Source organism: Besnoitia besnoiti, chromosome VII (assembly GCF_002563875.1).
Source record: "Besnoitia besnoiti strain Bb-Ger1 chromosome VII, whole genome shotgun sequence".
Classification (NCBI taxonomy): domain Eukaryota; phylum Apicomplexa; class Conoidasida; order Eucoccidiorida; family Sarcocystidae; genus Besnoitia; species Besnoitia besnoiti.
The window spans coordinates 2,502-63,449 of NC_042362.1; the positions used below are offsets into that span (position 1 = coordinate 2,502).

Here is a 60,948-nt window from a genome sequence, read left to right on the forward strand (position 1 = left end):
CAACGTTGGAGCCGTTTTCGTCACCGGAATCAGACTCCCTGTAATTCACAGTTGCTAAATGAAGTTTTTAGGTTTATTACACTACTCCTGTCTGGGGGATACTACGCGTTGGACAAATGCTGTAGATCGTGAAGGTCTCTGTTTACCGGATTCACTGAACAAGACCCAAAGTGTTTCGCACCGCAATAGGGATGTGCTTTTCGCAGCCCCACGGCATGGACACTCGAAACGATCACCGGCCTCTCAGCAACTTACACAATGCGATTCCAAACTCCAGCAATCTGCACATGTACAGGCTGTGCCCACCCTCCTACAGATGCATGCTTGGGCGCTAGCAAATACAGTCCACGCAAAAAAAGCCACGGGAGAGCGCGCGCCGCAGAGGTTCAACTCAAAGTGTCGTCCAGATGCATGCACTACTTGGTGTGGAAAAAGTTTGGGGTTTAGGGTGCTGCTTGGACGCGAGATGTACCGGAGACATGCCTGTTTTCCACCGCCAGGCGCCGACGGCGCTCCAAAGGCTCATTTCTTCGTCAAGTTCCGGGACGGACATGCCAAAAAGAGATGTCCTAGTGCTCGCCTCGTTGGCCTCCGTGCGCGATCCTTTCATGGTTAGGGGGAGATCCCGATCTACTCCACGCACAACTGATATTCCATTATAAGTAACTTTCGTCGCTGTACAAATGCTCTGCAATCGTGCGTGTGAAACGTGAGTCTCCGCCGGGGCTGCATCTCTCGTATCGTACGCGTCCATCAACGGGGTAGCCTCGAGTTGAGCCAAACGGCCAGTGATCGTGTAGCGCCTTGCGCTGCTCACTGCAGAAGTGGCGCGCACGTCCTTGACTCGCCTTCGAACGCGGCCTAACGGCAGAGCACCTCCGCCGGATAAAGTGCGGCAAACCATTTAGTAGGCAGGCGTGGCAGTACGACACCACCAGACTGCTGCCGACTCCCACGGCCTGCGAGAGCACTGACAGACAATTGCGCGAAGCCGAAACCTGTTGCGGGGAAGCTGTCAGACAAACCGGCACATAGGAGCTCTCTTCTGTCACTTCAAAACGCGAATAATCCAGCCTTCCAGGCACCTCAGCTGGGGGGATGGGGGCACAGCCCAGTCCTCCCACAGAGTGCGGCAGCTTGCGGCCGGTTCCGGATCCCAAGAAGCACTGACATGGGGACGCCTGCCACTCTGTGCTGACCGAAGTCCGCTGCGCTTGGTTCTGCAGCATCACACACGCCTTGAAATCAAGCGGATACAGAGACGACAAGGCCGGCCAGGGAGCCACTCACTTCGAACAAATCTGCGACGAACTCGTCAGGCTGGGGCTGGATGAAGTTGTTGACGTAGACGTACTGAAGACAGGCAGAGACAGAGCGGCCAGTTAGAAGCACTGCGAACCGTCACTGGGCGCCACAGGAGGATAACCCGTCTCCGTACGCGCGCGTCGTCAGTTTTTCTCAGGATGTAAAAGCCTGTCTCCATCGCGTGAAGCGGAGCACGCATGGTATGGGCCGAAGGCCGGACTGACGCAGCGGGAACAGAGTACCCGAATCCACGCAGCCTACGTATGTGGAACCTGCGAATCAAAGTGCTGCATCTCGCGACCAAGACTGGACGCAACGGAGTAGCAAACGACACGGTCCCGTGGCAGGCAGAGGGCCGGGACCGAGAAGAGAGACACGCGGCAGCTCCGTCAAGGGACCACAGCTGCGGTCGCTTAGGCTCCGGAACAGCTGACATTTGAAGCCGACGGCGCACGCCGACGAGCGCACGCGAGATCTGCGCAGCGCCTACAGCCCTGGCTCACCAGGAGGTCTTTCTTCAATGCTTTTTTGAGGAAGCCGATGACGGCGTCAAAGCGCTGGTAGGCGTCCACTTTGAACCGGCTGACGCGCAGGCGCGCAGCCCCGCCCACATTCATCAAACAAATGCGCACTGTAAGCCACACACGTCACAACGACAGAACTACCCTGCGCTTTCGACTTGAAACGTGCAAGCCGCACGAGAGAAGGGTTCAGGGTTAGGGGGTTTTCTCAGAAACGTAGCTGAGCAGCGAGGCGCAGAGTTCAGCCTGCCGCCTGCAAAAGTCTTCTCCGCCCCCAACACGCGCGTGGTCGCCTCCGAGTCGACCCCGCGGCACTCGCGCAGGCAGATGCCCGCGCAATCTGCTCCCTGGCTCAGCCTCGTGCAGCGGGGTGTCTTGGCGTCATCCCGTGCTCGCCGGCAGCAGCCAGTAGCTACCAAATGCCTGGCAGCCACTCGATGGCGGCAGAACCAGTGTAGTGAACCGACAAATCCGTCCTACATCACGTGAATGACTTGTCGTCCCAGGGCACTGAAATCTGAGATCTCTGCCAACACCGTGCTCTCCGTCTTGTAACGCTGAGCGGGAGTGCTACAGGGCAGAACAAAGGTGAGGTTTCTGGCCACAAAGCGAACAGGGGACGCCGCATTGACAGCCTGAGCTCTGAGCACACTTCCACGACGAAGAGCATCTCCTGCCACCGTTCGACGGCGCAGCGAGGGTTGTGATGTTCGTAAGACCAACCAAACGAAATACTGTCGCGCTACGGCGATTCGCATAAGCCGCCGCCCGGCTGACGCTGCGGTGCTCAGTGATGTAGTAGGTGGGTCAGTCGAGAGCAGATGACGAATCCATTACCACACTCATTCGGGTATAGTCGTCACGCTGATTCTGCTCCGTACCTTCCGCTCCTGAATCAAGCCGCGTCACTGCAGTTGAAGGAGATACTGACGTACTCATGATGACATGAATTTAAGAAAGTAGCCTGCGCCTGCCTCAGCGAGCATAGGAAAGGTGGTGTTTACGGCGGCCGTATACGGTGCCAGCCGGCCAAACACAACACAGCACATTGTCGCTTCCCCCCCGTTTTAGCTGGTCCTTGACAGAGGGTTGGAGTACTCGTCGGTATCGATTCACGTTCAGCAATAGCTCTGCCTGATCATATACTACCAGGTGGTGGTCCGCTTGAGTAACAGGACGACAATGCGAGCAGCGGAACCTTCGGCGTCCGCAGCCCTTGAAACACTATGCAGAGGAATTCGCAGCAATTAGGTCTGATCTCAGCCTGCGTACATGTCTTGTACTGCGTACGCGCGCTCCATATCAGTCTGGACCGCGCCCTCATCGGACACAGCTGTTGGATGCACCTCACCCCTAACGATGTGCAGAAGCCGCGGGTCGCTTGCTCGGACACCGCGCGACCATGGGCCATCTACCGCGCAGTTGCGAGGCCCGAGTCGCCACTGACAACTACGCTTCTCATACGGACTTCAACTGGATTTCCCCGCAATACACATACTTGGAATATCAACAAGCGGCGCCTATAGCATCAGGACCTCAGCAGCCCAGTAGGGTGCTACGGACAATGTTGCTGGGGACGCATGAAAGAACTGAATACCCTACGCTCATCACGCGTGATTATCCGCGCCGGATACCTTGCCGACTTAAACCCCGCCTTGCGGCTTTTTCGTTACATCCGCAAACAACGGACAGATCGCTTTGGTTGAAGATGGGAGGCGCTGCCAGGCAGGGGTTTTTGTTAAGCCCTTCTTTCCTACAGAACCTTGAACCGTTTCAGTCAACACTGGCTGGTTGCCATGCGAGAATCTAATTTTTTCTCTACACTTCGGTGCCACCCAGTCAGTTGCACCCCCGTTGAGCAGAAATTTAAAGGCACCGATGTTGAGCTCGAGGCGTCAGCAGAAGTTTTAAGTTTGTTTATCGCGCGATAGATACTGACATCACCGGCCCACACGGCGCCGCCACTGTAATACTAGTACTGCACGGTAACGCACAGCTACGGGCGCGCCCAAGCGAACCTGAACCAGGCACTATCGCGTCGTCAAGCGTCTCTACCAGTGGCGCACCTTGTCTGCAACGCTCACGCCCACACGGAGCTGACGGAATGCGCCGAGCCATCGCTAGCAGAGCATCTCTACATGGCGCCTACGTGCTGTCCGAGGAGTTAGATACACAGCATAAACCCGACGCGTCGTTACAATGGCAGGGACACGGAAATAAAGCCGGCCTCAAACGAGATATGAGAGCTGCCTGACACCGGCACACCTTTTGACTCAGACGAGGCCTGAAGTTAACAAGCTTGATCTACACGCAGTAGAATGAAACCAGTACGCACATATTCGTTCCCTCTCGGCACCACACTCCACACCCGAACTCGGAGCTTAAGACGACGACACGATCCCCCGTGTTCACATAGAGGGCGTCACTACCAAAAACTTCGCATTTGCTTCGACCACCTTGTCCCACGCTTAGGCAAGTGACTCTTTTGTGCCAGTTCAGCATGTGAGAATCTCAGATGGCAGTCTGCTTTCTCATTATTGCTTGAAAACCGCAAAAGATGCCATATTCAGGTTACAGCGCACCCGCGCGTTACCCGCATCTACGTTATTGGATGCACTGTACTTGAATGTTCCCCCTTATCATTCCCAGCTGTTCCGCACGCTTGCTATAGCATAGCTTCAACCGCTGAGGTACCGAAAGCCAGGCTTTTGCTCGAGCTAATGGAAAACATCAACGGAATCACTCACTTGTTCGGAGCTTGCTCGACCAAACCACGTTGCCAACGAGGACATGGCCAAAACCGGTGATGCCATCAAGCGCCTTCGGCTCCATACACACACTGTTCCAGTTTGGGAAAGCATGATGCTAGGACACACCGCTGACGATGTAATTTTAGTGACACTAGATTTCCACTGAGGACTCGAGCCGGTGGCGTGCGCGCATCCTGAATACTCGCCCGAGGGCGCTCCACAGCTCCGCAGCCAAACAGTCATATATTTCACGCCCGGGTACGTACGTGATGAGGGCGCAAACACCTGTAACTGCGTCACAATCTCGCGCTGCATCGGCGATAGCCATGCACTCTGAGGCAAACGAGTAAGCGGCTCCTGCACCGCAGCCAGCCCACGCTGGGTGCCCTCTTCAAACAGGCGCAGCTCTCGTTTCTGTCATCTCACTGCGTCTCTCGGGCGTTTACATGATCCTCAGTTGCAATGCAAAATCTTTCGCCGTCGCTGTGTGCGTCGACTGCGGCCGCCGATTCAGTGGCCTCGCCCTACTTCTTTGAAAAGGATATGCGTGCCACTTCCGTTTTGGCTAGCGTACCGCTCTCGGCCAAGAGCTTCACTCAGAAACTTTGTGGAGCACGGTGTCGAAACCGGAGCGGCGCGTAGGACTCTCTGTTTCGACAGCCTCTGCACGGCCTGGTGCCTCCGTGTTTCATCGCAGGTAAGGTCCTGGCGTCGCACTCGGCAGCTGAGCAGTTTCTCAGCAACTCTCCTCCTGCAAGACCCCTCGCGCGGTTTCACCCCCGACATTGTCGCTGGCTATCGCTCGAAGGGCCAGCGCTGCAGGGTGCTGGTTTCCCTCGCCGTGAATGTGAGTGCGCATTCGCGGGAACTGTGACCGGAGTCCTCACTGCACCGTGAGGCGTAACCGGCCTGCCGGAGGAAAGCACGTGCTCACCAGATGCACATGGTGTGTTGGTCGTGTAACGGCTGCCGTCCCTTTCTCCTGCCTAAGCAGTGTAACGCGGCTTGACAGGGCCCCCCCAAAACAAAAGCAACGAATGCCAAGTCAAAATCAAGTGCGAATCCGCCTGTCCCCATCGCAGGCTGTCTCAGGACGCCACAGCAAGCCAACACACGTGGCGGTTCAAGCTCACGTCTACGCGAGCCAGCAAGAAGCCGCGTAACACTCCACAACAGGACAGATGTGTGCGATACGCGAGCGAACCCCAATCCCGGCCGCATGGGCGGCGTACCGGCTTGGGCTGCACACGAAGACACACGCCACATATTCTGGACGCTGTCGCAGGGTCAATACGATAGTATCAAGATCAAAACCACTGCCGCGTTCAGTACGAGTCTCGCCTCTTCGCCGCCCAGCCTGAAAACATCTTAACGGCTGAGCAGTCACAGGAGACTCTCCAGAAAACCGTTGGCTACACAGCGCAAGCTGGTAGAAGTCGCATAACCGGAAGCCCTAGCACATTGTCTTGGAGAACGGCTGCCGATGAACGACCAGTGTCTAAGCAAGTATGCATCCGCACCTCAGAGCCTTGCCTGCCCCCACACATCTGCCACATCCGCGAATTCGTGGCAGCTCCCCAGGATGTGTGCGCTTGCATCACCCTTGTGCATGCGAGTAGAAGTCTGTTTCGAGTAGCCAAATCGCGGAGGTTGGACAAATCTTTGCCTCCGCCGCATACGGATCTGTTACGCCGATGTCTGGTAGTGAGCGTGTTTCCCCCTCATCAACGCAGGTTAGTCGCGCAGTACAGTAGTTCATGCAGATTCTTTAGCCGTTCGTTCACCCTGGCGGCGGGCAGTCGTGCTGCCGGTATACTATCGCGCCATCTACGCCTGGCCATTACATTCTGGTAAAGGAGGAGTAGCATGACGCTGAGGTAAACGCCGACCCAAGGTAACGTCAAGTGCCTTACTGGCGCACGCGCCTCGCCCTCTATAACACGTGCCACCGGTGCCGTGGGGTCTGCCTGACAGCATTTTAGTGCTTGACGCCTCCATGGCACAATATAGACTGTCGTTCGTCATCCAGGCTGGCCTTACGTTATCCAAGTGGGCAACAGTCGTTACGCTCACTACATGGCACCAAGTGCAACCAAAGAATGACTTTTCTGAACTTGAGCTTGTCCCTACCAGTCCTCCGTGCCCACTGCGTGTGAAAATGGCATAGTGAATTGCGTGAATAATAAAGTAGCGATTTGGTTCCCATCCCGTACGGCAGAACATCTCATTGGAGTCAACACTGCGCTGGCTCCCAATTAAAAACTTCTAGTGTTGCCCAGCTCTCCCAGGTTTTAATGTATGACTAGTGTCCACAACCCAAGAATATGAATCTGAAGCGACGCGACCTAGAAAGGCCGATCCCGGGTTTTCGATCCAGAGTACGAGAGACTGAAAAGTGATTTCATCGAATGCCTACTGCATAAAAGACAAAAACTGTTATGCATCTGTTGCGTCTCGAAGTAGTCTGACCATCTTACGCATTAATCTCCTGAACTGCCTGCCGTGAGCCTTCGACCAAACTGTCCTTCACTGCTCTCCCCGCGGTGACTCGTCGACAGCCACGCATCTCTGCATTGCCAGAGCATGACGCCCGCCAGATACAAACCAATAAAGCCTGCCACCAAGCTCGCAGATCTGCCGGGGGTCGATTTCATAAATATGCTTGTACACGGTAGGGAACTTGATCGTGCTCTGTTGCTGTAGCATGACGCATCATCCAAAGAGCAGCTCCAAGGGCTTTGAAGTTTACATTGGCACCCCCCACAGCTGGCCACCCCATGAATTTTGACGTTTTCACCTATGTGACTATGGGAACATCTCATTCGGTCGCGCCAGCCTAAATAGTGGGCAACGAGTATCTGGGGAGACGAGAGGACACGTGGTCACAGCGGAGGCGCGGATGCTACCACCCAAAGCGGGCGGCGACTCCCAGGGTTCCAGAGGCGTTCTACGCCAATAAGAGGTTGAGCGAAGATATATATTATCTTTGATGAACTAATAAGTCTTCGCACCCACCTCGTATCTGGTCAGCGAGGCGGCGAGCAGTGTCGTGCTATACCAGCTCGGATATTTTCAAGGTCTTTCCTCTGCTATGCAAACCAACGGGAGTTTTCCGTTTATCACAATTGGGCACGTAAATTCCCTGGTCTCTTGCCCACCGTAGAGTGTTAACGGTAAAGCCTGGTCGCATTCATTCTCGGCGCTAGGCTCTCAACGGCGCACGAAGCGTTCACATCACACTGAAGCGCCAAGCCACACGACACATTTTGTGGCACATGGTTGGGGCTCAAGTGCCATTCGACACAAGGTGGAGCAGGTACACTTCAGCCAGTGTCAAATATTACAGTTGCGAGCGTGTTTCTGGTATAGTATATAAGACCCCTCACCAGACAAGAGCAGAGGCTGTGCGTACTTGCACCCTCAATCCCGATGCCAAAAAAGTGCTCGTGCTTCCCTGTTGTTCCTCTCCCCCATCGCCCCTGTTCTAGAGGAGTTAGGGGACGCTCTGAGAACACAACAACAGACGTCTGCGCTAAGCGCGCCGGTTGTCTATACAAACAACTACATCCGATAGTTTTAGGTCGGCGAGCGGCGCTGCGCCCCCTGCCCCCACACCCCTGCCCGGCGGCGTTGCGGAAAACATCGTGTATCACAGATCACCTGATAAAGGGTACCAGGGACTGTTCCGGAACGCGAGTCTGTCAAGCCATAGTTTGAGACGTGCCGTTCTGCACCCCTTTCTGGTTTACCTTCTTGTGAGGCGGTTCGTTCGACAGTGACAGTATCGTGATTCATCTGTTGCTGATGTTCCTTTTTGTCGCTTGGGTACCCCACTGTCAGTCCAACAGGACTGCTGACACGACTGATGTGGCTCTACAGACATATACACTTGGTACTGGGGTCTCCTGTGGTCCGCCTACGCCGGTCAGACAACACTTCATTGAGGAGGCGGTTGCCGGCAGACGTCAAGGAACGATCGCCCGTCCGGAAAGGGCCGGCAGGTACATCCTCCGTCAATGCAGTGACATTATTATCCCTTTTCCACCTCCTGAGGGACTGCATGTCTGCTAAGGCTGATTGTCGCTTCTACGGCGTTTGAGTACCAAACGTTGCGAATCCGAGGTTTATTTGAGGGTAAACTTGAAATTGAACAGCAAAGGCAACGCCATGCCGTAGGCGCACGTATGATATTTTTCGTGATAGCAAAAGGACACTCTCAGCGCCAGAAGCCAGAAACAGAATAGAACATGGAACGAGGAAGAAAGAAAAGGAATTAGATGACAGAACTGAGGGACACGGATATATGATATTTTGCTGAACAGGTCCACCAGTCACCGTGCACACAGTGTGGGGACGCCCAAGAACAGCCAGATCCAGGAACGTCGACGACAGGAGCATAGGGACTCGGAAAAATTCGATTCTGAATAGGCGCCACTCAGGCATTCTACGGAACTAACATGTCGGTGCATGCGCAGAGCGTTGTATCGGAGTTTGCTCCACTGCATGATGTTAGAGTACACGCTGACGGACGCGCAAACCTACCGAGGGTAAGCACATTACACGTCTACAATGCATAGCACTTCGCAGCGCAGTATAGCCCTGTACGAGCCCCTATTATTCAAGAGCTTGTCTGCGGTCGTTTTTCTTATTGCGGCTGCCATGCAGTTTGGACAGGTTTTCCGGCCCAGCTAGACTGGTCCTTCTGCCGTAGAGTTGTAAACTTTTCCCACGTTCTCCGTGATGCTCTACGAATATGCACCTAGAGACAGCATGCAGATTGATAGAGTTACCGTATCCATTGCGGACCGGTCACCATCTCAGTGCACCTATTCTTGCTCTAGATATCTCGTACTGTCGGTCTCATCCATGTCATCGAGGCACGTGAACAGAAATGGGCCTCTTGCCTGGGAAAAAATTGACCGAGTAACATTCACGATGGTCCCTTGAAAAAAACTCGAAATCTTCCTCAACTGCTCAAAGTCCCTAAGCTGCGCCCCAGCTGTCGTATACATGCGCGCGTGCGTACATAAATGGTTACCTTACACGGGAAAGGGTCCGCCGAGGTGCAAGAAATCAACCAAATATGGAAACACAGCAACAACAAGCCCTGTCGTGCACAAGTACTTGGGAGTTGGTCTAAGTGTTCGGATCAGTGCACTCACACCAATCAACCGCATGCGTTTCTGCTGGACAGGCCACTTCCCTTGTGGCAGGCTCAAAGCACCTGTGGCGGCCACCAGCCATAACGCATATTGGAGAGAGGAACGCTGGAGTGACTGCGAGGGGCAGATGCGGCCTCAGCCAGACTACCCCCCCGCGCCGCTCGCTACGGCTCGTGACTCCTTAATGCATCGGCATTTAGGAACGGACTAGGTGTTTGTGCTCCGCATCATATGCTGCAAGTCGGGTGTCAACTTCACACTCTGTTTCAAGGACACTACGAATGAGATGCTTCTCGGCTTGTTGACCGGTATGCTCGTTGTTATGGAGCCCAACCACGTCACGCACCTACCGAACTTGCAAGCGAAGTAGACGCGTAGAGGGCACCTCATGAGTCACTTTTTTCTATACAGCACGTCATCCTTGTTCGTAAACTTACGGCGACGGTCGGCGATTGCTACTTTGTCGTTCGCGACGATGTGTCTTGCAGTACGGTATCGGATTCATATGATGCATCTGCGCCCCTACATTTGACGGCAAACTGATGAAATGCACTATTTGCTAACGTCCGGTAGAGACTCAAACACCAAAGGTCGCGTCTGACCGCCACGTCAGCTCACGATGCAAGCAGGAGTGACAAGCGCCTCGGAAACTCGTGTGCAAGCTCGGCAAAAGAGTTAAGGTCGGCTGAGGCAGACGCCTTTGCAACAGCAAACGCCGTCCCGCATGAAAGACAGGCCACGCGGGGCTTCGGCACCTTACATCACATCGCGCTAGGACGCCGAAACCAGTAACCCAACAGACTGCGGCAGAAGCACAAATACAAACCGGTTCAGTGAAATGGAAACAAAAGCTTCATCGAGTTTGTTTCCACAGCGACAGAGCCGGGAACTCACACCGAGAGGAATGATAGCTACGGTGTAACCGCTGTCCCATGCATTCCCATGCCTGCGCTCGCCATACGGCATGTGGGCCCCTCCCTACCGACGCTGTTCCGCGCAGCGCCGCCACACACTCGATTTGTCGACGTTGCATCTGTGGGCCACATCCCGAGCGCCTAACGGTCAGTTCACCGCTATTCTTGTTGGTATGCAAGGGTGCAGTTGCTCAGTTTCCGCATTGATTCCGTTGTTTCGTAGGTAACGCTGTCCCAGTGCCTTTCGTAATACCGCACGGCCCCCAGTACGGGCGACGCTCAGGACCTATGCACTCTTTTTCCCAAAAAGGAAAACTTCAGTATCTGTGCCTGTGTCCGGAAACCAGTTGCAGAAGGTGTACCGTAACTAAGGCCTTCATGCAGCTAGTGATGCGCCATGGGAAAGAGAGAGAAGCCATGCTTTTTTGTGGCCTTACTGGTCGTGTTCAATGCTGTCGGCACCACTCGTGCAGTCGGCGGAGTCAGAATCGGTGAAAGCCCCAGCGCCTTACGGAGCAGGCTGAATGCAGAGTCGCATCGCCCTTGGGATCTGGATCCAGCATGTGACAAATGCTGCTGCGAGTCCCCAGCGACGGTTCTCAGGGGGGGCGCTCCTGAGAAACGGACGCAAGAGGCCGGTCCCGAAGACATTACAAACCGAGTATTGATGTTAACCAATCAAGGAGTTATGGACGATAGAGTTCAATATTTCAGGATTACGCCTGGCAGCAAATTTATCATTAATAATGTGGGAGGTCGGAACCTAAAGTTTGGTCCGCAAGACCCACCGCGTGGGTACGTGACTGCGCTCGGCGAGTATGACTGCGTAGGGCCAATGCTGCCGCTGACAACCCTGTTTCCAAAGGTCCCGCCGAACAGGCAGTGGTGGACGCACCAGGAAGTTCCGCATCAGAAGTGGATTTTCAACACTCCAGATCTGTCAGGGACACAGCATAAAGATGCAGGCTTTTGCTTCTCTGTGACAGACGTTGGCACGGGAAAGACTGTTACGCTGAAGCTGAGGGTAGGCATGGCAAGCGAGAGTTCCTGGACATGACATGCTGAGCTCTGAGCATACACAACGGCTTTTTACCGCTTAAAAAACCGAATGAGCACAATAGGCATCTTACGAATGTGGGGCAGGACTCCAAACTATGGTCGTGCTAGTGTGTCCGCCTGCACCGTGGCAGTCACTTCCTGTCACCGAGACCCATAGCTTGCCTACTGGATAACACAGTATGGGCTAGTACGTGGGATTGTCCTCTTTGCCAGTACAGCGCGATACAGTGCCTGCGGACGCCTCTACTTGCCCGATAGTACACTGCGTTGCATTCGGTAGTGACGACAACCGCAAGCAGCTGGGGGCACGCGTTATGCTCTGGCTGCCTGTGCCATGCACACTATCACCTTGCTAAATGTGAGGTCTGCGGCTGTGCTTACTTTGCCTAGTTGACTCAGACGTTAGCATTAAGGCAGCGAAGTAGCATGCACGCTCTGGAATACCTCCGCAAAACTCGTCTTGCAGGAACTGCCCGGTATTTGCTGAGCCTCTCGTTCGTTGCCCTTTCTTCATCATCATTCAGCTTGAAACCAGCTCGGTTGCTCACAGCGCCCGAACAAACGGTTTTCGTAGCTCTGCTGGAGAGGGAAAAGATCTCTGTCCTACCCGGCCCTGTCTTCCTTCTGCGCCCCGGCGTCTTCCGGTACCAATGAATGGAACGTTGTATGTCATTCGATTTTCCCAGTCAACTGCGCATGATACGGTTCTCTAGAAGAGAAATCCATACGACAAAACTCGGCGCGGGTGGCGCCATCCGTGCGGCACAGTAACCGTTGTTTACTTCGACAAATGTTTCTCGTGTTCGGAGAAGAGCGGCCGAGCAAAAACCAGTCATCTCACGCTCGCTTTGAAGTAAGTATCCAGTTTGTAGGTTTCAAACCTTAAGTGAAAGAGTAGAGAGCATTGTGTGCCTCACCGAAGCCTGAGACAAAGCCTTACGGCATGAACACTCGTCGTACGCTTTCCCTGACTCCTCTCTATAGTCCGTAGGCACTCTATCAACAGTGCAGTTGACTCAGCCTCGTATGGCCATGCCACGCGCGGCTCGTGGTGAACACTCACAGCACACGACGCTGCACGAACCCTACAAGGGAGGGCCGCGGACCAACGGCTGGCACGTCGCGTGTAGCCATCCACTTAGCACGAGTACCCTGAAGGGAGTTGTTGTACTCAAGAGACACCCGCGGCAGCAGCGAACGGGTTGTTGGCAGCAAGGAAGGACCATCCACAGAACGAAATGATAGGGTTGCACCACAGGATCACTAAACCTAACTATTCATTGGACCCGTTTCGTCAATGGTTCACCAGATAGACAAAGCAGTAGCTTCTGGCAGAGAAGAGGGTGGGCTGAACTACATAATGTTGACATCTGGGATGCGTCTCGCGTTGGTACGCCTTCTGAACGCCGTCATGCGCCATGAAGTCCATGGTGTCCCCTTCCCGCTTGCACCCTCCCCACGTAGAAGGCCCCGAAATCGTGTTTCTGCTAGGCATCTTCATTGCTCCTCTGAGCCCTGACAAGGACACTAGGCGCGCGTCAGCAGGAGGGCATCCTTGCCGCAGGAGAGAGAGGACGTTATGTGTGGTGTTGTCAAGCCCTGTCGATACAAATGTGCCTGACCCTAAGACGCATCATCAGACTCTCTTCAAATGCCCGTGACCACACCTATGAGCGGTTTGAGTCGTTTTGACCCTTCGACTGGCATACGTGCTGCAGTGCGAGGCCGCAAGCGGGCTGCTCGCAGCTCCGGTCAGTTCTCGCCAATATGAAATACGCTGCAGTGCCCCTTTTCCTTAACCAACGTGCCGTCACACATTGCGTAGCACGGGTTAATATACTCTTTTCCGTTCTTCCCACAGATGATATGGACATCTGGTGGGCACTCGCATTCTGCAAAGGAAACATGGTACATCATTCAAGCAGAAAGAGCGTATGCCATGTGTGCCTGGTTCGTTCTTTTCCCGCGGAATTTGATTCCTGCAAGACTATCATCCGTTGACAAAACGATGGACATTCATCGGTGTGAGAACAGGGATACAGAATTGCTTACACAGGTCTTCTCAAGTACAGAGCAGTCCCGCTTTGCCTATGTCTCACGCTGGCGCATGAAAACCGCATGTGAACATCGAGCATTGTCGGGTACGAGCTTGTCCGGCGGTTTCCGCATTATTACAAACGAAGCGTTAGCTTTTTATGACGCGCACCGGGACTAATCGATGCGGAGCAGCGGCCGCATTCAAGGATATGCCAGCTCACGTGCTCCGTTCTGCCGCACTCGAAGGCGAATTTCCTTGTACAGTGAGATAGACGTTAGGTGGAAGGATGGTTATAGTGACACGTAACGCACACGGGAGCCAGGCTAAGAGCTAATTTTGGGGCCAATGTGCGCCACCTGGAAAAATATAGGAACCAGTGTGTGCTGTACCTTGGCATCTTCCCTTGGCTGCTGAAGCTCTCGCGGGGTTTCTACTGGTATGGCACTCCAGTGCACATCGGCTTGGAAACGTTAAACCCAAATGACTGCAGACGACGCTGTCGAAGTCAAACGCTTTTTCTGAGGGGCATCCGCAACCTGAAGCTGCGCGTAGTTCAACAAGTGACCAACAGCAGACAATGTACGCGCATGCAGCCCGCTATTGACGTGGTTGCTTACACTGGGATTGATTTTGGGGACTCCGTTGCCGCCGCAACTTACCGCCTTCATATACGTCATTATAGGCGTTTTCGCCGAACTCATCCAGAACGTGGCCCCATACGCGCGAAAGACATCCATGTCCAAAGGCAATGATAGCGGCAAGCCTTCTCAGTCGTTTGGACATCCTGATTGCCAATTATTGAAGACGAGCCCACTCTGGCGAAACAACAGAGTACAGCGTATCCAAAAGGAGCAGAGGTTCCACACCTATTTCGGCGCGGAAGTCGAGCGAAGGGCTGAATGCGAACTCAGCAGACTTCGTGAGACACCACCGACTTTGCTGCGGTCGCCAAACTACGGGACAGACCCAGAAGATTCGAGAAGGCCTTATCCCCTCAGCTGTGCTTTGGCAACAGGGTATGCTTCACTTCACTAGGTTCATAATTACTTGTAGTTGAGTTCTTCGGCATACCAGCAGGCGATTGATTATAGGATGAAAGATCCATATTTCACCCCACTGGCCGTGGGGCGCCGCCAGCAATCATGCAGAGGGGGGATGGTTGCGCGAAAAGTTTATGAATGGAGAACTCACTTCTTGAACGCTCATTTCCACCTGCTTTGAAACTGTGGGCGATGGGTTAGTCGGTAGGTGGTCCCAGAAGCCGGACTCGCTTCTTGCGAGTCGAGAAGCTTTGCTTTCGAAGTGCGCGAACCTGCTTCAAGAGATAACGAGGACGACAAATAGTACACGTGTGCAGCAACGTCACTCGTTGTTGCTGGCTTGTGGCTTGCTGGTTCCCTGACAGTTGGGGCCTGGCAGGGCGATGACGCAAATATGCCATCTGCATTGACTGAATACTAGAAAGGTAATCACTTGGCGGCTCAGTCTCATAATCAATAACACAGTACCTTGCCGTCCGATGTAATCAGTAGACCTGTTTGCGCGCTGTGGAAGCCAACGTGAGCGAGTCTCATTTTGTCCCGAAACATCTTTGTTTGGCTAGTTACTCGATCTGTGAGTACAGGAGTGCCAGGCCGTCTCCAGAAATATGGCTATCGAGAACTGATCATCTCTCCGAACCCGGAGTGCAAACTCGCTGTTTTCAGTCCATTGGAGGCGGATCTGGCTACGCAGAATCGATTTCTATTGTGTACGGCTCCCTTCTAATGTGCATGCACCCCTGACAGGAAATAAAGTCAAACGCACGTATGCCTATAATTGCGAGCTGTGGGCAAGCAATACTGATAGTAAATCCGGGTAATAAGCTGAATGCCAATTCATCGGCGTTCGCAAACTCGTTGTCTTGCATGTGAACACAAACTCTTGCCTTCTGTAGTGACGCGTGCCAGTTCACTGAGTGGTCATGAAGCCACGCAAAACGCGAGAATGCTGGTAGCCCCTCGGGGTGTCGACTGGCACAGAGGAAAAGACTGCGACGGCACCGACCACTATAAAGTCTTTGCTGTGTTGGATGAGCATCCTCGATAACATTCGCGGCCGTTCCCGGTATGAAAATATGACGGCTTGTATCGATACGAGATGCAGCCACACATCTGTCTGGGGCTGCGGCTCTGTTTGTCCGTGTCTCCGTCATGAGCGCCCATGTGTACCTGTTTACCAGCAATTTCAAGATTATACTGCATGACAGGAGTTCCCCGTGGCAGCGTCTCCAGCTGCGCTACGCCACGTCTCTTCCGCGATGAAAAATGGCTTGTTTACCAGATGATTTACCACACATTTTGATGCAAGTAATAACCAGAGCGTTTCGTTCTGAATCCGTGTCAGAAGACCAGTTGCTCTCTTCTGACTAACCTGAGGAGGCGTACCCTCGTGTGTGGAATACCTACTGCCTTGTCGTTTGACGCATTCCCAGTACTACTCACTTTCCCCTCATAGGGCAAACAGCGGCATATGTAGTCAATAGAGAGGGACCCTTAGAGAGGGGCTCGCGAGCTTCGCGAGACTGGTTCTGCTGGGGACTTGCCGTCCTACTGAAACGCTTGTTGCCAGTGTCCCGTATCAGGGGTGGAGGGCAATCGTCTCCAACTATCGCAAGGTGTTCATTTCTGACTAGCGGTCGCAGGTGTACAGATTAATTCGCACTGCTCTCTCTTTTCTGCAAACCAAAACCCCCCAAAGTGATGTCGAGGGAAGAGGACTGCGCCATTATTCATTGGGACACACCAGATATAATGTTTCAGAAGCATTTTTTGAATCGCAGTCAGGAAGTGCGAATTAGTTACGTGGTGGGGTTTTTCTCTCTTTTCCTAGGATTTGATCCAGGGTTTGTGGTGGGAGACAGCCCTAGGATGGGAAGGATGAATATCGGATTTGGGGTGTTGAGCTCTAATATACCGGGTTTCTAACGGTGGGATACCACCTGGTATGAATCAGCGGCATTTCTGCCATGCGTTTGCAATTCGTTTGCCAAGATTTTTTTCATTGGCACATGCACTGTGCCCTTTCTTGATCTACAGGACTAATAACTCTGCTTGAAAAAATCGACTTTTCGGTCGTCCACTTCTACGGCACAAAGTCGCCAGACATACTTGTGCTCTCTCACTAGACATGATGACAGAAGATCGTATCGCGGCACGCGGCTGTAACGAGCAGTCCTCCAGTATTCCCGATAAGGCGTTGGAGAGTTACTCTGGGTTCTATACGCCGGAACTCTCCACATCTATGGCTGGGCTGGATGAGTTCGACACTGCCGGCTCAATCGCTCACGCCATGCCCCATCCTATCATCTTCCCCCATTCTCAGCACATGTTAAGCGCGCGGAAGCATTCCTCCTGTGCCGTCGATGAGACGACAGTTAGTCGCTCCGATCCTGAGACACAAAAGGGGAGCTTTTGTTTAAATAAAGTCGGTCCCGCTACTGCCGTGAGAGCCGCCCGTGAGGCCGATGGTTATAGGACGGCGTCCATTGAGCGGAACCGCAACGCTCGTTATTCAATATTCCGTCAAGTACAATCCGTTCCTTTGTTGCATTCACGTACTCAGCCGGTGTTGCCAAACCCTTGGATCGAAGTTGGGTTCTCAGACGAGCGACATAGAAGCAAGCGACCGCAGCTTAGCAGTGACTCGGACCTTTCCCCTATTCGCGCCTTTTGTGGTACATCCGGCTCGGCGGTTCCGGGCAGCCCTAGAGGGGTCCCTGCTGCTGCCAGCGCGAGTAATGCAAGATCGTCTTTCGCGTCTGAAAGACGGATGGTCATGGATTCAAGTGCTACGGCTACCCAAGGAAGTAGCATGGCCATGCCACAGAAGCCAAGCGATCGATCTCGTCTTCCTGGCAGACGCTGCGTCCGCAATGCCGTAAACACAGCTCAGGTTTTTGCGCCACACGCAGACGAGAACACGGCCGCTTCTCCATCCTCTCAGACGGAGATTGCCGGAGTGAACAGTTCGACTTCCGTCGCTGGTTTCCCGTCGTCTGTTGTGCTCTCCAGGGACTCCCTTTCATCAACATTACCTTCAACTCGAGAAAAGTGCATCAGTGTGGTCAACATCCTGCAGTCCACAAAGTGTAGCTCATGTGATATGATGGCTTGTCCGCTCACCAAGGAGCCACCTCTCTCTAGTCGCGGCAACTCGGCCCCACAAACCTGTTTCCAGGCAGAACACGACTGCCGCCGCGGTTTTCAAACGCCATGCGGCGCTTGCCCCTCATCAAGGTGCAGTCGTGAGGTACGGCAAACAGCTGAATTCACCATAATTGCCCTGACACGTCCGTCAACCGTGTCATCCAGGCAGTTGGGTTCCTCCGCCCCTGCTTCTGGCAGTGCTGCCGTGCAGCAGAACGAGTCTTCGGGAGGAGACAGTATTTCGTCCTCCTCCGCAGCGCCAGGACTTCTCGGCAAGCTTCCCTCATCCACCCCGGAGACTGCTCATCCTTTTGACCAGGTCCCTGATGACGCTCACTGTACCACGTCGTTCAATTGCGTGCACCCCCTTACGGAACGGCAGGTGGAAGAACATGCACTGCGTACCAGCTCATGGGGGCTGCATACTGAGAAGACGGGAAGGTCTGCCTCGTCCACGGCCTCGCGTGATGATGGCTCCAGTAACCACGAGGGTACTGTAGCCACCGGCCAACAAATCGATCCTAACATGTCGAATAGCGGCACACCTGGTACCAAGCGAGATCGGTTTATTGAACCCATGGCGAATGATCCAAACGCTCTCAGTATGAAACGAGTGACTAAGCGCATTTCGCTTTCTCACCCGTCGATCCTTGGCAAGGCTCTCTGTTACCCCGTAAGTTCCACAGTCTCCGTGAGTGGTCTGCGCCAAGAACAAGAGCTACGGACACCTCTTCATTTTTCGAGTGGCGAATGCTGCTCGAAACACCGTAAAAGCTCTGACGTTAGCCTTTCTGGACATCCCCTCCTCGGGATCCCGACACGACAGGAACTGGATAGACGTGGCAATGGACCCGCCATTCGTGACAGGAAGTGTTGGGTAGGTCAGTCAGATGCTTGCGAAGATGGATCCACGCGAGCACCGCCAGCCGCTTGTGAGGTGTGCCTCACCGGAAGCTCTACGCGGCCGTGCCAAGACACCTCCAAGCGAACGCTGATGCCGGATCTGCGCCACAGCGAAGAGAGGGAGCACCGGCCTCTGCATGATGCAACCGCAGCTCACGTTACAGCGGTACAGGATGCCGAGAAGGGAGCAGTGCAGTCAACACCGCAGAATTTGGCAGAGGACCATGGAAAAAAGGAAGCTGTGGGGTCAAGCTTGCAAGCAATCAATCGCGAGTCCGTTGCTGAAGAGGGGCCGACGGCACACACCGCTAAAACAGCATGTACAGAGCTGCCGCTAACTGGAAAGGAATTGGTCAAAAGGCACGGTGCCGTACTTACAGCATTTGAACAAGCGGAAGCTCTTGAGGTTCGCGAGGTGTGGTATTGGGGCAAGTCCCGGGAGAAACCATCTGGGGAAACTGCAAGAGGAAAAGGAGGGATTAATCATGGCTTCGATGATGCCCGGGGCGATTATCTTGCTAGTCTAAGAGATCACGTTAACTATCGATTCGAGCTCATCGCTGCTTTAGGAAAAGGCTCCTTCGGGCATGTATTCAAAGCGTTCGACCACAAAACCGGGGAATATGTGGCGCTGAAAGTCGTTCGAAACAAAAAGCACTTTCACGCTCAAGGATGTGTCGAAGTGAGTACACTGCAGAAAGTTCTGGAGGGCGACAAAGATGAGAGAGGAAACGTCATCCATATGAAGGAGCATTTCATATTCCGAAGTCACCTGGTAATCACCTTCGAGCTACTAGATATCAACCTGTACGAGTTCCTCAAACGGAATACGTTCCGAGGATTATCCTCACTCGCAATAAGGAGTATCGGGATCCAGCTGCTCCAAGCGCTACGTCTTCTGAAACGACACCGAATTGTTCATTGCGACTTGAAACCAGAGAACATAGTGCTGAAGAATAAGTTAAAGTCAAGCATTAAGGTGATTGATTTCGGCTCCAGTTGTCCTGAGGGGGAGATGCCGTACTCGTACATACAGTCTCGGTTCTACCGATCACCAGAAGTGTTGCTGGGCCTGAGCTACGGGTGTCCAATTGATATGTGGTCTCTGGGGTGCGTCTTGGCGGAACTCCATAATGGGCATCCACTGTTTGCGGGAGAAAATGAAAAAGATCAGATAAACTGCATGATGGAAATTCTTGGGCCACCCCCAATGTACATCATCGCTAAATCGCCAAGACGTCGTCTGTTCTTCGACAGTGCTGGAGACCCCAAACCCCACGTTAATTCCCATGGGAAAGGAAGGCGCCCATCCTCAGCAGATCTGTCTACGGCTCTTCAGACAGACGATGAGCCGTTTGTCGATTTCATCAGAGGTAATGGCTCATCGATCTGCGCCGCGAAGTAGTGCCTCTTCAGAGGAACCACTTTCGAGCGTACCTTTTTTTTTCAGCACATGCACCTGAGACCTACATCATTCGGCACGGAGAGCGCCGTCGAACGCCCAGAGCCACTGCATGCACCGCATAACATCTCTCCCCCAGAGCGCATACCGGCTATTCGTCTCAAGAAAACACGGATCGCAGAGATGCTCGTGCGGTCATCCATGTGGTCTGCTTCCCGTGTTGTCTTGCAGAGTGCCTTCATTGGGATCCGGTTCTCCGAATCACTCCCGAGCAGGCGCTGCAGCACCGGTGGGTCAAGCAGTTCAAAACGATGAGGAAGCAAAAACAACTTGAAAACAAGTTGTGTCATCTTGGCTGAGCATCCTCAAACTTGCACTAACAGATCTGGAGAATGCCTGCCAACCGGCTGGTGTTCCGTGAGAGAAAACATCTGTCGCTGCGTGCCCAGCTTCGGCTGACTGCTTGAACTTTACTCAAAAGGGCGGGCGGGGGCGCTGCCTGGTGGCAATAGGTCGACCGGCACCTGCGGGCGTTCATTATGGTATGTTTTTCGTTTGTAATCCTCGCGGCGACGCTAGTCGGCCCCGGGTACCCAGGGACGCGAGGTAGTTAAGGCCCAGGCCACAATTACCGGATTGTCGTCAACTGACATATGTATTATTGTTATTAACGCTGGTGAAGGTTCGGAGCAGGGTGTCTGACTACTGTAGAGCCACCTAGGCAGCGGGAGCATTATCCACGATCCTCGAGTGTACGCAGGCTTTCCTGTCGGACGCTCCTCGCGACATGAACGCGTTTTCTCGTGCCTCATGTTTCGAGAGCCTTGCTTTGCTATAATAGAGGCCTTCCACGGGGATAAAAGAAACTTAAATGAGGGAGGCAGCTGCTGAGGAGGAGATTAGATGGGGCATGCTCAGTTTGCGCGAGGTTCTTGTTCCCGGATAGTCCTAAGACTTTGGCGCCTCATCGCTCCCCAAGACACCTCGTGCATCCCCGAGGGACAGCGTATTAATTTCGTAGCGGTGGACAAATGGGGGAACGGGTGGGAGGGGAGGGCGACAGGGTGACAGCCAAGTCCCTCCACCCCTGTTTTCATCATTCCTCTGGCGGCAGTAGGCCACAGCAAAGTGCCTTCCTCCAAGCGACCTGAGTAATCAGAGTCGAGCCCCGCCCCTTCGACCTGTTAGGTCTCACTCCAACTTCAGAGCCTGCTATCAAATGCTATAAGAGATGAAGTGCAACTGTATCTATCGCAGGTAGCCTCGCGTGAAGCGCTGTCGTCGCCGGTCCGCTGCGTACGGAGACATGTGACCGCTAAGTCCTTGGAATGTGGAGTGTGTTCGGAGTACGCTATCGTCGACAAATAAACCTAAAGAGGGGAATCTGCTCCGACAGACCAAGACTCTGAAGCCGGCCGCCATCATGCGGGAAGTGCGGGATTGCACCAAGACAACTGTGTACGGGAGCACGAGCCGGTTTCGATTGCGCCTGACCAATTGCGTGCCTTGCTTTCGGAGTGTTTTTTCAGCTTCTTGAGGAGTGAGCGTGGCTACCGATACGGGCTATGAACCGTGCGAGCCATCATAGATGCTTCGGAATTGGCTGCCTCTCCGGATGCCAACATTCTTGTCGACTGTGGCGGAAACCACCGTCCAGGAGGACGGGCGCATGCATGAGTGATTCCCTTGATGCCGTGGCCCAAACAGAGGGAAGCATGACATTCTGTTCGCAGTAATTCCGGGGAACGTGCAGGCAATCGATCGCACACCTGAGGCATACATCCCTGTAATTTGGATTGCCCGTCCTTGATGCGCTATACTCGTGAGGAGCCTTTGTTGTAACATGAATTGACGTGCCCTGCGTGAAGCAATTCCGGCTGAGCATGAGCAAGAGATTGACGCCACGAAATGTTGGAGATTTTTTCGTCATATTCTGCAGATGTTTCCGACCAGTGGTGGCCAGAGCTGGCCTTGGAGTCAGCCCGGGGCTCAAACAGCGATCGAACATGGAGCGGTCCACACGATGACCAACTCTACTGCTCCTTGAGACTGAGACACACACTTACAGCGGTCGTTGTAAATTTCGCATACATCTCTGAATGGTGAGCCAAAGTAGCACAGCATTAGCATGAGCTGATGTCGCTGTACCTTCGTCTCGGAGGCGCACTGGTTAAGCACGCCTCGGATGCAGCTCTGATGTCTTAACGGTGATGCTGAATGGAGCTCGCTTGCCATTTCGTATTTCCGTGTACTATCTGGGGAAACTCGACTGAAACTCTCAAGCGGGAGTAAACAACGCGCAGGTCCATCACGGAAGCGCTGTAGATGCACGACGCAGATTCAGCGCTTGGTTCAGAAAGCCGGCCGCCACCAACATTCAGCCCCGTCACGGCACCCCTAAACGGGGCGCCGTTGGCCTGCACAGTACGGAAAGCCAACGAGGCTGACTGCTTTATATCTCAAGCTGGTCGTTACTGCTCCGTTCGTTGTCTGCTGTGAAGCGGGGTGCCGATCGTGATGCCGTCTCCGCCCGAATCTGCCACCACATAGGAGCTGCTGACAAGGCTATATAAACACTGTTTTCCAAGGCGATACCGGAACGTCTACGTCGTGTACTCGCTTCTGTGTTACAGAAGGCAGTAGCCTTCTGTGTGTCACCGCGCGCGGACACATACGTAACTATCCCCCACTGCTCGGATATGTGGGGCGGATTAAACCCTTAACCATTCATGCCGCTTCGTGTCGCTTACTCCCGCACTAAACTTTTTTACCACAAGTAATTAGGGTCTTTACTGGCAGAGAGGGCATGGTTCTGTTCAAATACTTCCTTGCGCGTTTCGTGTCGTTTGAAAATGACTATAGAGCTCGCCTTACCACCTTCGACGAGTGAACGCGACTTTCCCGTATCATTTCAGTGGCTATCGAAAGGCAATTAATGGGATAGCCAGCGCTTGTGAAAAGACCAGAGATTGAACGTCTCGCCGAGAGAACGGAACCCGGGCTGTATTTGAAGCAAAGGTGCAGCGTACCCACGCAGGGCAACAAGGGCAACGGGCAAATCCGCAAGAATGTATAATCGATATTGTTGAGAGTATTCTGGCACCCATTTCTCCTACAACTGTACAACGTTCCTTATCCGCACAGGGTGGTCCCCTTACAATCTGGTAGGTTCCGGGCCTCCGTCGCCGTTGAAAAAAAACGCACCCAGTAACAAACCGGGATGACATCTCCAGTGCCAGTTCCACCTGTGGTGAAAGCATCCAACCGGAACAATAAGAAGAGCCAGGAAAAAATGGGAAAGACACGAGCGACCACTGGGAATTTCTCTACTGCAGCTGACAGGCGGGAGTGTGCTGCCGATCGTGAGTCTGGCCGAGGGCCAGCACTATTCCAGTCCGAGCCCCTCTGCAGGTCGGAATGGAGGAAGACGCAGTCCGAAGCAACAGTTGAGTTGAAGCCGGATACTCCCACGTCAACAGGGCTTGACGCACAGATGCGTGAATGCTTGTCGCAGCCCGTCTCCAAGCCACTCTTTCCTGACCAGCCACCAGAGAAAGGGGATTCTCATCAAGAAGAGCCACCGTCTTTCAAAGGCGCCCAGTCCCAGGAGAGCGACGACTGGCATTCAGGTCACGTTGCAAAGAAGGACCATTCAGACGGCCAGATTGCCAACGACTGCAATGTGCGTGTCCCCTCTACCCTGCCGCAGATGACGCCCATTTTCACGCTCTGCAGCAGATGCAGAAGACGTCTCACTCACTCCTCTTCTTCATTCGCCTCACTCGCACCTATAACGTCCACTAGCTCGCTTCCGTCGAAAGCCGAGCTTATTCGAAGATCTGAGAGCTCCATGCACTCACCAACCAGAATGAGCAGTTTTTCTCTTACTAGAGAGAGCTCTTTAGTTCTTCGACGGCTCCAAAGTTCAACATGTCTGCAAACTGCGAAGAGAGCGGAGACATCCGTGCTTCTCCTCTATTTAACGGGTAAGTGATACTTTTCCTCTCGGGTTGCTCATCTTGACGCAGTCCTGAGCTCTGCAGCTCCATAGAGATGGGGGGGCTGAATTAGAGCTTCCGCACACTGACTCTCGTGTAGTTTGTAGCCATGTGATGCTCGTGCGAAGCTTGGCTGTGCACCCAGCAGTACTGCGAATTCGCCTCAACTTGATGTCCTCTTCGGCAGATCCTATATTCACGGTACCTGTGCAAACAGCGCACAAATAACGGTTTTTATTTTTGCGGGGAAAGTCCGCATCCCATAAGCACCGTCCCGAATCATAGAAGCGTGCCACCGCAGTCAAACCAACTTACTCAATTTCTTAACAAGCGTGAACGTCGACACGAAGCATCCGCTGGCTTCGGCTGTTGACGCTCTCAGCATGGTCTAATGCTCACCTGCATTTCCGCAAGCCCGAAGGTTCATGGACAGACCTTCCCGGTGAGAAGATGGAACTAGTCCCGGAACCTACTCGTGACCGTCCTCAAGGTATCTGGTCCCTGCTCCCATCATCGCTGAAGGCTGCTGCAAGCGCAACTCCAGCAAAACTCTGGATGGCACGGATTTCTCAGCCTTCTTTGGAGTTCCTCCTTCATGACGGTGAGCAAGGGGTTCCGCAGCAGTACAAGGGGATCGCAGCGGTGATACTGATGCAGCAGCTATGCGACTCGGGAAGTGAGGCCACGATACACTAAAGGGCACCGACAAGAGATGCAGAACCAGCACGGCCAAGTCCTGGGCTTCTGCTTTACGTGGATGACGCCGTGCGGACAGGTGAATGCCTGCCGTAGGAAATGAGCTCTGCGCCGGGAGCGGTCACCAACGGTGCAATACCTTTCTACAGTTGCGAACAAGTAGCATGCGAAGAAGAGCCACAGCACCATGACAAACCACTGCAAAGCGATTGCTGTTACACAGACGAGGAGTAGCTGTTCAATTTAGGTCTGTTGCGCAACCAGAACGATAGGCAGACAAATTCATGGGATCCACGATGCAACACATCATGAGCTTTATCGACCACCGAGAATGCTGCATGACTCTCGCAGGCCAAGGGAGGTGTTGGGACAAGGCGCCCGGCGGCGAGCATTACTGGATAGGAGCTGCAGGACGCTACCTGCTGCATAACGGGAAGATTCACACTTTATTCGAGCCCCCGGGAAAACCGGCCTTGCTAAGAAGTGTGGAAGTTGGCAATTCCCACGCCACGATCGCATGGAACCCTCCGACGGTGGCTGCGGAAACTGTCACTGCGTACAACGTGTACAGGTGAAAACTCGGCACATGTGATAGCACTTCTAACCGATATTGGAGGCTGGGTGAGTTTATAGGGTTGCAAGCAGTGAAAAATCCGGCAAGCCGAATGGTGCCGCCCCGGCACGAGCGTTGATGCGCCGTCAGTTCTCCGCCAACCGCTTTGCAGAGCGCCGTATCCGTAATCCTAGACTAGAGCCTGCCTTGAACCAGAACTGGTATAATGGTGCTCCCCGCATTGGTTCCCCGCTTACGCGGCGCGTAGTGGGACACCTACAGACCTTCGTCGCGTTACACCATCGAATGCACTGTATAGCAAGACGATCAGGCCTCCTCCTACCGCGCGCAGCAATGTCGCGCCTGTGGCAAGAGTTCGGGCGCTACTCGCCGGCTTCCGGGTCGATCTTTTCGATGCCATCAGGGACAGCATTTTGATAGCATCCGTCGACTCTGATGTCAGGGTGTACTCCGATCATTCGTTGACGGGGCTTTCAAAATACCGGTTTTATGTCAAGGCTTTGAACCAGGCTGAACAAGAAGGAGCTTCAAGTGATGAAATCACAGTTCGGACTGGAGAGCCGGGGAAGCCTTCGGCTCCTTCAGAACTTACGTGCAACAGGCATTCGAAAAAACAGTGAGTTACACCCATGGGCAGTTCCTGGGATCATCGCATCCAAGCAAGACAGGAGTGCCGCAAAAAAATGTCACCACACATCCCGGGCCAACTGCTCACAGGAAAGACACGCAACATCGCGACAATGCGGGTCCACACGCCGAAAGACGCAGAATACGGGGGTGGGCAGTTTATAGCAAATGTAGTCTACGTGAGGATCTGCGACATCCGTGAGGGACAGCCATACTACGAGGTGCTATTCTCACCCAAACAGGTGCAATAAGCACGTGTCTAACGGACAGGAGGATAACATTTCAAAAGGCGTTCTTGAAAGTTGTGTTGCACGTGAATGGGGGGTCCGTTTCTACCATAACGTATCGAACACGGTTACGCAGCAAGCCGCTCCCCGGACTACCGGAAAGAAAACATTCCGTTGACAACGCGGAATTCATGCTGACTATGCGACATACTGTCGTTCTGGCGCTGAGACTGTCACCGATGAAACAAATCTGAATCACGATCTCACACCGAAATTTGCCCGCGCTCTCGACAACCGGTACACGAACCTGCGCGGACCCCCACAAGATCCCCCCCCCGACCCAGCAAAACAACCGCACAAAAGGAATGACTCTGCAGGTAGGACCCATGTGCATTTGCTCTCTCTGTATGTGAGGTCATCTTTCCCTCAGGATCGAAATATCATGGACCGCGCCGTCTGAGAATGGGGGATCACCCATCCGGTATTACTGTGTCTACAGAGACGGGATTCCAATGGTATTCACTCCTGTCACCGCGGGAAATAGGCACACGTACATAGACGAAAGCGTTACCCCGGACGGCCTGTACACGTACAGAGTGTCGGCCTGGCAAGACCTTCCACCCGCATGGCGCCTGGCTCCGCCCGTCTTTAGAGACCCCAGGTGGTCGTCCGCAGGCACCAACTCATGGGCCGCCGCTCCCGTCGCTGTCTCACCGACTGAGGGCATTCTCTCCGAGGCCCTACAAGTGCAGGCAATCGAGATGCTTCAGCTGCCGCGTTTGAACGATGGGAAGTCTCATATATTACTCCAGGGCTTCAACTGGGTGTCATCTCGGAATCCAAACGGATGGTATACGGTCGTCAGAGACAGACTATCAGATATCAAGCGGCTTGGAGCAACAATCATCTGGCTGCCGCCACCTACCGAAAGCGTAGCCGTGGAAGGATACATGCCAACCAGATGGTGTGTCTTAATCACCCAGAAGGGAATTGTTATTGCTACGCGCATGACAGCCCACGTATACACATGACATCTCAATAGTAACTTTCTGAGCCTCTCTCTCACGGTGACGTTTCGCTGCTGTGAGAGGTCAGGTACAACCTGAATAGCAAATACGGAAGCCTGTCCGACCTCAAGGAGTTAATACGGACAGCAGCTCATCAATATCAGCTGTCCTGCTGCGTGGACGTTGTCGCAAACCATAGAAGCGCGACGAAGCAAGACAGAAATGGACACTGGACGGTTTTTGAGGATCCGCAGTGGGGCTCCTGGGCGATTGTTTGCAACAACCTCCAGGGATATGCAGGAGAAGGAGGTCTAGACACGGTGAGTTGCAGGGCTCTCGCAGTTCTGATTAATGTTCGGTGGCTTGGCATTGCGTCCCAGCAGCAACGGTTCGGCCGGCCTTGACTGTGCTCCCCGGCGTTACACACAGGGTACCCTGGTGGAATGTGCCCCCGACTTGGATCACACAAACCCACAGGTTCAAACGGACGTTAAAAAGTGGTTGCTGTGGCTGATCAAGGAGATAGGATACACTGCCATTAGGCTCGACATGGCAGGTGGTTATGGAGTTCGCTTCCAGGTAAGGCATCCTCTCACGCCTGCAGATGCACTGAGCGAGAGTGGCAAAGCTCAGGAAGCTCCCCCCCCTCAAACCCCCCCCCCGTGCGAGACAGCCTCTGTATCGGTCTGAGGGTGCACTTTCGATACAGCAGTTGCCTCTTGTGCTCGCGCTGATCGCTTCTCCCAGCACCCAACCTGGCAGAACCAGTGTTCTGGTCTCCTTATCGCTCTCAAAATGGCACAGAAAGACTATGTTGACAGCGTGGACAAGCCGTTTACCGTCGGGGAATACTGGGACGGCCGCGTCGAGGCGCTGGTTAACTACGTTCGAGCAGGTCAAGGATCACTTGCTGCGTTCGATTTCGCCCTCTACTACGTCCTCAAAAGATGCGTTGAATCACAGAATTTCCAGGAATTGAACGCGTACGGGCGCATTAACGGCCTCATCGGAATCGTAAGACGACACCTCTTGGTCTCTTCGCCGAAGGGGCTGGAATGGCTTGCTCCTCCGAGATGGGGACACAGCCGAACAACACAGCTCATGAGGCATTCCCGCCAACGTCCGGGTCACTACTATATGACAGCAGAATGCAGCATCATATCATACTTGACAGATGAGAATACCGGGACAGCCAGACCCCAGAGCGGCAAGAACACGCGCAGCGTGCATGCGCCACGGCAACAAAGCATTTTATCCTCTGCCCCAACCCTGAAAGTTCCCCGCAAGTGTACGTGGTTGGACATGCACGCCAGATTGCTTATGAAGATCAGGCTTGCCCCCCTGGTGTTAGTGGGGGTGACGACGGGTTGCTCGAGCATTTTTTTTTTGTGGGTCCTCTGGTGTCTACAGGAGCCCCAGCTAGCTGTTACGTTTATCGAAAACCACGACACAGATCATCTGGACTACTGTAGTACTTTCGGAGGCGGGAATCTCGACGCCGTTGTAAGTTGTGCCAGAGGCAACCGCTTGGCGTTAGATCTGGTAAACCCCTGCGCTACTGTGGTGGCGACAACAGGCTGCCACCGGGTAATCGTCCTGCAGTTTCCTGTGGTTTGGCCGAATGGAGCGACCCTGAGAGAAATCGCCGCTACGCACAGACTACCAAACTTCTGGATGGCTCTGCGACAAAAAATATCTTTATATCAGAATCATGTGTGTTTCATTGTTTGGGTGCCTCCTACGGATTTACCTTTCGCCACCAGGTGGGCGTGTATCGTATCGTGGGACTGAGCGGTCGGTACCCCTCCACGCCATAAGGATGAGAGGGACAGGAAACCATAGATCAGGCACCACTACATCCACCAGACCTCCATTGTCTTTCACCACAGTATATATTGGCCATTGTTGTAGATGATCATTTTCTGCACGGATCTACTGAACACCCAGGAGTACACTTGGCGCGCACTGTACCCAGGAGCTGCCAATAAGCGGTACTATAGGCACGGGAGGGAGATTAAACAGAGCAACGTCGCGTGAATGGCCTCCGCAGCCTAGGGTGGCAAGCCCTTATCTGCCTTAGCGGTTTCAGCTTAAACGAAGCTAATAAACAAAAACAACTTTGGTCGTGTGCCAATAGCTGCAGGGTTATGCGTTCATACTGACCCACCCCGGGGTGCCAAGCGTGTACTGGAACCACTTTTCTGACTACGGACAATATTGCAGGTACGACAAGGGTTCCGTAGAAACGCGTCACACATAGCTGGCGGAACAGAGCTCCTGCCGGCACAAGCAAGAGTACGGTTTTTTGTGGCAGGGGGACCTCCAAAGCAACACTTCGTGCGATAGGAGATTCCCCCCACCGGTCACCTCCCTTTTTCTGACCGTACAGGCAAAAATTACAAGAGCTATGCGATGTCCGAGTGCACCAACACATCCACAGTACTAGTGGGATCTTCATGGCAAGGTAGGAGACCACCGGCCGGCTGCCACCACGTTTCATCCGTGATAGGCCCCGCTTGAAGCTTGATTTCAGTGGCTACCTTGTACGGTTCGGTTCCGTGTGCTCAGGACAGAGTGGGGGCTGTACGCTGCGTACATTTCACCGGAGACACGATTCTGCCAACCCGCAACTGCAAGTGTGGCAGTAAAAATAGGCTTCAAGGACTGGTCTCCGCAGGGCCCCAACTGGGGGATCGCTACCTGTGGCATGAATTACTGTGTCTGGACCCGAAATAAGGAGTTCCACTGCTAGGTGCCAGTAAGTCAAGACGCAGCCGGGGTGACTTTTCAAGAATCATAGTTACGTGACGTTGTAGCTAGTTCTGGGTACGCCACAACTCGGTGCCTTATGGAGCTATAATCCTTTTCGAGGTAAAGGATTCACAGAAGCACTCATTCACGCGGTCGAGAGGCAGTCGTCACCGGAAGATGGCATCAAGTACAGAGCGCACATGACTCAGTGGATGACTCGAAGACTTGCTGCGTCAGATTTGACACTTACGCGAAGGTGAAATGCCGAGACATCAAGTGCTATATGGGACACGGCAAGTGTCACACACGCAGTCAACGGTAACGACTCGCGATGAGAGTGGAAGGCTGAGGAACGGTCAACGGGGTCCTGCCTGCGAGATCTTCATGAATGGAAGAGCTCCACAAGCTGCGACGCCTTAACGATTGCTGTTTCGGCCAGTGATAACTTGGGCGTGCTTCAATCTACGAATCATGTTCAGTTTCTCTCGACGTGTTTAACATGGCGGACTCAATCTCGTCCAATTTCGTTTTCGAGTCTGTCAACCCGCCGCTGAAACAACAATAGTTGCTGAGTAATATATGTTTTCTCTGACTTGATATTTGACAACATCTGCTTGAACCTAAGATTTTCACCTTTCTGCATGGTGACCTGCAGCCGGAAGTCCTGTTCAATGGCCTTTATTTCTGCGAGGAATGCACATTTGAGACTCTCGAGCAGTGATCGGCACTTTATTCTCTCTGCGTCTGATCTCGCCTCAACGTTGTCCTTCATTTCTACCTCAATATCGTCGGCTCCCCACAGACCTGACACAGAATTCGTCAGATGTAAGACCTGGAAACCAGAGTCACAGAGAAGGATATGCAAAGATAAATCTCGCTGCATCCTCAACCTCCTTCACAGCGTGGGTGACTGTGCCAGATGGCAAAAGTACAGCGGCAGGACACTCGACGCAAAGTGAACTTGCCCTTCATTTCAGACGCAACGATTCAACGAACGCCCCAGCGTACCTTTGCCTTGAGTCCTGTTACTACCCTCGATAAAGTGCCAGCTTCTTTATTCAGCATCGCCGTTCTGTCGAGGAGTCTCAACGGCGGCTCGTTTTCTTCTACTCGATCCATTTTCTGCCAGCGTTGCATGCTCTGTTTGAAAAACTGCAGCAGTGCTAGGACGATGTCGCAGAATTGGCAACGCATTCGAGACCTCGTGTTTTCAATGGGGCATAGAAATAGACGCACGGTAATCGGAGGGTGGGCCAGAATGGTGTCGTTCACCGTAAGACAGCATCACACGGGTGGCGTTTTCCAGGGAGATAAACAATCATACCCACGTTGCCTTGCGCGCTGTCTCCTGCTATGCGAGTACGAGTGTGTTCTCAACAGGAGAACCGACAACAACGCATTCGTTCGAAAAGGAAAATATGCGCTTTTCGCGAGCACGAAAAAAGCTGTGGGGCGACAGTTTGCGGTTGACGCGGAATTGCCGGCGTATGCAGGTCAGGCGCATACATGCAAGTTAGGTGTCGCTACATCTCTTCACGGATGTTGGCGAAACGCTCATATTCGCCTTCGCTGTGTGCATGCTGACTGACAAAATGCTGTTGATCTACCGCCTAGTTCAACGCTTCTCACGTGGGCCAGACAGCGCAATACCCGGACACGGTGAGTCTCAGGAGGGAACATTCGAGAATATGATCGTGAAAGGTCGTCCCCGCATGAGTGAATCCCATGCACTCTGAGCTGCGCTCGTCTCATACATGATAAGTAGCTTCAAATGGATACGGTATAACGTGTAGCCGTTCTGACGCGCAGGAAGACCGCACACACGAAGGTGTTCGCGGCGGCCCTTGAAATCCGACGCTGCTTCTACTGTTCTGTAACCCCTTCAATACTTTCGTTAGCTGTTTGCACCGTCTCAAACGGCTGATCGTGTCGCATGCAGCATTGCCATGCAAGCGTTCGCAGGCCCAAGGCCAGGGGGCACGGAGAGCTAACTCACGTTCTGAGACAGCTAAATGTACTGGCCACCGCTGAAGCAGCTGTATCAGGGCTGAAATCTGTGGTCAGCAGACAAGCAGGAAAGCGTACAGAAGTCACCATGCGGCTATTCGGCGAAAACTGGCTTCTGAAAAAAGCAGCCGCCAAGCACACAATTGCATTTAAATTGATCGATCATTGTTCTGGCACCATCGCCGCAGAAAAGCGAGGACGTGGGCGGTGCGATCTAGACGAGTATGAAGGGAGCCGTTGCCCTTTCGTGCAGATCACCGCAAGGCTCAGGTCTGTGTTGTGGGGGGCTGGAAGCCTCGCAAATTCGAGTAGACGGTGTGTTCCGGAGTCCGCTCCAGCCGGTGATGAAACGTCCCCCCAGGGTATGAGGCAACCGGTTTGTTAAAAGCCGGACTGAATTGTCAAAAGGCCGATGTGTTACGACTTCATCGCAGAACAGTGAGATGACGAATGTATGGTATGAGGCGCGACGGGCTCTCCCAGGAACCCAGGAGTCCCAGTACGGTTCTTCTGTCAATACCAACTCATTAAGGCGTGTAGCATCTCTTGTGCTCAGTAACCTTGCAGTCTGTGTTGTCCATTGCTCTCGCATTGGAGAGAAGGGCTGTTCCTACACATCAGTGATCTTCGAGGAGCAGACGGTCCTCCCAGACGGACCATGTTGTTGCCAAAAGCGTTAGCGCTCTGTGTCCTTTCGTCCAGAGGTCGCTGGCGTGGTTACGTTGGGAAAGCTGCTTGGGTTTTGTCGACGAGTATGGAAGAAGCTGGATAGTGAAGAAGCTGCCAACGTTCGTCTTCTGGAGAGCACCCCATGATTTCAGAACCAGAGCAGTCTTTGTATATTTGTAGCCGGTTACTGCCAGCTTCAACCCAGCCCGACCACAACTTTAACTGGGCTACATGTGGGCGTCCTGTTTGTGCCAAGCTGCGAGCAATTTGTGACTGTGGAGAGAATATTTCCGGTGACTTTTCAGTGCCCTGTGGGACCCCTTACGCGCTGCTCCCTTGCAGACGTCCCAGGTCACCAAGCTGGCTTCGGGCGACCGGCAATTTAGCTCGTGCCCGAATAATTCCACGGTCGATACGGCGTCTTAGATTGTACTGAATAGCGTATATTATGCAGTGTAGACAGGAGCGCAACCGTTCGCTTCGAAAGGCAGGGAGGCGGGATGGATTTGTTGAAATTGCGTACGCGGAGTTCGGGTGGGAGCAGCAATCTCCCACATACGCCTGATGGTGTGACGTAGCCTCTAAATAGTGTTGATGGACGTGCTCTACCCCCAAATGCACAAATATATCAGCTGAGATGCTGCTCGCTCGTATGGTGCAGAAGACTTCAGTCCGGTAACAACGACTGCTGCGTTGGCGGAGGTCCCCGAACCTAAGCTATTTCGTGAAAGGAGTCACGTAATAATTTATCTTAGCTGTCAAGCTATTCCGGAAACCGACCAATGCGACCTATCCAACGTACATCTGATGTCTTGTTTAACCCAGCTTATTATGCTTACTTTCTTTTCTCATTAGGATTAAATTCAGCTTTGCTGATAACTTTGACACACCAACAGGTATTCTCCTCCGAGTTCCCCATGCTGTGGGCAACCGCCGGCCGGCTTGTCTCACCTAGTGTTTCTCGTGACAGGTGCTTCACGGATCGCCACCTGAAGGCGGCCCTGTTCGAAGAAGCACCTACGCTCAGAGAATTCCTACACCGCTTTTGTTGCACTGCCGTCGCATGCACGAACAACGTCTCACTGTCATGGAGCGGGGCAAAACTCTTAGCGGATTTCACATGCTGTCAGAGTTCGCACTGGCAGCAGTCATATCGCGCGGCAGTGCAAAGGAAGTTAAACCTTCTTACTCTGTCAGGGGGAGAGAATCAGAACCGTTTTCCACATACGCCGGTTTCGACAAATTAAGTAGACGCCGCATGTGGTTGACACAGGATACGGTGGCCTTCGGGCGTTTCGCAGACAGTCGAAAATCCTGTGACATGCGCGCGAAAAGTTTTCGCGGACAATCTTATCAATGTTCGTTCTGAAAGGAAGTGGCGAACCGCTCGCGGGTAATGTAGTCACAAAGGAAGTGGTTCTCGTATTTATTACCTGATTTACCTTCAAGCGGGTACCAACTGGGCATTCGCTGCAACGGTTTCTGGCAACACCATGAGGAGGGCATTGCACCGGCCGCTTTCGGGTGGTCCTATGTTGAGAGGAGAGCGCTCCTGCAGAGGGTTAACAGAGGCAATTTACCGTCATATCAGAGATGAGAGATTTGATGATGCTGCACGGCTCCTTTCTCGGGAGTCAACGGCGACGCCAGGCAGCAGAGCACTCCTGTCGCTGCTTGGGTATTGTCGTTATCGCGCTCAAAGGTTTGAGGAAGCCATGGCCATGTACAATGAACTGACGCAGTTGTTCCCCGACAGCGCAACTTACCGAGTAAGCAGTTATGCGTGTGAGTCCGCTTCTGCAGTATCTCATCGTGACGCGCCTTCTATTGAGTAGAAAGGGAGAGTTATTTAACGCGCACCCAGCCAGCGAGAGGGACCCACTGCGCGCGGTTCCGCTGTCTAGTCCACTGTAAGTTTGTCAGGCGTGATCAATATTCGTGGAAAAAAGCGGTGCGAGTACAGTCACGCTTGGTTGATTTGGCTGCGGCTGCACGCGATTAACGCTTACCAGTTCTCTGTACCGCTGGCTCGCGTTCCTCTTCTGCCACTGCGGCTCCCTATCTGTTGGAAGTGACAAAACGCCACAGTTCGCGGATTCCCGTGGGGGGTGTGGATTCTTTTCGAACCAAGAGATAACCTTTTGTAGTAATAATTTGCTCCTTTGTACCGAATTTGAGAGAGCGAAGCGGCATTCTTAAACCATGCTGCGCGGCAGCTTCAATGTACGGTAGAACTGAATCGGTCACCTTCAAAGGCCACCCGTAGTCCAGGTGGCATACGCGGTGCTCGCAATTGGACGCTAATGGCTCCTCAAGTTGATACACATGCTCAGGCAATGACAGCGCAAATTCTGCTCCACCTGGGGGAGCCGAAAGAGGCGATCGCTGTCTGCAACAAATGCCCGGACGCTTCGGGACAGATTACACGTCGGGCAGCAATGGTCACGGCATTGGCGAAGTTTCATACTGAGGACTCGAGCGGTAAGCAAGGCCCTTTCTTGCTAACAACGTGCGCACAGTACAACCAAATCTGTACTCTTACCTCAGTACATTCCAATCCTACATCGTGCCGGCTTGAAAGACGATTGAGGTCGCAGACTAACGCGAGGATATGAATGCCAGTAGAAGGACTTCTTTGTGTCAATGCTGTCGAATTAGGTCCGGTGCAAGCCCCGCCACCCGGGAACGCCGGCGATCCATTTCTTGCAGCTCTCTGCGGGGTGCATCATTGGAAGGAAAAACAATTCGCCTTGGCTATCGCATCATTCCAGCGCATCTCAAGGACCGACGGATTTGATGTAGAGGCGTCTTATAATATCGCGGTTTGCCACTATGAACTGAAGCAATATACTGCATGCTTACAATGCATCGAACAGATAACGACGGAACTCTTGTGCAGACATCCGGGTCTCAAGGACGAGGCAGCCTCTCACGAGCATGAAATGAGTATCGGCACTTGCAGAGACTTCCCACTCCTCCCACATCCCGCTCTGGTACGAAGCATTCACCGACAAAGTGGCACAGCGCCTGCCTTCCCAAATTCGGGAATAGAAAACCATCGCAGTCTCACCGACTATAAGGAGCGCACCAAAAGATAGTATTGGCTTAAAACGCTCGTTTCGCCTTTGACAAATTCGTACCTTCTTGCCGATCCTGTCTCGGTCATTGGTGGATCGAGTGGCTAAAACGGGCAGGCCAGTACCGGTTCGAGCCTTTGCGTCAGCATGTTCTCAGTGCCTGTTAGAGATGTGACCACCTCGCCTGTTTCCCTGTACCAGACCCGTAATTGGAACATTGCATGTCAGCAAGCAAGCGGTCTCCCTCCACGGGTTGTATGCACGGCCTGCGCGCGCCGTACAGTACATTGCACCGTTGGGCGATCACCATGCACCTGAGGTCGTCAGGCCTTTGAATGCTCTAGTACGCTGAGTGGATTCCGACAGGTTGAAACGCTTAATCTGAAAAGAGCCATTGGTATCGCATGCGAAAATATTGACCACACAGGGGCGAAGGCAGAACTTCGCCCCCTGACGTGTAAGTCCTGGGTGCAGGACACCGTTTCCGGCAGTTTCGCAGTGAGCTTGCCCGGGATCGATACCAGTGAAACATGGGGACTGCCACACGAAATATCATGCTGGCATTTTCTTATCCATGCTCGCCTCGTTGCCGTAAGCAGGTTACGACGCTGTCACAGTTCATAACGAGGCCCTCGTCAACAGCGAATGGGATACTGGGAGTGCGCTGGACAAGCTGCGCTCCCTTGTCGAAGACCCTCCGTTTCCTCCAGAGGCGTTAGTCAATTTGCTAATCCTCTCTTGCAGGCAAGTCCCCGGTTTGGGCGTCCGGCGGTGGCCAGAGCAAGGCACTTCTCGCAAGCGGTCGCAGACGCACGCACGAAGGCGAGGCACGCTTGAGGCGCATTTCGTGAGGTACCTGCAGGTCACGTATGCGGCTTTTTTTCAGGAAACATGCCTTCGACTTTGCGGCCGACATAATGGTAAGAGAGACCGCCACGCAGTGGGGATTCAAAGAGCGTAAGTCTTCTTTTAACACGGCAAGCGTCTTACGCATCAGGCACTCTCCGCGCCCCGCAAGTGCTAACACGGCCCCCTAATTCAACAAATCTCAGTCTAAACGTCCTGTTTGTTGCGGTCAGGTAGCACCGCGCGCGCCCGCAGATAATCCTCCGATCTGTATTCTTTCCTCACCAAGGCAGCCCTTGGCAAAGCTTCAGAGCCCCTCTCGCCCAGAAGCACGCAAGAAGTTAACCGCAACTAGTGCACCCTCTAGGTATCTGACAGCTTGCCCCTCGACTTTTTTCATCATTTTCAGGCGGAGTACAGAGATCTGCTCCACGAATATCTACTTCCAGATGAAATTGCTTTCTTGGAGGCGCTGGTTCTAGTGAGGCACGCACGACAACGAGCCGGATGCGGCAACCGTTAACGCCTGCTGTTCTGGCTGATCGGGGCGCCGGACCCTATCTTGAGCTGCTGTGATCGACGAAAACGAGACAGAAAGCCAACATCGCGCGTACTGTGCGAGGCGGGTGTCCAGACACTGGGAGGGAAACATTCTCCGCATTGTCAGTTATGTGTCTGTAGCCTTCTTCATGACCGGCCCAGTTGTGACCTCGGAATCAGTGGCACAGCCATCCAGTTCTGGCTGGCCTGAGCTTTCCATACGGAAGGAACGTCTAAGCTCTTTTATTGGCAGCGGTTTCAAGGCAGATAGGGCATGTATTCTACCTTATAATGATTTCAGTCAGACCGGTCACCTGAAACTGCCATCAAGATGCTAGAGAACCTACGGGAACGCAGCTGCGATCAGTTGAGGAATTCGCAGCATACCGTGCAGGTGAGCATTCTCTTGCCAGCCAGGGGGACTGGACTCGGTCGTGGCAACTGAAATGAAGAGGTGGCAGACGATCCGCTGTTGTGTGCCAATAACCGTTTCGACCCGGCGCGCTTTTATGTGTGTCGTCTTGTGATATCTAGCAGACAGCTGGAGAAGAACAGGGTCAGGAAGGAGAAAAGCGAGCATCGGCAGAGGTTCAGGCCCCAGCCTCCTTGTTTGTCTCCGTGAGATGGACACGCCACATATCCCTAGGACACGTCAGCATCACACACAGGGGTACGACTGCGAAGTATGGGTGAGTGTCTCCGCCGTAACTGGGCAACAAAAGCGCGATACTCGGCGCTGCTACTGAGCCTGAGCAGTCAGCGCGACCGCAGCGAGCAGCAGGTAGCTTGTGTTTCCGTTTGTTTCTGCGTGGCTCTCTGCAACAGATTGTGATAGCACAGGCAAAGATCTACGCTGAGCGCAGGCACTATGGACTGGCTGAATCGTAAGTCACGGTCGAATGCGCACCTCCGTGAATTTTGCAGGCGCCACCGCGTCTTCAGTAACCACAAAAAGGTGGAAACAGCAATGTAACCGTCGGGACGTTCCGACCAGCTGTGGTTTGCTCCCCACGCAATTCAGTGCACGGTATGAGCACGCGCGCGATATGCGAACTACATCATACACCCTCGGACGGTGGATTTGAAAAGTTATATTCAGCGCACTCAGGCGAGTGCGATCACCACTTGTGGACGGAACTTTTGCCGCGTCCGCTGCAGTGCCCTTCAGAGCTCTGCAGAGTTCTGTGAGCTCGATTCGAACTGGCAACTGAGTATGGCTCACGTTCTGTTTTTGCAGGTGAGTGGTGCGCGAAGCGAACAAGGGGTAATCTACCTTCATGAATGCCCTGCATCTCCGCAGAATTACAACAGTGTGCTGAGCCTCTATTCGTGCAGAAAGCATCAAATAGTTGTGTATGACCAGTTCCCCCGATCGTCGTGCGTCGAGGAGTTCTTGACGAAACGCCAGCGCCCCTGGCCTGGCGTATATTCTGTTTTAGACTACATCGCACTCGCCGAGAGGCCTGTTTTGCGGTTGAGAACCCGCTGCCAACGACTTTACACATTCCATCTTGCGCAGTACTGGTACAACGGTGGACGATATCCGAAATCGTCGCACAGCGGCACTGTCTAACGGGCACTAGACCCGCGCTGCTGCTCTCAGGCATCTCGGTACGGGAATGGAGGCGCTTCGCACAGTTACTTGTCTTTGCAACAGAATTACATTTGTGTCGCTGCATCTCCCTCTGCCTGCATTCAACGAACAGGGCAAATATCCCGAGGCCATTTCTTACTACGAACGCATTTTGAAAAGCAACGAATCGAATCTACGTGGCCTGAAAAGCCTTCTGCTCGCCAACCTCTGCGCAGCCTATGTCCGCACCCACCAATACGACCGCGCTAAGCAGATTCTCGAGTGCGTCTGACAGTGACGTGCAACAGATTGAACGCGCGTTAACTGGGCCCCTCGGAAGGCACACAGACACTTGCCAAGTGGTGCTGAGCCCCCGTAGGCTGACCGGCCCGGTTCGCCGTTGCTCAGCGCTCTGTCCGAAGGTTGTTTCCACGTCCAGAAGTTCGAAATTATCTTTTTCGTGGCCAAATTCAGTTCTTAGTTGCCTATATGCGAGGGGAAAGCAGTCCTTGGCTCGCCAGGCATGCTCGAGGAAAACCGAGGGGGCAGCACTGGATGTGTATATTGCCTCAAGGCTTGCGCCGCCCCTCCCCCCCCCCATGGGTTGTTATCTCGCCTGCAATAGCTTGTGAATCAGCGTCCGCTGTGCTAGCGAAGAGCACTATGATCTGAAGCGCACAGCAGTCAACATAACGCGCCACTGAAACCTTACAGCGCCAGTGAAACTTAACAGGATCACTGCACTTTCCCTCCATCCCTCGTGACAAGGCATGCGTTGCCGTCATTCAGCTTGAGTTGCAGAGCCACTTCCAAGCTGTGGGCTGCAAAATACTCGACTGTCGCACGGATGTTGCTTCCTCGCGTGCAGTCGCCTCCGGGGGGAAGAACTGACGAAGCAGCATGCTACGGAGATATTGAGCAAGTCCGACAACGGTGCCTCTTACCATTCATGTATCGTAAAACTGGTCATCGGCACTCTGTACTGCGCCGAAAAATCGGTCGACTTTGGGCTACGAATGGTACTGGAAGCACTGCAGCCTCTGAGCGACAAGCTTTGCCCTGACACTTGGTAGGCGAAGAAACCGGTCTCGCGTTTCGGGTGAAACAGACCCGCACGCGCAAATATATTTCTTAAAAGGCCTCGTGTTGCCGAGGCGAACGGACATCCCCATCACTGGTGTCTGCCAGCGTGACTCCTCAGGTACTATGGGAAGCGCTGCCTGCTCGATTTCTTAAGGCGGGTGGCTCTTCGTTCCTGTCTGGTCGCTGACAAGACGACTGGAGCGGTACTGGGCTTCCTGCGTGAAGTAGATGCTTTTACTGCCCGAGACGGCATGATCGGACTCCCCATGGAACTTCAGGTATGGAACTCGCCAACAGCGGCTCCACTCGGCAGAAGAGTCTGGCTTCTCTGGATCTTGGGCCTCAGCTACCGGACATAAAATAACAGTCTAGATGATCGATTCGTCTCTTTTGGCGACAAGGCATCAGGCGGTCTCCGACAGGGCTACGCCGCCTGTTGCGGGGGCTCTGTTTCGCCAGAGGTCTCATCCATTCTTGGGCTTCTCGTCCTTAGTGCTGCATACGCGCATGCAGGCTCGCTTCTCCGCGGTGCCGACTGTTTTCAGGACCGTGGGGGGGTTGACGCGTGCGCGGCCAGATCAACCATTCGGCACGAAGCTAGGCTGATCCTTAAGACACTGCTGAAGATAATGGAGTGAACCACGGACAGCAGGATGCTTAGTGGTGTGAGCTTGCAGAGGAGAGCAGAAGCAGAGACCTATAGCCAGCCCCTTAGCGCAGAAAGGCAGCTCTCCGTGCTCCCGCGTTGGCGAACATAAACGCCCAGGCAAAGATGCGCACGAGCGCAAGCGAAGGACGAGATGTCGACTCGACGATGTGGCCCGCGGGGGCCCCGACTGGGTTGCCGAAGCGGCCTTTTGAGTCTGCTTCATTTATTGATCCATGAGAGCACAGCAGTGCCCAAACAAAATTCTGTTTGCACCATGCTCTGTGTGGCCGCAAACCCTCGTCTACCCCCGCGACATTGAATGCAGCATCGTTGCTAAACTGGTCCGAACCCTGTTTGGAGTTTGCACTCCATTCCGAAAGCAATGCGGCAGACGCACATTAGCAAACGAGTGGACTCATGTAAGTTGCTGCCGGTGCTACATCACGGTGACATCCCGATAAAGGCGTACCAGAATAAAACCGCCACTCAACACGATAATGAATCGCAGGTCATCCGCCTGTCGCAACGAATATCAGCCCGCTAGGCACAGTATCCTACAGAGAAGCATAGACATTATTATCTCGTCGGCGCTCTATAGAGGAAAACGCGGTGCTACAGGGGTCACGGAACGCGGCAACTTTGCCGTTCGAATGAAAAAGCGCTCTGCGCCATTCACCCAGCGTGCCATACCCACACAGTGCCGGCAAATGCTTTACATCTATGAGTCTTTCGTCCCAGAGTTATAGGAAAAACGGGGAACGGATCGCGTTAGTAGTCTCACAAGAAGTCCCAGAAAGTTTGATACACATGAGAATGTACTCCTTTCCAATCAGAAACGTGTCTGCCCCGTGACACGCGACACATCACAAGGCACACGCCTTGTTTTCCCGCGTCAAACACCCGAAAGCGTTGACAGTCTCTGATAATTCTCTGCGGATGCGCCATGTCCCTGCTCGCGCCGCCGTAGGAAAACTGCGCGTGCAGAAGCTTAGTTACTTCTGTCTATCTTTCTTGGCAATATCAAATGACAGCCTGAATACACACAAACGCGCAAGAGTATCGGCACCATGGGGAATGCAGTGCTGATCGGAAGAAGGCAGAACGGCGATCCGCCATTCACCGCCGGGCGATGCCTGAATCAAAATCTCGCAGCGTGGTTGAGCCAGACCGGCATTAGAACCATGGACGACGATATGTGGACGGACGCGCCGCAGAGCTCACTGACCAGGCGATCGGGAAGTGACAGGTAGATGAACGTGAGCCGACAAGCCACGTCGGAAGATCAAGGAATACTCTTGCCCCCTCAACGCAGCGCCCCGCATCTGTAGCTTCACGCGAGACAGAACCGCTCCATAAAACGGTGCACGCCACCAGCGGAGCCTGCTGCGCCCACCGATACCGTACCCGCCCCCCCGTCCCTCGATCGCAAGAAAAAATTGTTTGTTCGCTCCCTCTAAAAATTTGTCAGACGGAACAGGCGCAGCGCCACCAGAACCAATCTCTCCCATATGACAAACTTGCTCACTCTTGCCCATTGCAAGCACAGCCGTGAGGCATCGAAGATGCCCGTCCCCACGAATACTGCAGATGTGAACTGACTGTGAAACACAAGATGCAGCCATACTCTTGACAATATTTCCGGATGAGACAACCATCAGGAGATATAAATAAAGGATACCCATCATTACGGACGGAATCCACACTCGTAGCCGCTCCCACGACAGTGGAACCACTACGAAAGACCGAGTTTACATAGTGCCTTCCGACACCGAGACAATGTCGTCCTTCAAAACCGCTCCCCAGGAAATCATCTGCCCCCCTTGCACACGAAATGCAAGTCAAGAGCATTGCTTCTTTGAGGTCTTGGTGAGGAAGGGCCGAAGCCCCTCTTGGAATCTGTAAACGATCCTTCAGCCCAAGGCACGCGACTTGAACGCGGCGCGGTTTTCACCCCGCATCGTAGGTTTCATCCGCGAGGAAAAAAGATGACGGCTAGCTGCCTGCGCTGTGGTCCGTCATTAAGACTTTGCCCACCGCATCTCCCTTTTGACGTGACTCGTGTTTTTTGTGATAGCGTCGAAACTCGACAAGTCTCATGTTTTTCCCACACACAGGAAGGCCACGCAAGCAGTTGCTCCGGCAAAATTTGGGCCAACCGATCCTCGTCCGGTCCCTTCAAACAAATTGTCATCCGAACGTGTGGCATCTGCCATCATCCGGAGAGCGTCTCCTCTAAGTTCCCTCCCTCCGAAAGCTGCTGCAGCTTCCCTTCTTGAAGTATCAGACACTTTTGAAGCCGTTCGACTTCAGCGGCTTTCTCTTCAAGCGCCCTTCGGTAGTGCTCGAGCTCTAGCTCTTGCTCCCTAGAGAGTTGTGAGTAAGCAGCTAGCTCCTCTTCCAGCTGCTGGACATCGGCTTCCTTTTGCTGTTTCATTGCCGAGTATAGACGGTGCAGGCGAATTGCAATACCCTTCGCCTGGCTGGGAAGTCAACGAGAGAATACAGCTACGCGGCGGTTGAGCTGGTACCCCGCGTTCATCTCATGTTCCCACTTATTCGCACTGACGACAAAAAGAAGACTTCCACGTTACATTCTTAGTGCATGCGCAGACATCCCGCAGCACTTGGCACCACAGTAGCAGATTACGACTCGCAACAAGTGGAACCGACGACAAAAGAGCCACACGACGAATTCACCTGATCGGGGACCTCTACGACGCGACTGCGTTGGTCTGGGGCGAAAAGTCCCCGTACATCAGAGGCGGGAAACAGAACATCAAGCCAGGCTCTATACCAAGCGATGGCATTTTTGAAGCATCACGTGTCTAACAAGGCAAAACGGACCTCGTTCCGGAATGGTCACGTGAACGCCCACAACATGCGAGGCAGGAATCTGAACAACCGACGAGTCCTCCGCTCGCTCTGTGCTGACCGCAAAACGACCGGTTTTCGCGAATACATACTCTACAACCAACTCCCGCCACCAACGCGCCTTTCTCCGGAGAACCTGCTGAAGCCAGTGCCAGTAAATTTCATGGTCTAGGCATAGATCCTTAATTGGTAACGATGGGCATGAAAAGTGAGACTCACCTGAGAATTTTCAGGCACGTGTACGCCTTGTCTCGTTGATGACGTGTGGATGCTTCAAGCACCGCGGTTGGGCTGTCGGAGGACGTTAGCACTGCACAAGAGGACACCATAACAAGCTCGAGTCGCTCTGAAACCTTGCAGGCGATTCAGCAACCCATGAATTAAGAGCACCTACACGTGCATATAGTGGGGCGAATTTCAGCATACAGTCGTCCCCAGTAGCAACGAACAGGATCTTTGTGCCGATACAGGGCTGTGAAGGGGGGGGGGGCGCATTTCGCTCGGAAACAAGAAATCCCTTCTGCCGGCGGAGCGCGTGCCCCAATAGCACCCTGTTGACTGATATCGCAGTCTTTGATGGGACTCCTGGCGTGGACTTTGAAACTAGCCTGATCGCTGTGCGCGGAGGCGGGTACTGCGCAGCATCAAACGCAGAACGGTACTGACGTAGTGCCGCTCACCGAGGAGACGGCTGCGATTCAGACCAGCCGAGACGGGGGAATGCGCAGCCGCGTCGTCGCCCTTGAAGATGCCAGTTAGGTCCTCCATCGCGAGTGACATGTTCGGAACCACACTCTCATCCTCACTATGAAGGTCAATTGTCTGCGAGGCGGTGAGAAGCATACGCAGTGCAAACACGCGCTACCGCCGTTTGGAGGGTTCGGGGGCGCTACCGGTGCCTCAAAGACTGACGCGGAAGGAACACAGCTGCTGGCTGTAGGCCACGCAAAAAGTCTGTCTCTCCAAAGAAGATAAAAACGTTAGGCCCGATCAGAAAATGCCGAAGAAGGAAATACATACCGTGATGAAACGATCCATGGAGAAGACCACCTGAGCCCGGGCGCCTGCGGTTAGACATCAAGCCACAGTTTCTATGCAGGTCTGTCGCCGTCCACGTATACACAGACCCCAGCCCCGCAGCTCACAAAGCCGCTCTGGACTCCCTTGAACGAATAGAGAGCGAGGCACAGAAGCTCCTCATGAGATTTCCCTCCAAGATGGATGAGTGTCATGTAGAGCCTTCGGGGGTGACTTACTCATTCGTGAGACAACTCAGCAAAGCAGCATCCCGAATTAATCGCCGGTCTAGAAACCAAGAGTGACGCAATACTTGGAGGCGCATCACTGTAGCTCGCGTGCATTGTGCTGTGGAGCACCGTACCTGTATCCTCATCAATACGATCGATCGGGAACCCAGCGACTGCTTCCTTGGCAAATTCTTTTACAAGCGCCTGCAGTCGCTTCTTCTCTTCCTCCTGCACCACGCAGAATTGTCAACACCACACACAAATCACTGAACGTCTGACCGGAAACCGGACGCACTGGCATGTGTGACAACCGTCCGCCAGGCTTGAGACAGCGTTCCACATATTCCGTACGAGAAACGGCTCTGCTACGGGTCTACTCGCGAGAGATCCCTCCGTGAGCCAGAAGATGACATATTGTTCCACTCGTACGTTAGCACCCCGAAGCATCTACCAGGGCGCCGCCCTGCCCACACAGACACCTTCGTTACCCGCGTTCGTTCGATCTAGCTCACGTGCTCTACAGACGACCCAGGCTGACCCCTCGCGTCGACCGGCATTGCGCGCCGATACCTTTTCTTCTGGAGTCAGTTCGGACAGTTTCACTGGGGCTTTGCCATTGCCGATGGATCCTTCCCGACGTCGAGGAGTTGCTGGCGCCGGCTGGGGACTATGGTCGCCGTCCGACGCGTTTGTGCGACTGGGCACTCTCGCCGGTGAAGGAGCTTGTCGACCCTTCGAGCCGGCTCGGACAAGCGATGCTGAGCGGCTTGCCGGTTTCGTCACGCTCGGGTGCCGCTCCAGCCGGCCGATGCTCGCTTTGGAAGCCCCGAAAGATCTGCTCAAAGAGGTTCCATCTCCCGTGGAACGGAAGGTCTGCTGCGACTGCAGGTGTCCGGTTTGCACATTGGGTCGATGCGCCGTTTCGGGCAAAGTCGCGGCAACGGGGGGAGCTTGTCTGCTGTGGATCGAACGGTAGGATGGCGCTGGCTCCCGCTGAGCCGCTGATTGAAAAGCGTTAGAACCGCAGAAAATCCGACGCAATTTAGAACACGGGGCACGAACTGGAGGCTCTGTCCTCAGTCCTTCCCAGCAGCAGCAGAGACGCCTGCTGCACGGCGTGGCACTGCTTGCTGTACGACTGCGGGAGGGGGGTAGGGGGGTTGGGGGGTAGGGGGTAGGCCGGCGGGACGACAGACCTTCGTGGGTTCTATTTCTGGCGCGGACTCAGCAACACCTAGCATGTGCACCGCTACGCCTAACGAAGGCATGATCTTGTCCGTGACCTCGGATATGTACCAGCCACAGGACCCTTCGGTATGCCCCCATGCGAAGACCGACATATGGCGACCTCACATATCTAGTTATGTATACAGGACAGAACCAAGAGGATACCCGAGAGAACCATTCGATGCAGCGCCCTTGACTGCAGCACCCTCACGGTAGAATCACGCACCTGGCGCAGGCATTTCATTGTCGCTGTGGAAGTCGAGGAGGTCATCGTCTGGAAGCGAAACTCAACACACGAGACGAGAGTGTGCCGGTTTCATTCTGACAGGGAGGCTCAGAAGGGAAAATTCGGTGAGATACATTCCTCTCTACTGCTCGACACCCTGGCAAGCGACTCCTCTGGAAAAGATCTGCGTCGGCTAAAGGTTGCCGCTCCTCATTGCCTCAGAGCAGATCGCAGTTTTGAGCTACAACGGCGGCTAACTAAGGATAGCAGAGCCGTAGAGAAAATCACCAAGTATTCGGAGCTAGGATGTATTTATCTTGCTTACCGGACAGCCCAATCTTTGGAGAAATCCGATCAGCCATCCAAACGTCCCGGTCGTCGTCGGCGCAGAGCCCGCAGCAGTCCATTGTATGCAGGGGCTGGAGATACGGAGGTCTTGCGGCAACAACTCTCTTCGCGGGGAGAAAAACAAGCTGTACCAGAGTGATCCCCGGTGCGCCTCAAGGGGTCGCAAGAAATGGAAGCTCCGTCTACGAGTTTTGCGACTGTTTTGATTAATGGGAGAGGAAAACAATTCCCGTGGGTTTGCAACGGCAATGCTTCTGCTGGCTTGATTGCAACAATCGAGACTGCTCCCTAGCTCCCTGTCGATGGAGATGGAATGCACGCGCTTCCCGTGAACTCCCTGGAAAAAAAGGCTAAGCAACAGGCAGCCTTCAGAACCATAAAACCGCATCACTAGAAGCCGCGGAACGCGCCGAGTTACAACATGCAATGGTTCACCTCAGCTACTCGCTGCGAAACATGGCTGGCGCTGCGTCGTCGCGCCACAGCGAACACTGAGGCTAAAAAAGAGCAAATTCCGCAACCCTTTCCTTCCCCACCGTCACGGCAAAACACGCGTGTCATCTGGAAGCGCAGTCACGCAGTTCACGCAAGATGAGTTCCTTTTGGCCTCAGAGAAAGGCACACCAAAGGCGAGGTTCGTGTACGAGCTGCGCCGGTTTCACGGCTGGCGCGGGTTCATCGCCTTTGCGTGACGCGCCGCCGCGTGCCGACAAGTTCCGGTCTCTGTTACTCAGCCACGGAAGTGAAGCGAGACGCCAAGGGAGCCACCTTTCGATACGGTCTGCCTGCGCGCCGTATTTTGCGAGGCAAAATCTCTCGCGCCACAAGACAGGGCGCTTCCTGTCCAGCCATTTTTGTGCGTCTTTTCCTGGTATTTCCCGCGGCCCTTCGCCGCTGTTGCCCTTCCCCCTGCAATTCGCCACGAGGCAGGATCACTACTAGCGCACGTGCGAGCGAGTGAGCGGCAGGCCTGGTTGAGGAAGGTGGAGGATGGACGGGCATGCTGCTGCATCGCACCGCCCTTCTCTGCGTGTACTTGTTGATGCTCCTGATTCATTCGCTATCCCCGCCCAGAGTAGCACTGCGCAGGTTTGTTCGCCCCTCTAGTTTTTGCGCTAAGGGCAGAACGGAACGCTTGGGCAAACGAAACACATTGGCACCCGTAGAGACCTAGCGCACGACATCTCACCCCTCGCGTTTGCTGTAGGCGACGCGACGGCTTGCAGACGCACTTTCTGCCGGAAGGCTCCTGCCGGTACGAGTTCCAATCGGAGAGCCTGATGAGAGTCAGGATAAGTTCACGGACCACTGCCAAAACAGCTGGTCATTTGCAAGGCGTCTAAGCCTCGTCCCCATTAGCTTTTCCCTTGCGCTCACCCGCAAGTTTCTTCCACGGGCTACAGAAGATTAGTGATAGCAGCGAGAGGCATACTAAGGTTGGCTGCTTTCGACGCAGTACGAAGACCAGCGGCAGCTGCCGCGGCCTACGGGTTTTACCGAGTACACCAGTCCGCAGCGTGCATGCCCCAGTTTCGTCGGAAAGCGCTGCATGCCCATCGCAAACAGACACACTCCTCCAAAGGAAACGCTCCCGACGACGTCGTTCTGCAGGGTAATGTCTACTCGATAATTGTTTTTTGTACGTATCGCCGCTCAGTCGCTCTCCTCGTGCGGCGTCTCTACCGACTCGCATCGCCACAGATCGAGGGCGTGCCGTGCCAAGCGTTGTTTCACGCAGAAATTCGTCCACAAGACACGCGCCTACCGATGTGGCCTGCCTACCTGCGCAACTTCTCTGAAATCCTCCGCTGATGCGTGCTCCAGGCTTGTTCGTTTCTCTGCGTTACCGAGCACGCCCCTGCAGTCTTTCTTTCTCAAACGCGTGTGCCTCCTGAACGTTCGCAAAAAGGTGTGCGCGAGGGAGAGTGCCTCCTAAGCGCGGGAGAGCGAGGCTCCTGTGCCTTGCTTCCCGTTGCCATACTTTTTTCGCGATCATGCGGTGGATTAGCAGCACTGGCGCCGGAGTTTTGTCGTTCTACTCCCTGGGCGATGGCGTGCAGCATGTGCTCCCGTTTCTGCCCGAGGAGGTGAACGAAGATGAGATCGCGGTACGCTATTCCCCCTGCTCCTCGCCCCTGGGCAGGGCGGATGTCGCGTCTCCAGGCAGCCCCCTAAACTTCTCGTCCTCCCCGCCGACTCCAGCGGGCGACGCAGAGCTTCAGGCTTTGCGGCCGAAGCCAGTGGGGCTTTTCGCTGGTGAGGCAGCGGGCGCCGCAGGGCTCGGGCGACGCGAAAGGGAGCCAGTCGCGTCGAGCCCCTCACAGGACGCGGTGCCGCCATCCGAACACCGAGCAGCGTCTGGGGGGCAACGCGGCGCGTCAGAGGAGACTCCGGGGTCGAGCGCTGCCGGGCGCCTTCCGCGTTGGGCGATTCGAAAAGCGCCGAGTCTCGGCTACGTCACAACGTGCATATTCAGTGGGGGTTGGGGTGGATACGATGAGAGTGAAGTGACGTTTGGAACGACCGAAGGCTGCGTCGCGGCGCTGCCGGCCTTGTGGCCGAAGGCCGCTCCCTGTGAGTCGCATCGGCTGGCGCGCTGCAAGGGGGAGCAGCCAAGAGGGAATCGGCAGAGCTCGCGCGCCGGCGGGAGTTCACAGGACGGCGAAGGGCGAGGCGATTTCCATCCGTTCCCATCCTCTCATGTTGCTTGCCCTGCCCGTCGCCGAGTCTCCCTGCCGTACACCATTCAGCATCTTCAGATGCTCGGAGTGCACACACCCAGCCTCGCTGCGTCCTACCACGCAGAGCTGTTCGATCAGGGGTTCAACGTTCCATCTGCCGCTGACGGAAGGCACCCGCAGGGATGCAAAGTCAGCCAGAATTCGTGCTGCTGCTGGCCTTCATCGAACGAGTCACGAATAGAGACCCGTTCTTGCTGCGGGGCCTGCGTGAGTTGCTGCTGCGAATCTCCGCCGCCCCTCGCGTTGGATCGCGGCCCGCGCAGCGCGCTCTTCGCTTGTTCTGCCGAGCGCGTCTTCCTGCCGTCTCTCGAGGCCTCCCTGCCGGGGTTTTCGTCTGCGTTGGCGTCTCGGGGCGGGTGCTGTTGCTCCGCTGTGCGTCGCTTCTTCTCCTCTGATCGCCTCCTTCTTGCACTAGATAAAGGCGGCAACGGCGTGGTTTGTCAGTGGTCTTCTGTGCCCGCGGAGGCCGAGGGAGGTGGCGAAGCGCCAACCGGAGGCGAGTCGACAGATGACCCCTATTCTCCGCCGTCTTCGTTCTTCTCGCTGAACTTGCCCATCCATCGCTCTGAGAGCAACCCCATCATCACGCCCCTTCTCGCGATCGTCCCTGCGTCAACGGGCAGCACGCGTCTCCTCTCTGTCTACGACCTCGTCACGTCTTCGTTCGTCTTTTACGCGCGGCCTCCTGCGTCGCCGAAGGACGGGCGCGCGGTCGGCTGCGTAAGTTCGCCCTCGCCCCTGCTGCTGCGCCCGCCTCGCAGCGCTGCAGAAGGCGACGCGCTCGCAGGCTTCGTGGCGAGTTCGACTCCTGTCTCTGGACGTCGTCACAAGCTGTGGACGTGCGCAGTCGGAGACGGCGGAGGAAGCGGACCGGGCTCTCCGGGGTCTGCTTTGGCGCAGGCCTCTTCACGTCTGTGCATCTCCGGCACGGCGTGGCTGCCCGCGCTGCATCCTCTGCTGCTCGCTGCCTCGAGCACCGACGGCAATTTGCTCGTCTACGATCTGCGCGCCTCGCCTCATCCGTGCGTCGTGGCTCAGCACCCCCGCGCCTCTGAGGGCGGGGCTACCCCCCGTCCCTGCGTGCCTTGCGCTGGACCGCTGGAGCCTTCCTCCAGCAGCACACGGCGGAGTGCGCCTCCGCGCGGCCAGGCGAGCGGCTCTCCGCCGCCAAAGAAGCTGCTGCTGCTGCAAGCCGACACGGCTCCGTCGCCCTCGTCGCCCTCCCCTCCTGCACCCGCGACGCCGTCTGGCCGAGTCCCGCCAAACGCGTCGGGGGGGAGGCCGCCGCGACCCTTCTCATTCATCACGAGTGCGCCCTGGCTCACGTCGGCGGCCGTGGCTCATGAAGCCTCCATCCTGCCCTGTACCTGCTGCTGCTGCATGGCTAGGGCTTCTTCTCTGCAGGGAGCGCCGCCGCCTCATTCTGCGACTCCTTGTTCCGCACCTTCTTCTGGCGCGCCTGCGCCTCCACGCAGCAGCAGAAGCCACCTCGAGCCCTCGCAGGCGTCGCCTCAGCCCCCGGCTGAGAGCGAGGCCGCCGAACGCGGTACCGAGGATACGGAGACGCCCGCGCCTCCGCAGGCGGGTAGGCGAGCGGAGGGCGGCGCGGAGAGAGCCTCGCGGCAGGGGGCCGTGAAGCTCCACGGTGGTCGAGCAGAGCGAGGCGCTTGCATTGACTCGGAATCAGCCGCTCCCGTTTTTGACGGGGTAGCTGCTGGACATCGAGGAGATCTACCGAGCGAAGGCACAGCAACAACCGACGGTCAGGAAAACACATCGGTGGAGGGGTTCAGGTCTGTCACCGGGAGGCCGCACCCCTCAGAGTTCGGAGCGGGCGGCGACCCTCTGTCGGTCTTTACGGGATGCGACGCGGCGATTATTTTCAAGCCGCGCAACTGCCGTCGGCCGCGTCCCCCCGCCAGAAGCAGCCGATCAGCAGATTGCGTCTCCTCTCCCCGTGCAGACAAGCAGGCGTCTAGCCTAGTCGTTCTTGCGCAGGCCTCAGGCTCGGCGCCCGAACAAGCGTGTCGGAGAAAAGAGCAAGAGGCAGATCAGAGGAGACTGAACTCAGCGCCTGCCTCTGCCAGCAGGCAGGACTCCGCGGGAGGTTTGCGCGGTACTGATGACGGTCCTTCCAAAAGTCGACGACAGGCCGCAGAAGCGCCCGATCAAATGAGGGAGAGGCTTGGAACGGAGCTCACAGCTTCTGGCGCAGAATGCACCCAGGGCGATGACGTAGCGTCGACGTCAAATTCCTTATGTTCCTCCTCACAGCCGCCCCTGCGAGACTGCATGGGTGCAGGCAAGTCAACGCCAACGCCGCCTGGCGGGTCCAACGCTGCAGGGGGGTCTCCGACCCCGGAGCGACTTGCGCAGAACGAAGAATGGAAAGCTTGCTGGTTTTCCCAGGAACAGCGACGCTTCCTGCGGTTCGCCTCTCGGCGCATTTTAGGTGAAGCCGAAGCTGAGCCAAGCAGCCAGCCACTGCATGCATCCGTGGAGACATCACCAACGTGCTCGACTGACTCGCACGCGCCTTCTCACCGCTTGTTCCGCGCGCCCCCGGAGTCTTCTGCCTCTGCGGCGCTGCATGAGAGAACCCATGAAATTGAGGAAGACTTCCGCTCCCTCTCCTCAGCTGTCTCTTCCGCGGGCGGCGCTGCCGCCCGCGGCCACCATCCGCTTGCGGACCGAACTGACACCTTCGCAATCTGCTTTCTCGCGTCTCTGGATCAGGCGCTTTTCCGTGGCATGCCTACGGCAGCTGAATCGCCTGCTGTGGAGCATACCGCTCTTGCCGTGGCTGCCGCGCTTCTCCGCATCTCTGCGTCGCCATGTTCAGTCTTCACGTCTTTCCCCGACTTCTCGTGCTTGCCTCTTGCCGCAGTCCAGCCGCGTTCCCGGGTGGATTTTACTGCCTTGCAAGCACTCGCAAAGTCCGCGGCGGACGACGCGCATCCCTCGCCTGCGGACGCCGGGGCACGCACACGCGCACTCGTCATGCGTTTCCTCTCTGCAGCGGCCGCCGCGGCGCTCTCCAATCTCCGTCTGTCGCACCGGCTCGATCAGCACATGGTCATGGCGCAGCTCGCGGGTCACCAGCAGGTGCAGCTGCTGAAGCTGCTCCACTCTCGCATGCCGCACCCGCGACGCCCGTTGACGCCGGAACGCGTGGAGGAAATCGCGCGATCGCTCGCGCGTCTCCTGCGACTCCTTCGAGGCCAGGAAGAACGCCCACACCCCAACAGGGGGGCTGCGGAGGGGGCGTTTTGCTCAGCGACCAGGGGACGGAAGCTCAAGCGACGAAAACAAGAGACGCCGCATCAGGAGGCTGACCAGGAGAAGATCGACACGGACTCCACCGCTGCCCTGGAGCGCCTCCAACAGCCGGATGGCGGCGCCCAGCAGAGCTCCGGTGCCTCCACAAATCCAGTTCGGGTTGTAGACGGCGAGGGGAGTCAGCTTTCACCTGCCTTCGTCTCCCGCGTGGCGCGCCTCTATGCGCAACTGCTTGTCGCCGGCGCCTGGGCGGACGGAGAGGAGAAGAAAGAAGGCGAAAGTGGAGGGGAGGCGCCTGCTGCCAGGGCGAAGGGGGAACGAGGCACGGCGTATTCTCGCGACGCGGACAGCGGCCTCTCGAAGCCCCTACACGACGAGAAAGGGTCTCAGGCGGATGTGGAGAGCGCGCAGACGTATTTCCAGCGCAACTTCGAGATTCTGCACTACCGGAACGCTCTCCAGGTGCTTCGCTATGCCGCGTCTGCTTTGTTTGTCTTCGGAGATGCGCCTTACCTCTTGGACCGGGAAGGTGGAGAGCCGCTGTCTGCGGCCTCTCAGGCGATTCGCGCAGCGGTGCTCGCGTGCTCCCCGTGCCCTCCGCAAAAGAGGAACTGGCAAGGGCTGCCTCGTGGGACCGCGCCAGGCTCTGAGAAGGCGGGCGAGAGCTCGCGTCAACCGGGGAACGCGGAGCCGACTCCGCTGCGGAGTGCGCGAAGTGGACAAGGGCACCTAGGGAACCCAGGCGTCCATTGCAGCGCCTGCGCAGGAGACGAGTCCGCAGTCAAAACGAAGATGCGCAGGTGGCTGGCGGAGGAGCTCGAGCGGGACATACGTGGAGTATTCCGCTTAGGGCAACAGGAAAAGGAACGAGACGCCGACACTCGACTGGAACGCAAAGCCCGGAGAGCTGGAATCAGAGCTCTAGCGGAGACGGCGGTTGCGTCATTATGCATGTGTGAGCTCTTTCTCCCGACGTCCTTCTTCCCCTCTGTGCTGTTCAGTGCCCTGCGGATGACGGGTGCGGCGGACGGGGCGCCCATCCAGAGAAACTGCATGAGAGTGCTTCCGGTCTCAGACCAAGTTTTTCACTCGCTGGCGCAGGCCCAACGCCTTCAGCTGCGGACGCTGGGCAGTCCGAACTTGTCTTCAGCCTTTCTTGCGTCTCGCGCGCGCCGGAAGCTTGTGGAAGGCGCGCTTAAACCCGCGCTCGCCGGCCAGGAAAGGTTCTTGAGGCCTCTATTGCAGTCCGCCGCTTCATGCTCAGCCCCGCCCGTTGCCTCCATCGCATCTACGGCAGGTCAAGCCCGCACACTGTCGCCTTCTGCGGATAGCCTCCGCACTCCCTCAGCTGCAGGCGGAACGCTTCCCAACGTCGGCAGCGGAGGCGCGGCCTCTCCGGCGCAGCGTTCTGCGCTAGGGGGGCTGACCGGGCGGAGGGAGCTACAGGGAAGGACTCTGCGCGTCAAAGGCGAAACGCGCAGTCAGCAGCTCTTCTGCGTCGACGCGCGCGGGCACGTCTGCGTCCTCACTGTGTCTCTGTTGGTCATGCCGCCCGGCGCTTCGCCAAATCCGACGGAGGCGGGGAATCCGAGCGCGCAGGACGTCTGCCCGCAGCGACGCCTAGACTCACCTCAAGAGCCGCGTGAGCCATCCGGTGCCTGTGGACGCAGACTGGGCGCGGTTGTCCCTGAGACTCAGGCAGCCGCTCGGCAGGCATCTCGAGGTTCATCGGAGTCGCCGCCGAACCGGAGTCTCCGCGCGAAGCTGAAGAACTCAGGGCCGACGGCAGAGCAGACTGAGAACGCTGTGAGGGAGGAGCGCCTACGGGTGCGCAGGGAAATCGATGAACTCGTGAAGGGAGATGGAGAAGACGGAGAGGACGGAGAACAGCAAGACACACGCATCATTTTTTCCGCGTCTGTTGACGCCGGGAAAGACAAGCACTTGGAACGAACCCTGCGCAGAGAAACCTGTGCGGCGTGCTGTGGCGCGGCTCGAGGCGAGGCGGCGGTCCCCCGGCCGCGGCGTCTGGTGGCTGGTCGTCAGCCGCCGGGCGAGAGAACCGGCTTTTTCCGCGACCCTTATGCCCTCGATCCCGCCCAGCAGGCTCTGGAGTGCAGAGGCGACGACGAGCCACAGCCCAGCGATGGGCCTATTAGCCGTGGCGGCAGCGGCAGGAAGGGGAAGGCGCACGAGAAGCAAAGTGCGAGAGGACCGGCGAAAAGCCAGAGCCACGCGACACTGCAGGAGAACTCGGACTCCACGCCGCCATGCAGTGCAATGGGAGCTGCGCGTTTTGGTCAGGAACAGGCAAGCGGGTCTCTTGCGGACGCGTTTCTTGACAAGCTACCTCTGTTACCGGTCTGGAGGTTTCCTCGCCGGTCTTCGGAGTCCGGAGAGTCCTTGCTGGTGCCTTCTTCGTCCAGCTCTTCAAGCGCAACACACGCAGGCGGCGTCGCCGAATCGCCTTCAAATGCGCATGAGTCGGTAGCTCTGCCGTCGTCTTCTCAGCCTACCGCCTCTGGAGCGCCAGCCCACGACAGAGAGACGGCTTCTCCAGGAGCCCAGGGCAGGGGCAAAGCGCGAAAGGCACCAAAATGCACAGCAGTGCCGCAGCAGGAAGCGGATGCTTCTCTGGTTGTGGCCGCAGCGGCTCAGATGCCCCGTCTGTTCGTCGCCGTTGAAGAAGACATCTGCTTTTCTGTCCGCGGGCGGAGCTCACGGGGTGCCGGATGCGGCGGCGCACAGAGCAGCAGGGTGGCCTCGTTGGCGGTTCATGAGAACGCATCTTACGTCTTTCTCGCCACATCGGCGCCGTCGTTTCTGCTTTACACAAGCTCCGCGGCCCTGCCTCCCTACCGGCACCACGACAGACTCGTTTTCGGCTCTGCCCTCGCCGCCCACTCGGCCTCTTCGCTCTTTCATCCAGTGACCGCAGGAGCCGCACGGGGCGTGCGCGGCTCTTCACCTGAGGTGCCTAGCGAGCCGTCGTCGCGCGCTGCCTCTGCCTGCGAGGCTGTCTCGCGCGGCGGATGCGATGCGTGCCCGTTCTCCGTTGCTTTCGTCCTGCCGGATGCTCCACGTGGCCCTCGCCCGCCGCCACCTCTCCTTTTGTCGGCTTCCCCGCTACTCCCGTCGTACCCGCCCCCACCCTTCCTTCCACCTTCTCTGGTCAGGCCTTCAGCAGAATCCTCAGCGACCCTCGGGAGTGCGTGCTTCGCCGGAGGGGCAGGGAAGAAGGCGGCGGGTGGTCGCGGCAGCGCATGCTGTGCTGGAGGGCATGTGCACGGTGCGAAGAAAGGACGCGAGGACCGCAAGGAAACCGTCTTCTCAGACTGGCTCACTGAAGACGAAGATGACTTTCTCAGCAACGAGAGTGATGAAGAGGCGCGCGGCAGCGACGACTGAGCAGAGGCCGCTTTCGGAAGTCAACGGACTAAGCAGGCAGCTCTGCGCGGCAGAAGGCGCCGGCGGCTTGAAGCGCCTTCAGGGGGGCCTGGTAGTGTCAGTATGGCTTATGTGGGGCTCACTGGATGAATACCTTGGAATGCAGTGCATGTTAAATGTGTCACTCTGCCTCGTCCTCCTGTCCCCTCAGTCCCGTAATTTGTTTTCGCCGAAAGTATTTTTGCCCGATGGGCGATCGACAGAGCTTCCTTGTTCACGCCACTCTATATCTATTTTCCTTCTGTATCTGGCGAATACAGCATCAAGCCTCAGAAACACCCCGCTGTCCAGGGCGCCGCAGAGCCAAGCTTCGCTCTCGACATGTAATGCAGCAAGACAAAGCGTACCCCAGGTCGTGATTGATGCTCAGAAGCAAATACACATAGATATATACATGTATATTTTTTAATCTTATCAAAAAGCGACCGGCTATGTACGGTACGTCGGCAGTCTCTTTAGAACGGCAGAAACCGGGTCACTTAGATTCGCTAGGATCTCAGGAGCTGCCAATGCTTATTGACTGCCTACGGAGACACTGACGTGCCCATTCTCTACTGGATGTAAAAGGGCACTGAGGCAAGAACTGGTCGCTGTGGATCGCGAACGCGCGCTTGGCACGCTCTCTGTGCATGCCTGGCGCCGAGAACCAAAAGACAGGCGACGATAAAGAAGTCGCGTTGTGGAACGAACGCCTGAAAGACGCCCATAGAGGCACTATATGTGTAGCGAAGACGCGTCACCCGGCTGGGAAAAGGCGATGACCACAACGCACAGCTGCCCACTGCTATATCGCCGGTGCCGAGAGGCGTGCCTCCATCGGAATTGTGTGCAGGCATTTGCCCTTCAGTTCTACGAGGTTTCTACGATGGAGGTTAGATTAAGTATCTGAATGATGAAACCATTTTGAAGAGATTTTCTTGTTCATTGAGTACATGAAGTAGTTGGTGCATAATTGCACGACTATATGCACATACCAAGGAGCGCTCTCTTGTCGCTGCGTATTTACGTCAAAGTATCTCTGCATTGGATTATAGCAACTGTTCAGACATTTAGGCAGCCACTACGCTCAAAAACCTTCTACCAGAAGGAATCGCTACGCAGGATATGTGGGTATTCCTGTGGAGCGCACCGAACTGGTAGAGAGAGAAAACCGTGATAGTTACACGCGAACAAGCGCAGCGGTTGTTTAATCCGTCACGCATCTCTTGAAAAATCGTTCCACACGAGATACATGTCGCGCATTCGACGCCCCGTCCTCGCGGCGGAGCTTGAGGTGATGCTGCAAACAGTTCTTCTGGGCGTCCAAGTGAGTGACCTTTGTGGGCGCATCCTGCAAGAGGAACGCGAAGGAAGTCGTCGCAGAAGGCGAAACAACAGGAACGCAAACGGGCTTCACGCTCGGGGAGAAATGTCATCCGCCTTAGGGTGCGAGTACAAAGCACGAGGTGGCGGAAACTTTGGACACGCCTCACTGGTGGAGCCCCCCGCCGCGGCAGAGCCGAGCGAAGGCGGCGTCTGCTCTCTCGACATACGTTCTCTCCCTGCTCCCACGAAGACCTCTCTTTGTCCCGCGGTTCTGATGAGCGTTCCTGTCTTTATAAGACAGAGGCAAAGCAACTATTTGTTGGAAGGACTGGTCTATTCCTGGAGCAGCGCTCTAAACCAACGCGTGAAGAACCCACCGGCGAAGCTGTGTGCCTTGTTGGTGACTGGCAAAGAAACCGCAGTTCTGTGAAGAACACACCTGAGCACTGTCGTTGACGGGTTCGGGCTCCTCCTGCGTTGGATCGAGGTACGCACATCCTATGTAGTTGAACACGTCGTCGATGCTTATATTTTCCTTCACTGATGTCCTGGACCAGTTGAATTGGACACCCAAACTCATTTTCGAAGTATTTACATACAGATTGCACCACTCGCACGCGAGAAACCACATGCTCGCTTCGGTCACGCAGTTCGGAGTGTTGCTATCGTGGCATTTTGCAAGTCTTTTATCAAAGGCCTGTGGTCTGGTAATGAGGCCTGAAATTATTGGCCTCACCGGAAGAGTCGAACATTCAGTTGCTGCCTCAACTCTTCGATTTCCGCTGGGGTCACCGCCGCCTGAAAGCGACGTCAGGAAAAAAATCCAGCTACGGTGGAAGGTGGACTACTCAAGGGGCGCAAAAGAAATCGTAAGGCGCCGGGAACTGTGCACTGCATGCGTTCGAGCGCTTTGTGTAAGCCGGTGGTAATAGCTCAGCATGAGGTGTGAATGTATCATCTAGGCATTCACAGCTCATGCTGAGCAACAATGGGTCAGTTTGTAGATCCCCATCGAGATGTAACGTGAACACAGAAAGGCGTCCGGGTTCTCTCTGGCGATGCGCACAGCGGGGTGTGGCGGTGCGATGAAACAATTAGCTCATAGTTCCGACTGTGGAGACTCAAAACTTCAAAACGGGATCAAGCCCACCCAGTGGCAGCATCGGTATCCTGTAACCGGTTATCGAGTCAGTGGACGCTCATACTCCTTTTTCCAATGGGGACAGGCGGGAAGGAGAGCCTGTTGCATCGACACGAAGACGCGTCGTTCAGCAAGGCAAGGAACGTCCCAGCGTCCCTTGTGTTGGCTCTAGTTCTTAGGTTTTTCCGTGACCTACTTGGTCGAGCAAATCAATTTTGTTTTGGACAAGTACACATATCGCCTCGCCACATTCTTCTTTAATCTTCCTGGAGCAGAATTTTCACCCATAGCGGAGACAGTTCTCTAGCGGCAACATCGATTGAAATGCAGACTGGTAGTTTGTCGCACGGCGGCTGCGTAGAGGCGTGGGAAGCACGTGCCGAATTTCGAAGTTACTGGGCTTTTTGCAAACAGATTACAGGCGGCTCAGCGCTTAGACTCGCGTGACAGAGGTTCTACTGCGGCATGTGGCGAAACAATGACTGATGGTCTTTTCACATGCTAATTCCCCTTCACAGGGACAATATCACTCTGTGCAAACATCACACTGGTATTATGACTGTCGCCTTGACACCACCATATACTTGAGAAGCGTTTTGACTCCACAGGCTTCGTAATTTTAAAAGCAATAGAGGCTCGCACTCGTATCTCCCTAAGCCTAGCAGGGCACCGAAGAGCGATCCAGTCCTCTGTGACATCGGATTCTGTTTATGAAGCTTGGCCCAAAGAAAGGGTAAGGGGGTGAGACAGCTGCTCCCGTAAATGGGACATTTAAGGCCCCCGCTGATACAACGTGGTACCAACCGCCTCATTATGGCGATGGATAGAACTTCATGTCACTATGCAGGTGCCGCCTACAATCACGGCCTTGTAAGAAACGCATAATTTTGCGGTTTCCACACACTGACAATACCCAGGTCGAATACTAACCTGTGCCATTCTTTGACTGCATTGAAGCTAGCTCGGTCTGTGGTAGAGAAAACAATTACTGCAGCGCCTGCTCCACGGTAGTAGGCTCGGGTAATACTGTTGTATTCCTCCTGGCGGCAAAACAGATTACCACCGACAGCATATACTTTCCAGAAGGCTTGGTTATCGCTTTCTAGATATTAGTGTGCAACTGCTGACGCATACCCCTGATTGTGCTGTAGTTCTGACGAGGTTTGAGGATTACCTGGCCTGCTGTGTCCCAAAGGAGGAAAGTGAGCGTTTCCTCGCTTCCATCATTCATTTTAATCGCCCGGTGTTTCTCAATGAAATCAACAGCAAGCGTTTTTTTGTAGCCCGTCGTGTATGTCCCGTCGGCGAAGCGGGTGATGAGCGAGGATTTGCCCACCGTTCCGTTCCCCACAATGATGACTTTGATAGTTTTGTCAAAATCCTCTTCAATCATCGTCATGCTGGATGGCTGTGATAAATGAGCGGATACCAAAAAGAACTCTACAAACGCGCGAAGCGCTATATGGCCAAACGTCCAAGCGAAGAGCTGGCGGGTGCCTTGACAGCTCGAAGGTAAGAGAAATAGCAGGGCCTAGTTGACTGACCCTTTTATGCTTCCGCTCGCTCTTCATAACACACGAACCGAGACCCAGAAGACCGTTGTATGCTCTCATGGGAAGCTGCGGTGCATATGCGTGAGGAAGTATTGGATCGCCTAAAAGCTAGCCCATCGTGATCCTGCAAAACATCACTCTCTTGTACGCGCGTTGCATGAATGCTCTGCAAGACCTATGTCTCCTAGCTGCGCAGTGTGACTGGAATGTTTGCTCTGATTGAAAACCGCCACCATAGAATGTGCCTCTAGTGACGTAAACAATTCGTTTGTTGCCGTTGAAATGGTATGATCACATGAAGCCAGACCAAGAAGTCACACACGACTTGAGTAATAAAGCACGCGAAGAAGAAAAATGCCAGCCAGTTGCAGTAGGGCGCTTTGTCAGAACTTCACCTACGACAGTGGCGGCAAACATTAAAGAATACAAGCATCGGTATAGTTAGAGCGCTGCACCCAGCAGGTTCAATTAATGCTCTCTCAAGATCATCGGTGACGGAATAGACAGCAAACTAAGCTTCTGGAGGCAACTATTCGAAACGATGTTGACGCTCCGCCTGTTACTGAGCTCTGAGGATGTAGCCGGCTCCCGGCTTTGATAATCGGCTTTATATAGGGTTCTGGCGAGAGAGACGGATCTTGTTTTCTTCTGCCACTACCTTCACCAGCCAGTCGTTTCACAAGTACCTGCAGACAGCTTATTGATGGTACGAGACACTTCCAAATGCGTAACATGGCACCACATTCTGTTTCAAGCCACGAATCCACGATAAAAACCAAGCACAAGGCGGGCCCCGCACCCGCATGCGGACTTGTTGTTACGCGCCTAATTCCGTAGTGGCCGTTCAGTCTGGTTGCGCGCAGCAATGTGTCACCTCCTGTATTCCGTGCCACGCTCATCCCTCCGAAACCTACTAGTCCACATGATTCTCGTTCAATGAAATATCTGTCAAGACTCCAAATGGGGGACACAGCTGTGTCCAGCCGCAAGAGGAACAA

The 60,948-nt window shown here is 54.9% G+C and overlaps 10 protein-coding genes across 10 annotated transcripts; 5 read left to right on the top strand and 5 right to left on the bottom strand.

Annotated features, from left to right (window-relative positions):
* Nucleotides 1-1,245: 1,245 nt before the first annotated feature.
* On the bottom strand, nt 1,246-2,765 carry BESB_075920 (putative autophagy-related 12 variant 1; the record flags this gene model as incomplete). The annotated part of the gene is made up of 3 exons (XM_029365953.1): nt 1,246-1,353; nt 1,809-1,936; nt 2,708-2,765. 3 exons carry the CDS (start codon nt 2,763-2,765, stop codon nt 1,246-1,248), a joined length of 294 nt encoding a protein of 97 aa, XP_029217384.1.
* Nucleotides 2,766-11,340: 8,575 nt separating this feature from the next.
* BESB_075930 (uncharacterized protein) lies at nt 11,341-11,709 on the top strand (the record flags this gene model as incomplete). The annotated part of the gene is made up of 1 exon (XM_029365954.1): nt 11,341-11,709. One exon carries the CDS (start codon nt 11,341-11,343, stop codon nt 11,707-11,709), a length of 369 nt encoding a protein of 122 aa, XP_029217385.1.
* A 1,754-nt stretch (nt 11,710-13,463) lies between these two features.
* On the bottom strand, nt 13,464-14,532 carry BESB_075940 (Kazal-type serine protease inhibitor domain-containing protein; the record flags this gene model as incomplete). The annotated part of the gene is made up of 2 exons (XM_029365955.1): nt 13,464-13,603; nt 14,409-14,532. The coding sequence occupies 2 exons, from the start codon at nt 14,530-14,532 to the stop codon at nt 13,464-13,466; spliced, it is 264 nt and encodes an 87-aa protein (XP_029217386.1).
* Nucleotides 14,533-17,115: 2,583 nt separating this feature from the next.
* Nucleotides 17,116-20,600, top strand: BESB_075950 (putative cell-cycle-associated protein kinase DYRK2; the record flags this gene model as incomplete). The annotated part of the gene is made up of 2 exons (XM_029365956.1): nt 17,116-20,212; nt 20,473-20,600. 2 exons carry the CDS (start codon nt 17,116-17,118, stop codon nt 20,598-20,600), a joined length of 3,225 nt encoding a protein of 1,074 aa, XP_029217387.1.
* Nucleotides 20,601-24,689: 4,089 nt separating this feature from the next.
* BESB_075960 (putative Alpha-amylase AMY3) lies at nt 24,690-30,122 on the top strand (the record flags this gene model as incomplete). The annotated part of the gene is made up of 11 exons (XM_029365957.1): nt 24,690-24,915; nt 25,287-25,506; nt 25,569-25,709; nt 25,913-26,125; nt 27,459-27,690; nt 27,800-27,949; nt 28,175-28,384; nt 28,781-28,873; nt 29,508-29,593; nt 29,760-29,834; nt 29,939-30,122. The coding sequence occupies 11 exons, from the start codon at nt 24,690-24,692 to the stop codon at nt 30,120-30,122; spliced, it is 1,830 nt and encodes a 609-aa protein (XP_029217388.1).
* A 507-nt stretch (nt 30,123-30,629) lies between these two features.
* On the bottom strand, nt 30,630-31,004 carry BESB_075970 (uncharacterized protein; the record flags this gene model as incomplete). Its single annotated transcript, XM_029365958.1, has 1 exon — nt 30,630-31,004. The coding sequence occupies one exon, from the start codon at nt 31,002-31,004 to the stop codon at nt 30,630-30,632; it is 375 nt and encodes a 124-aa protein (XP_029217389.1).
* Nucleotides 31,005-35,100: 4,096 nt separating this feature from the next.
* BESB_075980 (tetratricopeptide repeat-containing protein) lies at nt 35,101-39,125 on the top strand (the record flags this gene model as incomplete). Its single annotated transcript, XM_029365959.1, has 10 exons — nt 35,101-35,278; nt 35,456-35,790; nt 36,241-36,331; nt 36,474-36,588; nt 36,761-36,794; nt 37,130-37,201; nt 37,562-37,654; nt 38,086-38,144; nt 38,419-38,497; nt 38,967-39,125. 10 exons carry the CDS (start codon nt 35,101-35,103, stop codon nt 39,123-39,125), a joined length of 1,215 nt encoding a protein of 404 aa, XP_029217390.1.
* Nucleotides 39,126-42,777: 3,652 nt separating this feature from the next.
* BESB_075990 (uncharacterized protein) lies at nt 42,778-46,543 on the bottom strand (the record flags this gene model as incomplete). The annotated part of the gene is made up of 8 exons (XM_029365960.1): nt 42,778-43,045; nt 43,656-43,746; nt 44,117-44,258; nt 44,457-44,500; nt 44,818-44,911; nt 45,254-45,684; nt 46,137-46,184; nt 46,462-46,543. The coding sequence occupies 8 exons, from the start codon at nt 46,541-46,543 to the stop codon at nt 42,778-42,780; spliced, it is 1,200 nt and encodes a 399-aa protein (XP_029217391.1).
* A 1,935-nt stretch (nt 46,544-48,478) lies between these two features.
* BESB_076000 (uncharacterized protein) lies at nt 48,479-55,912 on the top strand (the record flags this gene model as incomplete). The annotated part of the gene is made up of 1 exon (XM_029365961.1): nt 48,479-55,912. The coding sequence occupies one exon, from the start codon at nt 48,479-48,481 to the stop codon at nt 55,910-55,912; it is 7,434 nt and encodes a 2,477-aa protein (XP_029217392.1).
* Nucleotides 55,913-57,137: 1,225 nt separating this feature from the next.
* Nucleotides 57,138-59,796, bottom strand: BESB_076010 (small rab-related GTPase; the record flags this gene model as incomplete). Its single annotated transcript, XM_029365962.1, has 6 exons — nt 57,138-57,281; nt 57,696-57,804; nt 57,993-58,054; nt 58,594-58,663; nt 59,328-59,437; nt 59,572-59,796. The coding sequence occupies 6 exons, from the start codon at nt 59,794-59,796 to the stop codon at nt 57,138-57,140; spliced, it is 720 nt and encodes a 239-aa protein (XP_029217393.1).
* Between the last annotated feature and the right edge of the window lie 1,152 nt (nt 59,797-60,948).